Source organism: Schistocerca nitens, chromosome 8, assembly GCF_023898315.1.
Source record: "Schistocerca nitens isolate TAMUIC-IGC-003100 chromosome 8, iqSchNite1.1, whole genome shotgun sequence".
NCBI classification, from domain to species: Eukaryota; Metazoa; Arthropoda; class Insecta; order Orthoptera; family Acrididae; genus Schistocerca; species Schistocerca nitens.
In genome coordinates this window covers 327123569-327195657 of record NC_064621.1, presented here as the reverse complement: position 1 = coordinate 327195657, position 72089 = coordinate 327123569, and positions in this window count along the sequence as shown.

The following is a 72089-nucleotide window of genomic DNA, read 5'->3' as shown; positions in this document are numbered from 1 at the left end:
TGGCACAGTGGATCAACAAAAGTTGTAATGCTCTTTAAAAATAACTTTGTGATATCCAAATTTACTGTGTGATGTATTGTTGAGCAAATGGAGTGCTTAATCAGTTTTACTGTAATCCAAAGAAAAATTAAACAACTTAATCTGGAAAACCAGTATGTAATGCTTATAATTATATTAATCCCTCTGAAATTTACTCAGTCTCTTGAGCACCGAGTTCTATGGGCCTGTGCAATAAATGATAAAATTCCCTATGCAAATAAACAATAAAATACATTTTCCCGAGCACTTGAGTCGCAACAGATGTAATCTTGGTATTCTGTTCTCTCCACAGTAGACATACAAAATATTCAATCTTGGCTCAGCGAAGTGCAGTGCCGGCCGAGAAACAGCCCCGTAAAAAGAATGTCACACGACATGGTAGACGATGAGGTACTGGTAACAGGATATGCTAAGACCGAATTCTTCAGTTCGAAAATTGTATTCAAAATAACGTTTCTCCTTCAAAAATTCTAATATGAAGCATTTAATATTAACTTCAAAATCAGTGAACTTCTCATCTTTTCTACAATTTTTACTTATTGCCGTAGTTAACAATACTTGGATTGTTACATGACAAATGGTCTGACCTCGTTTGACAAAATAGATTCACAAACTTTACTTGTCTGTATCAGGTTTGCAAAATACACAAAATATTACGAATCGGGTATACCTAATCAACCTATACATTAAACCTGATGGAGGATACTTGGTTCCTACATTCAAGGGACGGTACTGTTAGAATTAGCAAAATACGCATTGCGTTGCTGCATACTTAAAACTAAATATACAAAATTTCATTACCTTACAGAACTGTATTATGGCTCTGAGCACTATGGGACTGAACATTTTAGGTCATCAGTCCCCTAGAACTTAGAACTACTTAAACCTAACTAACCTAAGGACATCACACACATCCATGCCCGAGGCAGGATTCGAAACAGCGACCGTAGCAGTCCCGCTGTTCCGGACTGCAGCGCCTAGAACCGCACGGCCACCGCGGCCGGCGAACTATATTATGGTGCGTCCATAGGCCAACAGCTAAATTTTCATAGCTAGACACTAGCTTAAAGTCTTGCATCCTACCTTTATCAGAGTACAACGGCAACTGCTACTGCGCTCTGCGCGCCCTACTTATAGTCGATTCTACCACTCAGGTAACATCTTTGGTTCAGTGATGTCAAAGATACAATCTCTTCTACACGTGATAACCATTTCATGTGATTTTTCATGAAATATATTACAAAACTTCCCCCGTGAACCATGGACCTTGCCGTTGGTGGGGAGGTTTGCGTGCCTCAGCGATACAGATGGACGTACCGTAGGTGCAACAACAACGGAGGGGTATCTGTTGAGAGGCCAGACAAACATGTGGTTCCTGAAGAGGGGCAGCAGCCTTTTCAGTAGTTGCAGGGGCAACAGTCTGGATGATTGACTGATCTTGCCTTGTAACATTAATCAAAACGGCCTTGCTGTGCTGGTACTGCGAACGGCTGAAAGCAAGGGGAAACTACAGCCGTAATTTTTCCCGAGGACATGCAGCTTTACTGTATGACTAAATGATGATGACGTCCTCTTGGGTAAAATATTCCGGAGGTAAAATAGTCCCCCATTCGGATCTCCGGGCGGGGACTACTCAGGAGGACGTCGTTATCAGGAGTAACATAAAAAGGAATACAAACGTCTCAAAAATGAGATCGACAGGAAGTGCAAAATGGCTAAGCAGGGATGACTAGAGGACAAATGTAAGAATGTAGAGGCTTGTCTCACTAGGGGTAAGATAGATACTGCCTACAGGAAAATTAAAGAGACCTTTGGAGAGAAGAGAACCACTTGTATGAATATCAAGAGCTCAGATGGCAACCCAGTTCTAAGCAAAGAAGGGAAGGCAGAAAGGTGGAAGGAGTATATAGAGGGTTTATACAAGGGCGATGTACTTGAGGACAATATTATGGAAATGGAAGAGGATGTAGATGAAGATGAAATGGGAGATAAGATACTGCGTGAAGAGTTTGACAGAGCACTGAAAGACCTGAGTCGAAACAAGGCCCCGTGAGTAGACAACATTCCATTAGAACTACTGATGGCCTTGGGAGAGCCAGTCCTGACAAAACTCTACCATCTGGTGAGCAAGATGTATGAGACAGGCGAAATACCGTCAGACTTCAAGAAGAATATAATAATTCCAATCCCAAAGAAAGCAGGTGTTGACAGATGTGAAAATTACCGAACTATCATTTTAACAAGTCACAGCTGCAAAATACTAACGCGAATTCTTTACAGACGAATGGAAAAACTGGTAGAAGCGGACCTCGGAGAAGATCAGTTTGGATTCCGTAGAAATGTTGGAACACGTGAGGCAATACTAACCTTACGACTTATCTTAGAAGAAAGATTAAGAAATGGCAAACCTACGTTTCTAGCAGTTGTAGACTTAGAGAAAGCTTTTGACAACGTTAACTGGAATACTCTCTTTCAAATTCTGAAGGTGGGAGGGGTAAAATACGAGGAGCGAAAGGCTATTTACAATTTGTACAGAAACCAGATGGCAGTTATTAGAGTCGAGGGGCATGAAAGGGAAGCATTGGTTGGGAAAGGAGTGAGACAGGGTTGTAGCCTCTCCCCGATGTTATTCAATCTGTATATTGAGCAAGCAGTAAAGGAAACAAAAGAAAAATTCGGAGTAGGTATTAAAATTCATGGAGAAGAAGCAAAAACTTTGAGGTTCGCCGATGACATTGTAATTCTGTCAGAGACAGCAAAGAACTTGGAAGAGCAGTTGAACGGAATGGACAGTGTCTTGAAAGGAGGATATAAGATGAACATCAACAAAAGCAAAACGAGGATAATGGAATGTAGTCAAATTAAATCGGGTGATGCTGAGGGGATTAGATTAGGAAATGAGAAACTTAAAGTAGTAAAGGAGTTTTGCTATTTAGGGAGAAAAATAACTGATGATGGTCGAAGTAGAGAGGATATAAAATGTAGACTGGCAATGGCAAGGAAATCGTTTATGAAGAAGAGAAATTTGTTAACATCGAGTATAGATTTAGGTGTTAGGAAGTCGTTTCTGAAAGTATTTGTATGGAGTGTAGCCATGTATGGAAGTGAAACATGGACGATAACCAGTTTGGACAAGGAGAGAATAGAAGCTTTCGAAATGTGGTGCTACAGAAGAATGCTGAAGATAAGGTGGGTAGATCACGTAACTAATGAGGAGGTATTGAATAGGATTGGGGAGAAGAGAAGTTTGTGGCACAACTTGACTAGAAGAAGGTATCGGTTGCTAGGAGATGTTTTGAGGCATCAAGGCATCACAAATTTAGCATTGGAGGGCAGCGTGGAGGGTAAAAATCGTAGAGGGAGACCAAGAGATCAATACACTAAGCAGATTCAGAATGATGTAGGTTGCAGTAGGTACTGGGAGATGAAGAAGCTTGCACAAGATAGAGTAGCATGGAGAGCTGCATTAAACCAGTCTCAGGACTGAAGACCACAACAACAACATATTACAAAATCGGGTTCCACGTACAAGTGGAGCCCCACAAAGTATCCATGCCCACCCCTACATTAAGCAACACTCCGACGTCAGGCCACAAGTGGCTCATCGGGACCATCCGACCGCCGTGTCATCCTCAGATGAGGATGCGGATAGGAGAGGAGTAGGGTCAGCACACCGCTCTCCCGGCCGTTACGATGGTTTTCTTTGCCCGGCCCCGCTAGTATCCGGTCGAGTAGCTCCTCAATTGGCATCACGAGGCTGAGTGCACCCCGAAAAATGGCAACAGGGCATGGCGGCCCGGATGGTCACCCATCCAAGTGCCGGCCACGCCCTACAGCGCTTAACGTCAGTAATCTGACGGGAACCGGTGTATCCACTACGGCAAAGCCGTTACCCCTCCCCTACATGCAGTTTGATTTTTCTTTAACACGATGTCATCTACCCACAAGACGATGCGAAGTGTCACAAAGCACACAGTATATGTGTGGTTCAAAGAGCAACACGCTATTTTACTCTACGCCCCTGGCCAGTAGAGACTGCCCCGCCACCCCTCCGGATTTGAACGCAACTGAGACTTTGTAGGACCATCTTGTTCGTGATGTTCGCACCATGGATCCTCAGCCTAATGAAGCTTGCCACGGCACTAGTGTCGGTATGGCTCTACAAAGCTGTCAACAAGTTCCGTATACTCAGTGATTCTCTTCCTGCACGTCTGCGCTGCAAAACATTGTTATTCAGGCTTTTTACAGGTGATCGCAACAATGTGACTGAACCGTGTATACTATTAAAGTAATTTTAAAAATGATCACGATGTAGGTTTTGTAGGAGATAACTGAGTAATCAAATCCGGTCATACGAAAATTGGACATTCTTAGCGATCAAGAAACTTTGTCTAATATGGTTTTCTATTTGACTACTTAAATAGCTACTTTTTGGAAATGTATTTTTGATTGTCATTTTGTGAACATATCGTGATACTGTGGGTCCTCGTTCTTTTCCATATTTTATAAATATAACATAAAATTTAACAATCAAAGTTGGTACAATGTGTCTGGTTAACCGAAGCAGCTCTTGGGGGCGGAGGGGGAGGGGGAGATGGGGGGCAGTGGACGTTTACCTTGAATAACACTGAAGTGGGCAAATTACGCCCCGAGGAATTTCTGGGAAAACGCTCAACGGTTGTTCAACAGCATCATTCAGAAGCAACATTCAGGAAACAACAATTTAATCAATGAATCAATAAAAGGTAGATTACTTTAAAGCATCAACTAACCCAAAATTTTCTTTGTCAGTCTTAAGATGTGCCTCTAATTAATAACATCAAAACCAAGGTTCACAGGTTGGCTAATGCTCAGAATAACTGTACAAGAATTTTTTTCTCTACAAAAATATCAATTTTATTTACCACGGGGAACCAGCCTCAAAAGCACAACTATTTTAATTAAAATTACATCCTTTAAGAAAAGTAAATGGATCATAATTAGAAAAATAATATTTATCAATAATATTACCTTAGAAAAGTAGGAGTCACAGCAACATCCGTGTAATTGAGGGTAGTCTATCCACGTTAAACTATTAATGAAACACAGTAATAACCAAATGCAAGAATACCAAATAGTACAATGAGCAACTTGATGGAATGTGAGACACAACTAAGTTCCAGTTACAACATGAAAAATTAATTGCCCAAGGCCAATTTTCAACCACAATGAACTGCAACTTAACTTTGCCAGTTAGTTGCATAAACTAGTTGGAACAGGCACAATGCACAGACGGAGTTCCTCTGGAATGATTACACGCAACAAGGCGTGTCGCCCGAAGTCTAGATGTCCCTTCCGAGTCGCAGATGTGCGAACTGTCTAGCGTGACCCACTCAGCGACCCAGGAGTGGACGATTAATGTAAAGAAGGCAGCCCCAAGCTAGCAAGTTCATTAACAAGTAGGATGGAAGGCAGATCTAGGATACAATAACTTACAAGTCGAGATACAAGAGGGAAAATTCGCGTTAAGTGCATAGAAGGGTAGGTCAGCAAGACGTACAATACTGCGCAGCATGCTACACGTAATATTTCAGAACTTAAAACAAGGCAAATTAAGTTTCAAAAGCTTGGAATTTACCACAGATCCTGCAGCGAGCCCACGAGTAAATAACAGGTCATATACACCCAGCGGAACAATCGTCTACTGACATAACCGCAGTTTAAACATAACAGTCTATGTGGCCAATACCAGAACACACCAAGATTTCCGTCAATTTTCAATACAAATTAGTACACGAAATTAAAACAAGTAGCTCATATGCAAACTTAAACAATAACACACAGGCGGAGCCGAAACAGGTGAAGGCAGTCATTTAAAATGTTCCAGTGTAGTCTGAATGCTGTTTCTTTATACCTCTCTGTTCGACTGCTACACTCCTGGAAATTGAAATAAGAACACCGTGAATTCATTGTCCCAGGAAGGGGAAACTTTATTGACACATTCCTGGGGTCAGATACATGATCACACTGACAGAACCACAGGCACATAGACACAGGCAAAAGAGAATGCACAATGTCGGCACTAGTACAGTGTATATCCACCTTTCGCAGCAATGCAGGCTGCTATTCTCCCATGGAGACGATCGTAGAGATGCTGGATGTAGTCCTGTGGAACAGCTTGCCATGCCATTTCCACCTGGCGCCTCAGTTGGACCAGCGTTCGTGCTGGACGTGCAGACCGCGTGAGACGACGCTTCATCCAGTCCCAAACATGCTCAATGGGGGACAGATCCGGAGATCTTGCTGGCCAGGGTAGTTGACTTACACCTTCTAGAGCACGTTGGGTGGCACGGGATACATGCGGACGTGCATTGTCCTGTTGGAACAGCAAGTTCCCTTGCCGGTCTAGGAATGGTAGAACGATGGGTTCGATGACGGTTTGGATGTACCGTGCACTATTCAGTGTCCCCTCGACGATCACCAGTGGTGTACGGCCAGTGTAGGAGATCGCTCCCCACACCATGATGCCGGGTGTTGGCCCTGTGTGCCTCGGTCGTATGCAGTCCTGATTGTGGCGCTCACCTGCACGGCGCCAAACACGCATACGACCATCATTGGCACCAAGGGAGAAGCGACTCTCATCGCTGAAGACGACACGTCTCCATTCGTCCCTCCATTCACGCCTGTCGCGACACCACTGGAGGCGGGCTGCACGATGATGGGGCGTGAGCGGAAGACGGCCTAACGGTGTGCGGGACCGTAGCCCAGCTTCATGGAGACGGTTGCGAATGGTCCTCGCCGATACCCCAGGAGCAACAGTGTCCCTAATTTGCTGGGAAGTGGCGGTGCGGTCCCCTACGGCACTGCGTAGGATCCTACGGTCTTGGCGTGCATCCGTGCGTCGCTGCGGTCCGGTCCCAGGTCGACGGGCACGTGCACCTTCCGCCGACCACTAGCGACAACATCGATGTACTGTGGAGACCTCACGCCCCACGTGTTGAGCAATTCGGCGGTACGTCTACCCGGCCTCCCGCATGCCCACTATACGCCCTCGCTAAAAGTCCGTCAACTGCACATACGGTTCACGTCCACGCTGTCGCGGCATGCTACCAGTGTTAAAGACTGCGATGGAGCTCCGTATGCCACGGCAAACTGGCTGACACTGACGGCGGCGGTGCACAAATGCTGCGCAGCTAGCGCCATTCGACGGCCAACACTGCGGTTCCTGGTGTGTCCGCTGTGCCGTGCGTGTGATCATTGCTTGTACAGCCCTCTCGCAGTGTCCGGAGCAAGTATGGTGGGTCTGACACACCGGTGTCAATGTGTTCTTTTTTCCATTTCCAGGAGTGTAGTTTCTCCTCGATATTTTGGTATTTCAAGTTAACCGTTCTTTTAATATTACCATGCGTAGTCTTCATGGACCTTCACATCTATGATCATATAGTGTCTTTTAAAACGAAATTTCTAACCTTGCTTACTCTGCTACTTCTTTTAGGACTTCTATATACTCAGTTACAATTTGCACATTTTGCTTTAAAAGTTCTAGATCATCTTCGAAAGCTAAGTGTGCGTTAGTTACATTGTTTACTAACTTTTTGTTCTCAGTACAGCGTTGACGTATTCAGTGGGAAAAGAAGCATTCTCTGGGCAACACTGATTTAAAAGAGGTTCTGCGGAAGGGTCGGTATGACATAATAGAACAGCCTGAAGTTGTTCATTGTTACGTAGCTCGGTTAAGAGAGAAAGAACTCGCCTGCTCGCTCTTCATTTTGAAGACTGTAGCTATCGATTATCAGACTATTACATGAGCATTTGGAAATCACAGTACAGAAAAATAGCGACCATCTTAGTGTCTACCCGTGCACGGAATCCAATCTTTAGAGTCGCCTGCTGGGGAGGAGTTCCTGCATAACAGCTGTGCTGTGCAGGTTGCATACTCCTATCCGGAGTACAGCGAATAATCCAGCCATCACTACGTGCAGGACTGTGTGTTGGCCATCTATTCCTCTGGAGATGGTCTCTTCAGGAAGCAACGTGATGGATCACTGTAATATAAGTCACATATTAATGGAATCAGTTTGACGCTCAGGACGCTAAAGCGAAGTGGTTAGTAACGTGAATAGGAAATGTTCCCGGAACGACTTTATTTATTATTTATTTTTGGACACATTATTGTTCTGACCGGTTTGATGCTGCTTGACAGGAGTTCCTCTCTTGATGCAAACTCTTCATCTCAGAGTATCAGTTGTACCCTGTGTCACAATTATTCTGTCGGTCTTAGTCTAAAGTGTCTACCCTATAGAACTCCCTCTAGTACCATGGAAGCTATTCCGTGATGTCTTAACACATGTCCTAGCATCCTGCTCTTCTTCTCGTCGGTGTTTTCCATGTGTTCCATTTTTTGAAAAACGTCTACTTTGCTCATCAGATCACCTAATTTTCCATATGTTGCTATAGCATCACATCTCAAACTCCTCATTTCTCTTCTTTTGCGGTTCACCCACAGTCCATGATTCATTACTATACAATGCTGTGTTCCAAGCGTACATTCTCAGCAAGCTTTCCTTCGTGTTAAAGTTTGTGTTTGACGCTAATAGAGTTATTTATGCCAGTAATGCCCCTTTTCCTGTGCTGATCTGTTACTTATCACCTTCAGGCTTGTTCCGTCGTGTGTCGTTCGCTTCCACAGTAACGGAATTCCTTCACTTCGATTACTTTCTGGTGCCCAATTTTGATCTTGAGTACATCACTGACCTCATTTCTGATACTTTTCATTACTTTCATCTTCCTTGCTTTTACTCTCACTCCATCTTCTGTACTCATAAGCCTGTTCATTTCCTGAATGTAACCGAGAACGGCAATGTCGTCAGCCAATCTTACCACAGGTATCCATTCCTGGGTTTTACTCCCATTCTGGCACCTCTTTTTTATTTGTGTTATTAATTCTTCGCTTTATAGGTTGAACAGGGGCGGAAGACTGCAGCTGTCACACGGAACACGTCATTCATATAATTCGCATACACGTATTGCACATTATACCCTTTTCCCTGTTCCTTACTTCTATTTTTCACAGAATAACCAACATCCTGCGCTGTTTCCTACTTCCGCTAATGACTTTAGAAACTGTAAAGGGATGTCGTGTATCCCTTCTACCTTCCTTCATCGGAAGACTTCCAAAGCTCTGGTAAACTCTGACACTAATGCTGGATCAGCTGTCTCTTCCATATCGACTACCATTTCTTTTTCTATCATGTCATCAAACAGTTCGTCCCCCTCGTGGATGCCTTCACTGTACTCTTCCCTCTTATATTCTCTCTCTCCTGTGCGTTACGCACTGGAATCCCATTGTGCGCTTAGTAAAAACAGCCCAGCTTTTAATTCCACCGTTGGTTTTTTCGTCTTTTCCCTATGGAGAATCATTGCTTCCAATGACCACTTCTCTTTCGATTTCCTCACATCTTACTTGCAGGTATATCGGTTTGGATTCCCTGCACTTCCTGTTCATTTTATTGCTATGTGACTAGTATTCCTGCTTTTCCTTGAACATTTCTGTACTACATTCTTTCTTCGTTCAGTTGAAGTACTTCTTTTGTTACGCAATGTTTCTCGGCAATTAATTTACATATTCCTACGTTTGTACTTCTAGCTGCCTCAGTGAATTTCAGACACATCTGATCATTCCTGATTTATTGAGTGATTCTCTTGAACATCTGTCACTTTTTATCATTATTAAATTGCGATTCGGATCTATGTCTACTCCTAAGAACGCATCCCTGGTCAAGGTGTAATTGAGCTGTAAACTTCCTGTGTTTCCTGGTCATGTACGAGTATACTTCCTCGAGATCTTTGAACAGAGTACTCTCCATTACTAGGTGATATTTGTTGCAGAGACCTGTCACTCTTTCTCCTCTCTCATTCCGACTACCAAATCCATACTCGCCCCTTCCGTTGCTTCCCCTACTATTCTGTTCCAGTCCGCCATGACTTTTTGATTATCTCTTGTACGTACTGAATTACACGTTCATCTTCCTCATGCAATTTATCTGTCTCAGAATTTTACGCTTGCAATGTCGACGTGTATACAGAATTATAGGTGCTGATTTTTACTTGCGGCCTATTTTGATGGGAATAAGCTTAACAGTGAACTGCTGTCACTAATTCTAGCCCTCTGTCCTGCTTTCCTACTCATAACGAATCCTAGTAACATTACACAATTTACTGCAACTGATATTCTCTGTAGCCGTCGTACCACGAATTCTTATCTTCATTTCTCTTCACTGACCCAAACACGTTTTGACTGAGCCTTGGCTTTTCCTTTTTCATATTTCTTCATTTCCGTACTACGTTTGAATTTCTAATATTCCACGCTCCGGCTCCTAGAATGTTACCCTTTTGGTTACCATTGGACCGCCAATAGGGATGATACGGTTGTAGTCGGTGAGAGTGAGGAAGAGCTACAGAACATTTTGAGTCGTGTGATGAAAGTAATGCCCATACCCTATTGACTGAGAGTAAATCGAAGAAAGACGAGTGTAATGAGGGGCAGCTGGTATCAAAACTGACGACCATATAAAAGGTACGTTAAGGAATTTTGCTAGCTTCCAAGCAAAATTGCACATGCCGGACGAAGCGAATGAAATATAAGAAGAAGACTAGCTCAGACAGAGAAGATATTTCGTAGGAAAAGACGTTTGCTAGTAAGAAACATCTATGTTATGCCTATAGGCATTTATTTGAGGCAGAAATTCTGACGATATGCTTTTTGAGCACAGCATTCGAAGGAAGTGAGTTATGGAATGTGAGACAACTGGAAAAGAACAGAACTGAGGCCTTTGACATGTGGTGCTATGTAATGATGTTGAACATTAGGTGGGCTAGTAAGAAAAGAGGTTCTCCCAGAATTTGCGAGGAGAGGACCATTGGGAAAATATTGATATGCAGAAAGGAACAAGAGGACAGGTCACGTGTTTAGATATCAGGGAATAGTGGCTCTGAGCACTATGGGACTTAACATCTATGGTCATCAGTCCCTTAGAACTTACAACTACTTAAACCTAACTAACCTAAGGACATCACACAACAACCAGTCATCACGAGGCAGAGAAAATCCCTGACGCCGCCGGGAATCGAACCCGGGAACCCTGGCGCGGGAAGCGAGAACGCTACAGCACGACCACGAGCTGCGGACTATCAGGAAATAACTCCGTGGTACTATAACTAGCGTAGACAGTAAAAACTACAGAGAAAGACAGAGACTGCAATATAGCCATTAAGTAATTGAGGACATAGGGTATAAGTGCTACTCTGAGCTGAAGAGGTTGCCGCAGGAGAGGAGTTGATGGAGAAGCTGTATCACACCAGTCAGAAGACTGATAGAGGAAAAAGAAAAGATACCTGTCCCAAAAGCTACTAGCTTCCATTTGAACCGATTATGCCCTATTTTGCAAATCTCATTTCACCTGGTTTTCCATATTACTTATGTTTATTTTTATTTCATGTTGGTTATGCGTTATGAACGTCTGCCAGTTATACAATACTCATTAAAAACATTGTTTGCCTATTTTGACTGAGTGTTTATCATTCCAAATATTTTAGGGAAACGACGCCTGAGAAAAAGGTTGCCCTTATTTTCCGTTTTTCACGCAGCATATTTTCCTCTTTTCTGAAACACTGTAATAAGTTCGTGCATTTAGAGACAGTTCTAAATTTGAAGCGAAAGCTCATTAGAACATTTTGAATTTTTAACAGTAGATAACGAAATAAAAGTAATGGTAAAGACTTTAGGAATATCGGAGCTGATCACCTGATAATACATATCAATAAATTTATTTGGAAAGTAACGTTTATCATACTAATAACTGGATTAGAATAAAAAATGTTCGACAGCTAGCTGTAATGGGTGTTCCGAAATTGTGTTTGATACCACCTTCAGTTTCGTAAACTGTTGTAATATCACGAACAGTTTGACAAAGGTTTCAGTGAAAGTGCGCAGAACACGATGAGGCTATTACGACCTTGCAACACTGACTCAACACTGCAATTTGTGGGATGACGACTGTACTCAAAGTGGAATCACACATTTGTGATGCTGCAGCCACTCTGGCTGCACCAGCTGGCTGACATCTTTTCCGTGCTTGCCAGTCAGTCAATTTGTTTCTGTGACCTAGATATGCTTCATTATTGTTCCCATATCTTCCAAGATATTTTCATTTCAGTTGTGGTAGCAGTGAACAAATTTTGTAAAACTGAATGTCAGTGATATAATTTTACTACTTCAAAAATTGCTATTTAAAAAGTTTGAGAATCATGTGATCATTATCGTCACCCAGTGTAGGTGTTGCTTAATTCCTGTGCTACTCGTTAATGTCGACGTTCCATTCTTACCTACTTATTCGCTACTCAGGATTTCTTTACCTGTACCAGCCGCATGTGCCGAATTCATTACACCTTCCCCTCCTCCAGCCCTCTAACTGTACCCTCCTTTCCGAATAACACTGGCAGGATTTTGCAGTTGTCGGTTGGTGTGGTGCTGCCTCGTGGATGCACTGAATAAAGCTGCACGAGAAACGAGGATTGCGGTTCACCGTGTCGTCATTAGAGACGGAGCATATGACGGTGAAGGTAACACGGCATTCCGGAAGGGCACACGATCGATTTTGAGAAAATGAAGGTCCCCTCCTATCCATGGACCTACTGGTATTCTATAACAAGTACGGCGATAGAAATTCGAATGTGCAGTAAAACTTTTGACAGAGACGGTGATTATAATGTGAGTGGTACCTGGATACGAGCATCTGAGATGGAACGGCGTCAAAGAAATAGCACCAAGAGTGATAACTCTTAAGGGGATAGGTGATGATTGGGCTGGTCTCTGTTCTCTTTCTGTCCTGAATGATCCCTCGATTGGTGAGCGGGAGGAGGGCCGGGCTTTGTGCACACTGCTGTTAATGTGTATCTGTACTTGCGAATTCTGCACTTCAGATGAGGTCACCGCCAATAGCTTTTGGAATTCCACGAAGTCTCACCCGACCAATGACAAGCTTTATTACCACGATAAAAGAAGCAGACATAGCAGCTGGCAGAAATCTCCTGACGAAGAATATGATGCTAATCTTTCAATGCTCGAGATTTAACTCTGGAAACCGAGAAGATTTTGTACGAGGATAGGGTATGGGAAAGAAAATTGGCCGTAACCTTTTCGGAACCATCCTGGCCTTAAGCGATTTAGGAAATCACGCTAAATCTGAGTATGGATGGCCGATCAGGATTTTAACCACCGTCCTCCCGATTGTGAGTCCGATGTCTTACAACTTCGCATCCTCGTTCAGACTCTTGAAGACCTACGAATGTCGACATTAGAAAAAATGTGGTGTACATCATATTGGAAGGGGGCCCAGTTTCGAACTGTTCTTTGCACACCAACAAATGTTGCATGTTCATTCAAGGGGTGGCCATGAGAACGCCAAAACCATTCTGCCAAGTCTCCAAATTCACCACTTTTCTTGCGCTAAATTCACACAGCCCTACTGTCACCGTCTAAGTCAGCGATGGAGGCTGACATGATTGCCAGCATAATCTACAGCGCTCCTACGTCACCAGTTTGCTCTTTTAAGGTGGGGACTAATACAACGACGGAAAAAAAATTAGAACACCAGGAGAAACGACTTCGATTTTGATCCGATGACGGCATACGCCACTTAGGGGAGAGTAGATGCACTGATAGTGGTTCAAGCGTTGACCGCCAACAGATAGCGTAGTGGCATAGCTGTCAGGGTGCCATCTGACACTACCCCTCGATAGGAAATGCTCGCAGCCGGAAGGCTCAGCGTGACACAGACATGTGAAGCAGGAGGCAGCCACGCCACGGAGACGCACTCGTGTTTCCTACAGGCAACAGAGCGAGTTTGAAAGGGGTCTAATTGTGGCCTTCTGAATGGCGTAATGGTCCTTTCGGAGAATTGCCACTCAAGTTTGACGTGCGCCATCAGTTGTGCAACGATGATGGTATCAGGCGGCCGAGTCGCTTGCGTAGGGATAAAGGGTCGCACGCGGCCCGTCTGCATGGGGAGTTGGAGTTTCTGAATGTCTCTTCCGTCAGTGTTTTGTCCGCGAGGGGCTTGGCTGGCAGCGCCTTCCCTGGCTAGCCAGTTGTTGTTGTCTCTGTTCAGCGCAAGAGCTACTGCGGTCTGTGCGGCGTCGCTCTGGCTGTTGGACACCTGGTTGTCTGATGGTCGACGCGGTGCACCTAGGAGAGAACCGGTCGTAATAACCGTAGTGCACGGTTGGCACCTATGGTCCGTTAATTGGAGATGTTACTGTGGGATCGGGTTGATCAGACGGAGCTGCCAATCACTGCATCTCTTATAGCTCTGGTCAGGCGTATTGACGGACATCTGTTAATGCGCTGATACCAGACCGTGAGTCACAAGCGCTTGAAAGTCACATGCACGTCTATTACTCGTTGTAATAGTTTCTGCTTAGGTGAAAATCAAAATACTAGCATTTTTGTAATGAAATTTTGATTTAGGCTTTATCAGACATGTCACAATGGGAGCAGTTTGCTCATATTTGTACATTATTTGAATATAAAATCTTTTTAAAGGACTTGTCGTTCATTTGTACTCTACAGTGTGTAAAATTATCATCGAAAATAATAGGTGTTATATGTTTACATGAAGTGCGGATGTACAGAAATCACCGACGAAAACGCATATCAGGGAAAAAAATATCGTAACTACTGGATTTTCAAGAAAATTTTCATTCTAACGAAAATACATAAGTGCTGAAACCTAGCTGTATTCATTTCCAGATGGTAATTTTCTGACTTTTTTCTTTTGCTACGTCTGTAAATTAATTTACTCATTTTCAGGAAACCGGTCTTCACTGACCCCACACACACAAAAATCAGCCAGGCCCCATTCCCAGCAGGTACCTTAAGTCTCCCAGTTTGGCTCGAATTCTGCCAGATGTACTTTAGCGAATGGTTCTGAATGAGCCAAGTTTCATCCAAATAGAATGTAAGTCGCATGTTACCAGAAGTATTCCGCGAATTCATCAACTGCAAAAATTTGATTCTGGAGGCCACCATGTTGTTGCGTTGAAGTTAATATTGTCTATCGTCATTATGTAGCTTGTATTTAAGTCCCATATCGCTTAATATGCGTCTCACAGATATAGCACCCCCATGAAAATTTAATTTTTCAGTTAACTTATTTCTCAGTTTTCCTGAGGTTGGGTAGTCGTCATTGTTATAAAATTCATAGACTGTCCGTCTGACAACGTCTTTTGATAAGTCGTTTGGTTTGGTTAAAGAGCTGTGTTGTTTAATATTTTTCCTTGAAGAATTGAATGTTAGATATTTTCCCTCAAGATACACTCGCTGGATAGGTTTAATCCAACGCCACAAGCTGGATCACAAATAACCTATACGCTGGCGAGGCTTTTCTTACAGTGGATGTTTTTTCGGGTAAGATATATAATTGCATTTCTTGATGTCATCCGCACTGGAGTCACATTCGGGCTGGCCGCGGAGGCCGAGCGGTTCTAGGCGCTTCAGTCCGGAACCGCGCGGCTGCTACGGTCTCAGGTTCGAATCCTGCCTCAGGCGTGGATGTGTGTGACGTTTTTAGGTTGGTTAAGTAGTTCTAAGTTATAGGGAACTGATGACCTATTAAGCCCCATAGTGCTCAGAGCCATTTGAACCATTTGAACTCGCATTCGGGAGGACGTGACCGGCCATCCTGATTTAGGTTTTCCATGATTTCCCTAAATCGCTTCATTCAAATGCCGGGATGGTTTCTTCCAAAGGGCACGGCCGACTTTCTTCCCAATCCCTCCCTAATATGACGGGTCCGATGACCTCGCTGTTTGGTCCCCATCCCCAAAATCAGTCTCGGTACCATCGCCATTGATCCTTTTTACTTTCAGCAAAACTTTCCTAACGAGGGTGCCTGTAGATGCCAACATTTCACCAACGTTATGTACAAGAAGTTTTCAATATTCGGAGACACTGTGGATTATGGATCTGCTTAGCCGTTCAGTTGTTTTATCAGTCGCAGTCCTGCTGTCGTAGCCGGTCTTGTTCGAGTTGTCTGGAAACTCTACCCTCATGGAACAGGGAAATTTCTCTTTCTACCTGTTTTCCATTTTCAAGTTACACAAACACTTCCACTCAGAAAATAAAATACACTAATTACACCACAAGACACACTTTTTTTACTTGGAGTCAAACTGTCAAACCTAGTAACTCTGTTAGGAATGGTAAACGAAGAACTGTGCAAAGATCTATGCACCGTCTCGCTGCTGGCGCTCTACTGGCGCTGGAACTAGGCAACTATGGACGCTCACCGTTGCCATTTCCGAATGCTGGAGAGAGAGAGAGAGAAAGAGAGAGAGAGAGAGAGAGAGAAAGAGAGAGAGAGAGAGAGAGCGCTATGCCAGACTAGCCAAAAGTGTGGCATAAGCGCGCTTGCAGGCACCCACCAGTACGCCTTGGCACAGCTATTGATGAGGATTGCGGATGCTTCCCAATACATGTATTTTTATGGCGGAGAACAAGCAATGGTGAGCTTTATGTTTGCATATAAACTGTTTCGGCTTGAGCTCGGACAAGTAGCTTATTTATTTAACTGCTGTTGTCATGCGGGACTTTGCCTTCAAGTTTCGTAAATTTATTGTGTACAAGGCACCTAGATGCCTAGGAATTTTGTCTATGTTTTAAGAAAATCAGGAAAACTGCTTAGTGTTTCATTAGGCCTAACTGGCTTGTTTATTATACAGTATTAAATTGGTCATCTGCTGGCCCACATATTCTAGTAGTGTTATTTTGATTTCTTCATGATTGTGTCTTGAAGTAAGTCTTACAGAAAGATTCTAGCTAGGCTGTAAATTCTGATTAGTTTGGATCAGATGATTATTGTGAGCCAAGCAAAAAAGCTGATAGGTTTTTAATTTGTGAAACCTTACTATGTTAAGATCTTTTTAAAGAATTTTAACTTTCTTTTAATATTAAGGACACTTTGGCTGCTGTTATTTTGTAAAGAGTATACGGTGCATTTACTGACTGCTAAGTTATATTATTTGTCGTTCTTTTATATTGGCAAAATTGGTCGAGTAAGTTTTAATCCTTTAAAAGCAGATTTCTGGTTTTCAAACTGCGGCGTTATTAATTGCATCATCTGTTAGTTCTACGTTCTGTAACTATTTTATTTGTATGTTTTAGATTTCTCATGATACTTGCGTATGTCATTGTATGTGTGAAGGTAGTTGTCAGGATGGCTATGTCGTCCGTTGTAGCAGCAACTCCAGTGTCATATGAATTTGTTGTAAACTGTGCAAGCAATGCTACGATGTATTTATTTTTTGTTGCAACTTACAGATTTATTTGTAACATGCTTAGTGCCCGTTGCTTCCCTTGCGTAAATTGTATGGTCTGCACAGATTTCTTTCTTTCTTATTTTTCTCTTTTTTTACTGAAATTTTTGTGTTGTTCATAAATTGCAGCACTTTCTAAACGTTTCGTGCTACTTAAGGCCACAGACGCATGGTCTTTTCTGAATCTCCTTCTGACCATTAAGCGATTCAGGTAGCTGGAGTAAAAGTTTCTTGTTGATCATGTCTTTCGCGTTCTTGTGGTGATGTTTCCTTATGAACTTTCATCTCCTAACATACATTTCTTCACATCTAACGGAGAAATGAAATAACAATTTCCATAGACTTTTTTAATATAATGAAATACTTTCTTAAAAATGTTCACCCCTGTTTCACCCCCTTGGTGGGTGAATTTCCAAAGACAGTGAGACATGACTTTTTTATTTCTAACCTAGAGGCCAAATTCAAATATCAATACATATAGCTTTAAAAATACTTTGATGGAGAAATATTTTCATAAAACATTTCACCCCGTATTTCAATCGCTTAAGAGTTGAATGTCCAAAAACTCAGAAACACGAGTTTTTTTGTTTGTAACCGAGAATTCGAATACCAAATATCATAAATGTGACATTAAACGTACCTTAGTAATTTTAAATAATGATTTATTTTCAAAAAAATTGCATCCTCTATTTCACCCCCCCCCCCCCCAATGGGTTGCATTTCAATAAATTCTAAAACTGGTATTTATTTATTTCTGACCGAGAAACCAAATTCCAGTTTTCGTCTGTTCAGTTTCAAAATTGACTTAATAGAGACATATTTTCAAGAAACCTTTCATCCCCCATTTCACCCTATTGGGCAAGGAATTAGTCTGTATTTCCTCTCGGTTTGTGTCACGATCCTTCCACGTTCGAACTGAGCGTAGTTATCAGTTTAGAACAATAATATTAAATTGACGACTCGGCTAATGTTTTGCAATTGCAAATTCATTTAGTGAGTTGCCTCTGCTGTGTCAGAATATTTACGTGCTTTGGCTGTGATCATGAAGTTATTCTAATAGGCGACGTAGCACAGTGCCGCTGCATCACTTACAAACGAGAGGTAAATGTCTTGATATAGACGGAAATAATTCAGAAAAGAAGCTCATTAATATATAGTTGTATTATTATCAACAGAATGCATATGATTTTCAAGCCCGCGTGGGTCCTCAAAACAATAAATACAAAAAATAAATACAAAAATCGTTTCACAAAGTGTAATCAAAAGAATCTGTTCTCAATACACAACTTTAAACATTGCAATTTGCCTTTCGTATTCCAGGAGAGAGTGATAACTTTCAATCTACAGCACAACAGACTGAAGATGTGATTTTTATTCCTTTAATCAGTTTCAGTTTAATAAAAAATGGACAACGTGTGAGGTTCCATTTGGCCTTGCGGAAGAATATTGCCGCAAGCCTGCAGGCGGAGCAATCACGAATTAAGCTGTTGAATAGAATAGAATTCCTAGATAACATAGCTGGTGTAACCACTCGGCTGATATTCACCATGGCACCTGACTGAACTGATCTCAGCCGATTTTTTGGTCATTGTAACAGTTGCGATGCAGCTCGTAACAACCAGACAAAGCCAGACCTTTTAACACGAATAGTACTGGACGAAAAACTACCAGAATGGCGAATGCACATTTGAACTAGGAACATATCGTGGTTTCCAAACCTCGAAAGCCTCTCACTGGTTGATAGACAATCCCATCACCAAAAGGTTCGAAATTTCCTTAGTGGGCATACAAAGAGGTTGTTCAAGAACTTCATTTGATTAACTTAAGCTGAGTTCAGCAGAAAAGGTTTGAAATTTCCTTAGTGAGCATACAAAGAGGTTGTTCAAAAAACTTCATTTGATTAACTTAAGCTGAGTTCAGCTGAAACACACAAAGCACAGCAAAAATAATGTAGCAATTCATGAGAAGCAGAAGTTTAGTGTGTAAAATAAAGTTATCAAATGAACAGGCGATTTTCAAAGTGTCTCTTTCTGAAACACGCACTACATCAGGATATGTGACGTTATTCGTCTCATTCATACTGGACACTGGCAGATACAGCTAGTGATTCAGTTAAAAGTGTTCCCGAGGACAGAAACGGCAGAAATATTTACGAGCTGCTGAGCTGTCGTTACTTTAGGAGGAAGCGCCTTAGATACCTCGTCGAGGACAGCGTTCCCGCAAAGAGTGGGAGCCACTTTAAAATATTACTCGCCTCCGCACCGATGACGGGGCGAACCACGCATCGCGGGCGCCTTCTGAAGAGACGGGAAGCTCTTTCCAGAGAGCGGATTTCCTGTTCGCCTGCGACGTTACAAGAGCTTTCCGTCTGCAATAGGGAAGCCAGAGGTCTCCGAAGGCTGTCTGCGAAGCCGCATGTACCTATTCGGCCCGTGAAGAGTTCTCTGTGGGTGCGCCTGGCACCTCGTACGGTTCCTTGAGCGTATTCTTTGCACTTTTGCATCAGTATGATTGAATTTCCTCATACTGAGAAAAAAGGAAAAGCGAGATGTTTTACCATGCATCAGTATGAGAATCAGAAGTTGACAAAGCTTAGGAAGAATCGTGATGAGCAAGCAAGACACAAGCGGTAATAGTTGTTAGGAATTTATAATACCTATGGGAAAGTCGTTATCTAACAATTATTTCACTTACTTTGTACAATCCATGAGACGGGGTATATACCACCGGACTTAAATTATCACCAAGATGCCAATGACAGATAAATGCGATAATTATCGTACAGTCAGCTTAAAAAGATAATCCATTCTAAGTCTCTGGAAAGATTAAGGTGCAGCAGAATAGAAAATAATAATCAGTGTAAGGTAAAGAATAATTTGGTTTCAAGAACAAAAAGAAATTTTCAGAAAAATAAGAAGGGCGTTCAATAAGTAACGCAATAATTCTCTTTCTCGGGCAGTTTCGGTTGGCGAAAGTGCGGCATTTCTTGGTGGGCGAGGCATCTTTCATCCTCGCAAAGCTGTCGCGTAAACTTGTACGCTCTTCCGCGTGCCGGCCGGCCGCACACGGGTGTGACTGCTGCATTGTTGGAACGTGCTGTCGCTCTCCATCAGGGTGATAGACAGATAACAATCAAATACCTCTTTGCTCAACTGGACAATGCGAGACCTTACGCAAGTCTGCATAACCGAGAGAAGCACACGAAACTTCGTTGTACTGTTCTAAAAATCGTTGAAGTGGATCTAAGCACTTTATATCTGAGGTCATCAGTCCCTTAAACTTAGAACTACTTAAACCTAACTAACCTAAGGACATCACACACATCCATGGCTCTAAGCACTTTATATCTGAGGTCATCAGTCCCTTAAACTTAGAACTACTTAAACCTAACTAACCTAAGGACATCACACGCATCCATGCTCGAGGCAGGATTCGAACCTGTGACCGTAGCAGGCGCGCGGTTCCGGACGGAAGCGCCTACAACCACTCGGCCACAGCGGCCGACCTTGTACTGTTCTTCCTAATCCACTACACAGCCCAGATCTCAGACCTCCCGACTTCTGTCTATTTGGCTTAGTGAAGGATGCACTCCGCTGGAAGCAGGGCGTGGATGATGAGGTTATTGATGCAGCACGACTTTGGCACAGACGACGACTAGTAGAGTGGTACGATGCGGGCTTAAAGGCCCTCTCGGCACGATGGCGTAGGACAGTCACATTGATTGGATATTATATTGAAAAATAGGGTTTTTTAGCCAAAAGAGTAGTAAATAACATCGTGTATTGGAATCCTGTATAAAACCAACCTTCTTCCAGAAAAATAAATGTTTTGCATTACTTATTGAACGCCCAACGTAGGCACATGCTGTAAGAAAAGACAGGTAGTATACAATACGCACTAGACAAATAACTAAAACTAGCAATAGAACGTCAGGACATCCAGTACAATGAAGAAACAATGATTATAATAAAAGTAGAGTGCAATTCAACGTTCAGATAAGTATGTGAAACTGTCAGAAAAGTTCTTATTCTGGTTTATGTTCAGCTCGTGCGTCTCATTGGCTTGAATACAGGCTATGTCGTCAAAGCGTTGATACTGAAGTTTGCTGTACTCTACTTTGTTTGACTTAAGGAACTCTATTTCTTTTTTAATAGGTTAACCAATCTGTGCAATAACGTGTGAGTTCTTTAATTAATATGGTCCATTGACTCACATTAGAAAGTGCAACGGAATTCGGAAATAATAACTTCACACGATGGACAGGAAATGGATTTCATCCAAATTCTCTGTTCATGAGAGTATGAAGGTTTCGAGTGACCAAGATGGTCCCTCAACAGGCTGGGAGGGAAAGGGGGGGGGGCTGCGGCGAACATTCATCACATATCAGCACATTTATATTATATAAATATGTTTTTGTTGTGGTCTTCAGTCCTGAGACTGGTTTGATGCAGCTCTCCATGCTACTCTATCCTGTGCAAGCTTCTTCATCTCCCAGTACCTACTGCAACCTACATCCTTCTGAATCTGCTTACTGTATTCATCTCTTGGTCTCCCTCTACGATTTTTACCCTCCACGCTGCCCTCCAATGCTAATTTTGTGATCCCTTGATGCCTCAAAACATGTCCTACCAACCGATCCCTTCTTCTAGTCAAGTTGTGCCACAAACTTCTCTTCTCCCCAATCCTATTCAATACCTCCTCATTAGTTACGTGATCTACCCACCTTATCTTCAGCATTCTTCTGTAGCACCACATTTCGAAAGCTTCTATTCTCTTCTTGTCCAAACTGGTTATCGTCCATGTTTCACTTCCATACATGGCTACACTCCATACAAATACTTTCAGAAACGACTTCCTGACCCTTAAATCTATACTCGATGTTAACAAATTTCTCTTCTTCAGAAACGATTTCCTTGCTATTGCCAGTCTACATTTTATATCCTCTCTACTTCGACCATCATCAGTTATTTTACTCCCTAAATAGCAAAACTCCTTTACTACTTTAAGTGTCTCATTTCCTAATCTAATCCCCTCAGCATCACCCGATTTAATTTGACTACATTCCATTATCCTCGTTTTGCTTTTGTTGATGTTCATCTTATATCCTCCTTTCAAGGCACTGTCCATTCCGTTCAACTGCTCTTCCAAGTCCTTTGCTGTCTCTGACAGAATTACAATGTCATCGGCGAACCTCAAAGTTTTTACTTCTTCTCCATGAATTTTAATACCTACTCCGAATTTTTCTTTTGTTTCCTTTACTGCTTGCTCAATATACAGATTGAATAACATCGGGGAGAGGCTACAACCCTGTCTCACTCCTTTACCAACCACTGCTTCCCTTTCATGCCCCTCGACTCTTATAACTGCCATCTGGTTTCTGTACAAATTGTAAATAGCCTTTCACTCCCTGTATTTTACCCCTGCCACCTTCAGAATTTGAAAGAGAGTATTCCAGTTAACGTTGTCAAAAGCTTTCTCTAAGTCTACAAATGCTAGAAACGTAGGTTTGCCTTTTCTTAATCTTTCTTCTAAGATAAGTCGTAAGGTTAGTATTGCCTCACGTGTTCCAACATTTCTACGGAATCCAATCTGATCTTCCCCGAGGTCCGCTTCTACCAGTTTTTCCATTCGTCTGTAAAGAATTCGCGTTAGTATTTTGCAGCTGTGACTTATTAAACTGATAGTTCGGTAATTTTCACATCTGTCAACACCTGCTTTCTTTGGTATTGGAATTATTATATTCTTCTTCAAGTCTGTGGGTATTTCGCCTGTCTCATACATCTTGCTCACCAGATGGTAGAGTTTTGTCATGACTGGATCTCCCAAGGCCATCAGTAGTTCTAATGGAATGTTGTCTACTCCCGGGGCCTTGTTTCGACTCAGGTCTTTCAGTGCTCTGTCAAACTCTTCACGCAGTATCTTATCTCCCATTTCATCTTCATCTACATCCTCTTCCATTTCCATAATATTGTCCTCAAGTACATCGCCCTTGTATAAACCCTCTATATACTCCTTCCACCTTTCTGCCTTCCCTTCTTTGCTTAGAACTGGGTTGCCATCTGAGCTCTTGATATTCATACAAGTAGTTTTCTTCTCTCCAAAGGTCTCTTTAATTTTCCTGTAGGCAGTATCTATCTTACCCCTAGTGAGACAAGCCTCTACATCCTTACATTTGTCCTCTAGCCATCCCTGCTTAGCCATTTTGCACTTTCTGTCGATCTCATTTTTGAGACGTTTGTATTCCCTTTTGCCTACTTCATTTACTGCATTTTTATATTTTCTCCTTTCATCAATTAAATTCAATATTTCCTTTGTTACCCAAGGATTTCTATTAGCCCTCGTCTTTTTACCTACTTGATCCTCTGCTGCCTTCACTACTTCATCCCTCAGAGCTACCCATTCTTCTTCTACTGTATTTCTTTCCTCCATTCCTGTCAATTGTTCCTTTATGCTCTCCCTGAAACTGTCTACAACCTCTGGTTCTTTCAGTTTATCCAGGTCCCATCTCCTTAAATTCCCACCTTTTTGCAGTTTCTTCAGTTTCAATCTGCAGTTCATAACCAATAGATTGTGGTCAGAATCCACATCTGCCCCTGGAAATGTCTTACAGTTTTAAACCTGGTTCCTAAATCTCTGTCTTACCATTATATAATCTATCTGATACCTATTAGTATCTCCAGGATTCTTCCAGGTATACAACCTTCTTTTATGATTCTTGAACCAAGTGTTAGCTATGATTAAGTTATGCTCTGTGCAATATTCTACAAGGCGGCTTCCTCTTTCATTTCTTCCCCCCAATCCGTATTCACCTACTATGTTTCCGTCTCTCCCTTTTCCTACTGACGAATTCCAGTCACCCATGACTATTAAATTTTCGTCTCCCTTCACTACCTGAATAATTTCTTTTATCTCATCATACATTTCATCAATTTCTTCATCATCTGCAGAGCTAGTTGGCATATAAACTTGTACTACTGTAGTAGGCATGGGCTTTGTGTCTATCTTGGCGACAACAATGCGTTCAATATGCTGTTTGTAGTAGCTAACCCGCACTCCTATTTTTTTATTCATTATTAAACCTACTCCTGCATTACCCCTATTTGATTTTGTATTTATAACCCTGTAATCACCTGACCAAAAGTCTTGTTCCTCCTGCCACCGAACTTCACTAATTCCCACTATATCTAACTTTAACCTATCCATTTCCCTTTTTAAATTTTCTAACCTACCTGCCCGATTAAGGGATCTGACATTCCACGCTCCGATCCGTAGAATGCCAGTTTTCTTTCTCCTGATAACGACGTCCCCTTGAGTAGTCCCCGCCCGGAGATCCGAATGGGGGACTATTTTACCTCCGGAATATATCCGGAATATCCATTAACTGTCCTCTTTTAATTTTGATTATATAAATAAACAAAATTAAAAGAGGACAGTTAATGGATCAGAGCTTTACTGGTGAAGGAAACAAAGTCCAGTAACATAGTTCACCGTAGAGGGAGCGACTTTAATGATCGCCACTGATTCGCAGAACTACTGTAGTCTTGCCTGGTTTAGCTCCAATCTTAATGCACAATAACCGGTGAACAAAACTCAGCAATGTTAACGCTATTACCAAGTCGACACCTCAAAGTCGTTCCGAGAAAAATTGATCCATGAGAACTTACTCTTGCCTTGCAAGAGGAAAGACAGCTGAACATACCAAGATTTTACACTATATGCACTACCGCTGTTAATACTCTTGGAGGATGAGTTAGTATAACTCAGCGCACTAAATTGATCCTACTAAAGTTCATCTCACACTAGTAGCGCTCATAAGACCACGTCTTGTGCACCTCGTTGCCATAGTTTCACTCAGTTCTTCAAATTTTTAATTACCTACCTCATTCCTCTCCTGAAAGGCGCGTTTTTAGAAGAATCACGAAATTGCACTGGAGCTTCCATACGCTTTCCCAGACGCGCACGACCCAGGAAACCCTCCTAAAACTCAGTGCCTAGTTCTCACCGAAGTCTATCGTACAAAATTCGAACAGAAAAAACAATAAACATTTCACAGTTTCCTACGCGATGTTTAAATTGGCCAATCGCAGGGCGTACTATTTAAAAAGAGCGGGGAGCCCGATTACCGTAGTCAGCCCAGGCCACAAAACAGATTAGAAAAATAAAATTCAACTGAAAATCAGAGAGCCTCCACAAATAAAATGTAAGCCAAGCTATCCTGTTCTTTAGCTACAAATAAATGCTCAGTTACCCATTCATCCGCGTATTATAGAGCTTATAAAATGACAGAGACACCGCAAATAAAAACTAAGACAAGCTATCCTGTTCTCTAGTTACAAATAAATGCTCAATTACCGATTCATCCGCACATTATAGAGTTTATTATTTAAGGGAAATATGGTAAAATTTGGCCCTATTGATGTGAAATGTAGTGTAATAGAGTTAATTTACAATGGTTTCCTAGCAAGTCTTTCTCCATGCTCACATTTTATCATATCAACTTTCTTGTTTGAGGTAACATAGTTTAAATCTTTCTGAGAAATGTTACATGAAATTGGGCTGATACAGTACTCTTTCAACCTCTTATGCGAATTTGTGCACTTTGCCATGTTGCGGTACGTTCATATCCACACCGCCAGGTATTTTCACCAGTAATGATTTTTTCCTGAAAAACAACTGTCCACTATCTGCGGATGCACGTCCATTGCATAACACTGCTTCTTCAAAACTGACTGGTCGAATGCAACTCTGTTGTGTTGCAACGTAGTTACGTAGATCATGCTGCCACCGCAGTCACTGCGCCGAAGTCGCTTATACGCTAGTAATACGACACATATTCCGAAGGTAAGGTCTGATCAGTTCCGAAATGGAAACCACGGTGAAATTCCTATAAGCTTCGAATTGGTGTGTTGGACAGTGGCTTCAGTATGCCAACTGACAGCGTCACGTCTGCCTTTTCAGTTCTGAGCGCACAGTGAACACTTAAAGATGCCTTGAAAACCGTGCCTCCCGCCACGTAGGAGTGCCCGTGAGAGATTTCACCTGATTTGGTGCAGGCCACACAACATAACTGTCATGCATTTCCTTCTTCACTCTGAAGGGGCAATAAGGACGCCCCTGCAGCGTTTTCGAAAGGGAAGTATTTGATCGCCCTCCATACAGCCCTGACATTGCTCCCTCTGATTTTCATCTCTACTGACATGAGCCGGTGGCTCTGAAGTCAACGTTTTGGCACAGACAAGGATTGCCCATTGTGTTAGGATGTTTTTATAGACCACCAGAATCCACTACAAACATCGCAGAATGTTTCAGGGAATGTTTTGAGTACATAGGAAATAAATATCCAAATTATCCATTAGCTACAGGTGGAGACTTTAATCTGTTATCCATTGACTGGGAAAATTACACGTTTATTACAGGGGGTAGAAGCAAAGACACGTGTGAAGTTATTCTAGGAGCGCTCTCAACATACAACCTTAAGCAACTGGTTAGAAAATCAACTCGAGATGGGAACATATTAGATGTATTGGAACAAATAAGCCCTCGGTCACAAATGTTAAGTCAAAATTGACCTGGTTTCGACGCTACTATGAGCGTCTTCTTCAGAATTAGACTAACTGTTCTAAAACATATTAGATATATAGTACATTAATAAAATTAAAGTTTGCCCGCATCTCGTGGTCGTGCGGTAGCGTTCTCGCTTCCCACGCCCGGGTTCCCGGGTTCGATTCCCGGCGGGTCAGGGATTTTCCCTGCCTCGTGATGGCTGGGTGTAGTAAGCTGTCCTTAGGTTAGTTAGGTTTAATTAGTTCTAAGTTCTAGGGGACTGATGACCATAGATGTTAAGTCCCATAGTGCTCAGAGCCATTTGAACCATTTTTTGAAAATTAAAGTTTGTACTGACAGGAAAATATGCTGTACTTACAAGTCACATATTAAAACAGATCTGAGCCGGAAAGGCGACGTCATGAACAGTTGTGAGATGGCGAGCCGCTAAGGGCTGATCGTACTGTGAAGAAGGGTTGCAGCGAGACTCTTTGTTCCAATATAATTCTGACACGGTCACTGAACATTAGCAGATATGTTCAAAGTTTTACACATTACATATCTTGGCGACAAACAGACCTGTTCATTTTGAGGTAGTTAATGTAGAAGAAGATATTAGCGAACATAATGTCGTTGTGCCTCCTAAGTCAGAGGAAATCTCAAAGAAACCAAAGAAACAGCGTAGAGTTTCCTTGTATGGGAAAGCAAATAAAAGTGTCATTACTTCATTGTCAGCTCCAAGAATTCACTACGGGACACAAAGATACTGAGCATCTTTGGTCGGAATTTAGAGGTATTGAGCATCACGTGCTCGAGAAGGATGTGCCTAGCAAAAATGTAAGGGAGGGGAACGATCCACCTTGGTACAACAAACGTATTAGGATGTTGCTGAGAAAGCAGAGAAGTTTGCAAAATCGTTTTAAAAGTAGCCAATGCCCCAGTGACAAACAGAAATTATGTGAAATGAAAGCAGCTGTCAAAAGGTCAATGAGAGATTGTTTTAACGAATTAGAAAGCAATGTTTTATCTGCAGATTCTAAAAATAACCCCATGAAATTTTGGTCGTATGTAAAATCTATGAACGGTACAAATAATTCAATACCTTCTCTTGTTGACAGTACGGGTAATGTAACGGATGAGGGTAAACAGAAGGCCGAAATTCTAAACCTAGCTTTCAAAAACTCGTTTACGGTAGAGGATTGCAGAACCATTCACCCTTTCATTTATCCAACAAACGAAAGGATGGCTGACAAAGTGTTTAGTGTATCTGTTAACAGTTAAGATCCTTAGACGCCAGAAAGGCATCTGGCCCAGACGGTATCCCCGTAAGAATTTATGTTGACTGTGCTACAAGTATAGCACCATTCTTATCTATCATCTGTCAGAGATCATTGGAACAGCAGAAAGTTCCACGGGACTGGAAGATGGCCCAGGTCATAGTAATCTATAAAAAGGGGAGAAAATCGGATGCACATAATTACCGGCCAATTTCAATGACATCGATTTGTTGTACAATCATGGAACATATTTTGTGTTCAGACATAATGAACTTTCTAGACTCTGAGAAGTTCATCTGCAGAAACCAGCACGATTTTAGGAAACAACGCTCATGTGAGACACAGCTGGTTGTGCATGATATACCGGGTGATCAAAAAGTCAGTATAAATTTGAAAACTTAATAAACCACGGAATAATGTAGATAGAGAGGTAAAAGTTGACACACATGCTTGGAATGACATGGGGTTTTATTAGAAAAAAAAACAAATTTCACAAAATATCCGACAGATGGCGGTGGACAGCAAAACGTCAGTGACTGCGCATAACTATCGTGTATAAAAGGAGCTGTACTGAGAGAGAATCAGATGCGCCAGCAGTCGCAGCATGTTGACGTTACCTGAAAAGGCGCTTTTAGTGAGGCTGTATTATCAGACGCGTGAAAGATCTATTGCGCGCGTCGTTTGGTGATGATCGTGTGCTCATCCGCCACTTTCGTCATGCTTGGCCTCCCATGTCCCAGACCTAAGTCCGTGCGATTATGGGCTTTGGGGTTACCTGAAGTCGCAAGTGTATCGTGATCGACCGACATCTCTAGGGATGCTGAAAGACAACATCCGGCGCCAATGCCTCACCATATCTCCGGACATGCTTTACAGTGCTGTTCCCAACATTATTCCTTTACTACAGCCATTGTTGAGGAATGATGGTGGACATATTGAGCATTTCTTGTAAGGAACACCATCTTTGCTTTGTCTTACTTTGTTATGCTAATTATTGTTATTCTGATCAGATGAAGCGCCATCTGTCGGACATTTTTTGAACTTTTGTATTTTTTCGGTTATAATAAAACCTCATGTCATATCAAGCATGTGTGTCAATTTGTACCTCTCTATCTAAATTATTCCGTGATTTATTCAGTTTTCAAACTTATACTGACTTCTTGATCACCCGGTACAAAAGGCTCTATATACCGGCACCCAGATTCATGTCACATTTCTCGAGTTTCGAAAGGCATTCGACTCAGTTCCGCACTGTCGCTTGCTCCAAAAAGTGCACACTTACGGTATATCCGATGACATATGCGGTTGGGCAGAAAGTTTTCTAACAGACAGAGAGTAGTATGTCGTTCTGAATGGGGTGACTTCAACAGAAACAAGCGTAACTTCAGGTGTACCCCAGGACAGCGCAATAGGTCCACTGCGTTTTACGATTTACATAAACGATATGTTTGATGGTATTGACAGCGGCATTAGACTGTTCGCCGATGATGCTGTAGTCTCCAGGAAACTAGTATCACACGGAAGTTGTGAACAAATCAATGAGGATTTGCAGAAAAAAAATGCGTGGTGTAATGATGGGCAGATATCTCTCAATATTAGTAAGTACACTGCGTATAGCAAGGCGAAAAACCCCCTTAATGTACGAATACAAAATAAATGACCAGTCTTTCGAAGCGGTAACATCCGTCAAATATCTGGGTGCGACTGTTCGAAATGATCTCAAATGGAATTATCATATTACACAAGTAACTGGCAAGGCGAACTCTACATTGCGGTTTATTGGTATAATCCTGAAGCGATGCAGTCATTCAACAAAGGAAATTGCTTACAATACGTTAGTTCGTCCAGTCTTGGAGTATCGTTCGTCTGTACGGGACGCTTACCAGTTGGGTCTGATTCAAGAGATTGAGAAGATCAAAAGAAGAGCGGCAAGATTCGTGATTGGTACATTTAGCTATTGCGAGAGCGTTACAAATCTCATAGAAAGTTTGAAGTGGGACACTTATATCATACACTCCTGGAAATGAAAAAAAGAACACATTGACACCGGTGTGTCAGACCCACCATACTTACTCCGGACACTGCGAGAGGGCTGTACAAGCAATGATCACACGCACGGCACAGCGGACACACCAGGACCCGCGGTGTTGGCCGTCGAATGGCGCTAGCTGCGCAGCATTTGTGCACCGCCGCCGTCAGTGTCAGCCAGTTTGCCGTGGCATACGGAACTCCATCGCAGTCTTTAACACTGGTAGCATGCCGCGACAGCGTGGACGTGAACCGTATGTGCAGTTGACGGACTTTGAGCGTGGGCGTGTAGTGGGCATGCGGGAGGCCGGGTGGACGTACCGCCTAATTGCTCAACACGTGGGGCGTGAGGTCTCCACAGTGCATCGATGTTGTCGCCAGTGGTCGGCGGAAGGTGCACGTGCCCGTCGACCTGGGACCGGACTGCAGCGACGCACGGATGCACGCCAAGACCGTAGGATCCTACGCAGTGCCGTAGGGGACCGCACCGCCACTTCCCAGCAAATTGGGGACACTGTTGCTCCTGGGGTATCGGCGAGGACCATTCGCAACCGTCTCCATGAAGCTGGGCTACGGTCCCGCACACCGTTAGGCCGTCTTCCACTCACGCCCCAACATCGTGCAGCCCGCCTCCAGTGGTGTCGCGACAGGCGTGAATGGAGGGACGAATGGAGACGTGTCGTCTTCAGCGATGAGAGTCGCTTCTGCCTTGGTGCCAATGATGGTCGTATGCGTGTTTGGCGCCGTGCAGGTGAGCGCCACAATCAGGACTGCATACGACCGAGGCACACAGGGCCAACACCCGGCATCATGGTGTGGGGAGCGATCTCCTACACTGGCCGTACACCACTGGTGATCGTCGAGGGGACACTGAATAGTGCACGGTACATCCAAACCGTCATCGAACCCATCGTTCTACCATTCCTAGACCGGCAAGGGAACTTGCTGTTCCAACAGGACAATGCACGTCCGGATGTATCCCGTGCCACCCAACGTGCTCTAGAAGGTGTACGTCAACTACCCTGGCCAGCAATATCTCCGGATCTGTCCCCCATTGAGCATGTTTGGGACTGGATGAAGCGTCGTCTCACGCGGTCTGCACGTCCGGCACGAACGCTGGTCCAACTGAGGCGCCAGGTGGAAATCGCATGGGAAGCCGTTCCACACGACTACATCCAGCATCTCTACGATCGTCTCCATGGGAGAATAGCAGCCTGCATTGCTGCGAAAGGTGGATATACACTGTACTAGTGCCGACATTGTGCATGCTCTGTTGCCTGTGTCTATGTGCCTGTGGTTCTGTCAGTGTGATCATGTGATGTATCTGACCCCAAGAAGTTGTCAATAAAGTTTCCCCTTCCTGGGACAATGAATTCACGGTGTTCTTATTTCAATTTCCGGGAGTGTATTTTGGGCGGGAGTCCAGTTCTGGGTAGTTCTGTCGATTGGTGTAAATCTTTTTGATGCCTCTTCGGTTGCTTGCTTGCCGATGATGATAAATGAAGAGAAGGACAGCACTCAGTCCCCGAACGAAGAAAATCATGGAGCCGGCCGGGAATTGATTCCGAGCTCCCATGTGGCGTTCAGGCAGGCTAATAACTCAGCTATGGAGCCGACAAGTTAAACGACCTCTTCGTAAATATCTAATGCAAAATACCTCCAAAACGTACCAACAAGCTGTCACATCCCTGATACGCATAATCAGTGATGTATCTTATTCCAGACAAACAAGCTATTAAGCAGGTGGTCATAATGTCTTAGGTCATCAGTCTAAATGTCCAACCCAATGAGATGCATATGATGATCCGTAGGCCATTGTAGCCATGCATCATCAAAAGGAAAAATCATTTTACAACACTTATTTACAACGAGAGCATTACTGCACCAAATATGTAGAGGTTAGATTGCAGGCAATACTCGCTTGAAACTGATATTAATAACATGCCCACAGCTGTAGGTTCTGCTAAACAATTCATTAGTGGAGCAGGAGGTGGCCACCAATGAATCCTGTAGGCTCCTCTTAAAGTGAACTTCAGTATAACACTATCTGTATTCCTGAGTACTGGACACCTTCCTGGATCAAAGTAACTTTATATATTTGTGAAGATTACTATTGTATACAATATAAAGTCCATGAACTAAGATGATGGTTTAAAATTACAAATTTTAATACAAATTTCATCAAGCAATAAATAAATTTGGATGCAGTAGTTAGTATCACTAGCTCCCTTAACAAACTCTGCAGAGCATTATGGATTTCATGCCACAGATAAACCTTGTTACACGCATTTGGACCCAGAAAACTTTAGCCTGATGAGTTCAGGAACTGCTCTATGTCTTGGTAGAACAAGGCATCATCAACGCTTAAAGGCCACAGATAATGAATGATTCCGTATGTTGAAAGACTGGAAAGGCCACATTAGCTCCATGGTATGTTGGAAATGTTGGGAAGAGCCATATAAGAGCTATTTAGATACTGGAACGGTAAGCATGGTACTACCAATGAAAATGACAATGTCATCCCTTTCTTCATCGGCTCCATCTAAAGTACTGATTTCTTATTTTAATGCATGAACCAATGTTTTATTTTATTTTGTTTATTTACTGAATGAATATACTGTAGTACATCTTTAGTGGGCAGTGAATTACCTAGTTCATACAATCTTGGATAGTTTCTTCGTGAATGATTCCGTATGTTGAAAGACTGGAAAGGCCACATTAGCTCCATGGTATGTTGGAAATGTTGGGAAGAGCCATATAAGAGCTGTTTAGATACTGGAACGGTAAGCATGGTACTACCAATGAAAATGACAATGTCATCCCTTTCTTCATCGGCTCCATCTAAAGTACTGATTTCTTATTTTAATGCATGAACCAATGTTTTATTTTATTTTGTTTATTTACTGAATGAATATACCGTGGTACATCTTTAGTGGACAGTGAATTACCTAGTTCATACAATCTTGGATAGTTTCTTCGTCTGAATCCTTCATTAAACTTTAGTGCCATATTGCTGAGTATGAACTAAGAATTCACCTTAATCACTTCAACGATGCACTTAGGTATTAAGTAAGCACTTACAGCATAAATATTGTTTAGATTCACATATTATTCGTCATTATGAGGTAAACATTCATTAAGTTTCTTTCCCTTGCTGAAAGAAAGACAGGTACTTAATAAGTCTGCTATAGTGTTTTTTTATTGGTAACTTTTTGGAAGTATTTTTCAGAAAGTGAAAAATGAGTGATTTGTTTAAAATTTTCCTTTACACAGCAATCACATTTTTTAAAATAGTTGACTTAACAGCACACATACCAAGGACATAATAATAGAAGCAAAAAATGTGGCTTATGTTTCCAATGTTGACAACAACACAAGTAGATGACTTGTTAGAAAGAGAAATCAGTGACAGAACATACAGTACGTTAAAATCCAATGATGACACGAAAGCAGTGAGAACAATAAACAACAAACTAACAGAACATAAGGAAAAGCAGGTCACCCAGGTGAGGGCAATACTGCAGTAACTGAACGTGAACAAACTTACGTTAAGTAACCTTTCAGTAACATTTCACAGGTAAAAAAAGATCCACAGATAAAAAAAAATCCAACATACAAATTTGACGTTTAGTTCAAGACTCACTAAAAGTAGACTAGGCTTTAGCATTCTGCCACCGTAAATGTGACCTTCCTAAACAACCTTGAGCAGAAGTTATTTAACTTAAGCATACCATCTGTACAAACACATGGAGTTCAGATAAGGATTTGTGGATGACATTCATTATTATTAATGAATAGGGAAAACAAGCAAGAAATTAGAAAATTCAGCAACATACAGAAGAAGATTCAGTTGTCATGTGAACGTGAATACCAGAACTCAATAAACTTTCTTCACCATACCAACACCAGAAAGCACAGCCATCATATTTTTAGCATTTACAAAAACATGATTATTACAGATACGAATATCCAAGCTTCCGACTACCACCTCACTCATCCCACATACACAAATTGGTAACATATAAATTCATGTTACACAGAGTACACATAATTCCACTGAGCAATGAAATGCTTCAAACTGAGATTGGAGAATAAAACAAATAGCAGCTCCAAACAGTTTCCAATCTGCATCCGTTGACAGAATCACTACGAATATCCAGAAAGGAATAGAAAAAAAACAAAAATAAGAGCAACAATCAGACAAACAGGAAGAGAATTAGCATCCCCTGCTTTGGTACAGTTTCACAGACGACAGCTAATGTAAAGAAACTATAAGATGTAAGAGTTGGTTTCTTTCCATCATTAACAAATTATGAAATAGAGTGCCACACAACTGAATGATTTTATGTACAATACCAGTAAATCTGCCATAGCTACTCACATTAACGATGTAGTACATGGTTTTCACAACATATATAATAATCTAATATTATGAGAGCCGTTCGACAACTAATGCAACATTTTGTTTTCTAAATGCCAATTGGTTTTATTCAGGATCCCAAAACACAATGTTTTGTCCCACTCTTTGGGCTAGTACACCTCGTTTCTCACAATTATCTGCAGCCACACGCCATCTTGCTGGGAGGGCCTGTTTGCCCACATGGTACCGTTACACTGGTCGACGTCAGAGCCAACGGCGTGCTACACCAGTAACCTCCCCATCATCCACGTACTGCTGCTTGTGGAGTGCATCCTTCAATCGGATAAACACATAGAAGTTGACAGCAGCGAGATCCACGCTGTAGGGTTTATGAGGAAGAACAGTTCAGTGAAATTAAGTGAACTCCTCGCTGGTGGACTTGTAATGTGTCGTTGGATGTGTTAGTTTTGAATGTGGCAAAGGATAACGTTCTGACTATCTTCTCAAGCTCAGGGTGGTAAACAGACATTCCACATAGCTATTAATTCTGGCCCTATCTCAAAGTAATCAAAACTGCTAATGTGACATTCCACGAATACATAAATTGATATTAATAACTAGTTTGGGATTTAATCTAAAATCATAACACAATCTCTCCCTTTTCCATATTACATTTAATTTACCAAAGCTCTCAAGTATCAAGCTATAATCAATAAACAAGATTAACTACTTCTTCTCTCAATAAATAAATTAATATTTAAACACTGTATGTGTAATTAATCAAACTATATCTCTATATGTGAAAATGTTATCAAATGAAACAAGTATATCGTTAGCAGTGAAAATTTCACCTACGTCGTAGCTATACAATGAACTACACTACTGGCCATTAAAAATTGCTACTCCAAGAAGAAATGCAAATGATAAACGGGTATTCATTGGACAAATATATTATACTAAAACTGACATGTGATTAGATTTTCACGCAATTTGGGTGCATAGGTCCTGAGAAATAAGTACCTGGAACAACCACCTCTGGCCGTAATATCGGCCTTGATACGCCTGGGCATTGAGTCAAACAGAGCTTGGATGGAGGGTACAGGTACAGCTGCACATGCAGCTTCAACACGATACCACAGTTCATGAAGAGCAGTGACTGGCGTATTGTGATGAGCCAGTTGCTCGGCCACCATTGACCAGACGTTTTCAATTAGTGAGAGATCTGGAGAATGTGCTGGCCAGGGCAGCAGTCGAACATTTTCTGTATCCAGAAAGGCCCGTACAGGATTTGCAACATGCGGTCTTGCATTACCCTACTGAAATGTAGGGTTTCGCAGGGATCGAATGAAGGGTAGAGCCACGGGTCGTAACACATCTGAAATGTAACATCCACTGTTCAAAGTGCCGTGAATGCGAACAAGAGGTGACCGAGACGAGTAACAATACCATGACGCCGGGTGATACACCAGTATGGCGATGACGAAGACACGCTTCCAATGTGTGTTTACTCCGAAGTCGCCCAACACGGAGGGGACCATCATGATACTGTAAAGATAACCGGGATGCATCCGAAGAAATGAGGTTTTGCCATTCGTGCACCCAGATTCGTGGTTGAGTACACCGTCGCAGGCGCTCCTGTCTGTGATGCAGCGTCAATGGTAACCGCAGCCATGGTCTCCGAGCCGATAGTTCATGCTACTGCAAACGTCGTCGAACTGTTCGTGCAGATGGTTGTTGTCTTGGAAACGTCCCCATCTGTTGACTCATTGATCGAGACGTGGCTGCACGATCCGTTACAGCAATGCGGATAAGATGCCTGTCATCTCGACTGCTAGTGATACGAGGCCGTTGGGATCCAGCACGGCGTTCCGTATTACCCTCCTGAACCATCCGATTCCATATTCTGCTAACAGTCATTGGATCTCGACCAAAACGAGCATTAATGTCGCGATACGATAAGCCGCAATCGCTATAGGCTACAATCAGACCTTTATCAAAGTCGGAAACGTGATTGTACGAATTTCTTCTCCTTACACGAGGCATCACAACAACGTTTTCACCAGCAAAGCCGGTCAACTGCTGTTTGTGTATGACAAATCGGCTGGAAACTTTCCTCATGTCAGCACGTTGTAGGTGTCGCCACCGGCGCCAACCTTGTGTGAATGCTCTGAAAAGCTAATCGCTTGCATATCACAGCATCTTCTTCCTGTCTGTTAAATTTCACGTCTGTAGCACGTCATCTTCGTGATGTAGCAATTTTAACGGCCAATAGTACATGTTGTGGGAGGATGACTTTACCTAATCTATTCTCATGTACTCATTGGAGGTTAGGTTAGTAATTACCTCTTGAATTTCTCTATTCGAAGCATATGCATGTTGGAGTATGCAACTCTCGCAAAATTGGACTCAAAATGTAATTTCGCCAAAAGCACTTCGTACATTACCAAATGGCAACTGCGGCGGCGTTGTCTCCATACTGGATCTGAAATCGCTAATTCCCTACTCTGGCCTTGACTGAAAGTAATCAGTCTGAAACGCAATGCGATCCGTGGAACGTTCAGATTTCCCAATTCGAAATTAATGGCAATTGCACACTCGCTCTGGGTTAAAGCGACGTGCGCAAATTCAGCCAGAAAAGATTCCCACAGGAGTATTTAACTATCGCTTTAAATTTGTCGCCAAGATACATGAAGCCTATCGCCCTCACTATGCAAACTTAAAGTAGAATGAGAGTCGCATCTTTACAACATGCTGGTGTATGGCCCACCACTAGACGTGAGCGCCCGCTCTCTCTGTCTCTGTGTCGTGAGTTCTCCAAGTGATTTTATATGACGTCATCATCCCCACCTTGATTCTACTACGCCACACGTCTGGCTTCAGCCTACCACTTCCACGTTATAGGTAAATACTTATTTTTCTTGGCCGGGTCTGCACTCGTTAATGTACTCTTCTGGCCATTACTTGCGCCTCGGCTGTGTTTATTCTGATATGTATTACATTGATTTTCCCTTATTTATTTCCGCAGTGCACCTGGGCTTTAGGTAAATACTTATTTTTCTTGCCCGGGTCTGCACTCGTTAATGTACTCTTCTGGCCATTACTTGCGCCTCGGCTGTGTTTATTCTGATATGTACACTCCTGGAAATGGAAAAAAGAACACATTGACACCGGTGTGTCAGACCCACCATACTTGCTCCGCACACTGCGAGAGGGCTGTACAAGCAATGATCACACGCACGGCACAGCGGACACACCAGGAACCGCGGTGTTGGCCGTCGAATGGCGCTAGCTGCGCAGCATTTGTGCACCGCCGCCGTCAGTGTCAGCCAGTTTGCCGTGGCATACGGAGCTCCATCGCAGTCTTTAACACTGGTAGCATGCCGCGACAGCGTGGACGTGAACCGTATGTGCAGTTGACGGACTTTGAGCGAGGGCGTATAGTGGGCATGCGGGAGGCCGGGTGGACGTACCGCCGAATTGCTCGACACGTGGGGCGTGAGGTCTCCACAGTACATCGATGTTGTCGCCATTGGTCGGCGGAAGGTGCACGTGCCCGTCGACCTGGGACCGGACCGCAGCGACGCACGGATGCACGCCAAGACCGTAGGATCCTACGCAGTGCCGTAGGGGAACGCACCGCCACTTCCCAGCAAATTAGGGACACTGTTGCTCCTGGGGTATCGGCGAGGACCATTCGCAACCGTCTCCATGAAGCTGGGCTACGGTCCCGCACACCGTTAGGCCGTCTTCCACTCACGCACCAACATCGTGCAGCCCGCCTCCAGTGGTGTCGCGACAGGCGTGAATGGAGGGACGAATGGAGACGTGTCGTCTTCAGCGATGAGAGTCGCTTCTGCCTTGGTGCCAATGATGGTCGTATGCGTGTTTGGCGCCGTGCAGGTGAGCGCCACAATCAGGACTGCATACGACCGAGGCACACAGGGCCAACACCCGGCATCATGGTGTGGGGAGCGATCTCCTACACTGGCCGTACACCACTGGTGATCGTCGAGGGGACACTGAATAGTGCACGGTACATCCAAACCGTCATCGAACCCATCGTTCTACCATTCCTAGACCGGCAAGGGAACTTGCTGTTCCAACAGGACAATGCACGTCCGGATGTATCCCGTGCCACCCAACGTGCTCTAGAAGGTGTAAGTCAACTACCCTGGCCAGCAAGATCTCCGGATCTGTCCCCCATTGAGCATGTTTGGGACTGGATGAAGCGTCGTCTCACGCGGTCTGCACGTCCGGCACGAACGCTGGTCCAACTGAGGCGCCAGGTGGAAATAGCATGGGAAGCCGTTCCACACGACTACATCCAGCATCTCTACGATCGTCTCCATGGGAGAATAGCAGCCTGCATTGCTGCGAAAAGTGGATATACACTGTACTAGTGCCGACATTGTGCATGCTCTGTTGCCTGTGTCTATGTGCCTGTGGTTCTGTCAGTGTGATCATGTGATGTATCTGACCCCAGGAATGTGTCAATAAAGTTTCGCCTTCCTGGGACAATGAATTCACGGTGTTCTTATTTCAATTTCCAGGAGTGTATTACATTGATTTTCCCTTATTTATTTCCGCAGTGCACCTGGGCTTTCTTTTGTTAAAGTTAATTGAGTTGTTCCAATGTCATTAGTGACCTGCCCTGTCCGTCTCCAAGCTGCGTTCACTTTGTTATATTACTGATGCACCTGTCGTTAAAAGGGTAAATCGTTTGTTATTCTGTACATGAGTTGGCTCTAATTATTTCCTGTTGCCAATAATATCGTTATTTGCTGGGGATTTTATTCAGTATAGTCGTTATGCAGCTTATGTAAGGCCCGAAAATGTGGACACCTTACGCTCGCCGTTCCTTCCAACTTCATTTTGTACTGCTGTGAACAATGGTTGAGGCATTGCTCATTGCAGTGCAAAATTATAACTTAAATTCATTTTTCATTGTCCATCGACTGGTCTAACCTATTCTAGATGATCTTATTTTTAGTCTTGAATTTCTAATTTGAATCCTGACTTTCCATGTTGTATTCTCTTGATGATCTTGTATTTACAGTCTTTATAAGAGTCCTGATTTATCCTGCAACTTCTCTCCTTTGCTGTTAACATGTTTCAGTATGTTTCATGCAGTCTGATATTGTCCTTTGTCAATAATAATTATAGTGATTCCTCATTTATCAAACAATCACGAGATTGATTATGAGTATTATTTGAAGTTAAGGAAACTTTTTTTGGTTCCTAATATCTATGCCTCAACCTGTATATACCTATTACTATAATTCAGTCCTCAATATATTAATGCAATTATTATTTGTCTTTACAAATACGTTTTCTATATCTACAATATACCAATAATTAACTGAATGAACTTTACATATGAAATATAAACATATAAAATATGATAACTCAGATTAAATGAAACCTCTTTACATGTGAATTACATAATATATAACCAGGGTACATTTTTCAATTACATTTCAATGAATTTACAACATTACAAGGAAATTACTACTGTGCAGTGATACAGGTCAACTGTCAAGTAAAATTTTACATGTGCTTGATTAAATGTGTCTTTTATTACCCCCTTTTTTATTATTTTACCCTGACTTTGCCACAACCATCACTGTTTTTCAGTACACTTTCACTTTCTGCTGGTTTTCTTCTCGACATTGCTGATGAGTAGTTGCTGATGTTGGTCGGTGGTTGTAGATTCTGCCATAATTGAAGTTCAGTGACGTCTACAGTTCTGAGTGATTGAGTATGACTGCTCATACATGGACGATTTGGCCAAGGTAATGCTATTAGGCGCTTGCTCCTTTTCTGGTATGGTTGCCATCGAGGATGTCGAATGTAACTCCTGGATGATTGAGCACTGTTTATTGGTGTTTGACCATCCCAATGTGTGCTCTGCTCACAAATTTGACCGCTCTTCTATTGAATAAGTTATTTCTTACAGTTTGTTGACTATTACTTGTAGTGAATTTGAGAAATCTCATACGGGTGTAGAGGTAAGGGATTGGAAAAAAAGGAATCTTCTGTTTTCTGTCCTCATTTTAGGACCTCTCTTCTCTTCGTTTCTTGGTGCTTCTTCATGTCTTCTGTCTTGGAACTTGTGATTCTTGAGCTTCAGTTCGTATTTGATCGAATTGTCATTGTATATTATCACGCGTTTTCTCTATTTCTCTATGAGTTTCTTTCAGCCCATGTGTTATACGTCCTTCTAAACGCTGTGCTAATTCTTTTTGCTCTTTATTACTTTCTTGAGATGTTTGTAGTAAACGCTGGAGCATAACAAATATGTTAGCATTTTCTACACTTACATCATTCTCACCTGTTGCCATGTGATGCAACCGTTCCCTCTCTCATTTTTCACAAACCGTTTCCCTCTCTTCCGAACACAGTGTAAGTGCACTAACACTCGTTCTTTCATATGATTGTGAACCTGTCTGATTCATTATAATCACATTCGGTTCTACATACTGTACCTTGCTGTCTACTGATTCAACATCTGAATCATGTGTAACACTATTCTTATGCCAATTACTTTGACCTGATTGTACACTAAGGGTTGCATTTACGGTCTCATTCGGTATTGCCATGTTCTCTGTTTCGGGCTGTTCACGCAGCTGTTGCGTGTTCAACTCGATCCTATCAAGATTTGCCCTTATATCGCTCTGTCTTGACCTATCGTTGGTCATTTTCGATAGCTCTTCTACGGTTTGTTGTTTTTTAATTTTACGAAGTTGACTAGGCGTTAATATCAGATTGTAAGATTTGACTCTACCTCAAAATATCATTCACACAGTCCTATACTGAATCATTTCTATTCATAGAGTTGAAACAGAACTCAACACAACCCAATAAAACAATATTTTTGCGCCAGCATAAACATACATTTCTATCTACACTCATGTCCTACTTACTTACTTAACTACTCAGTTGAGTCACATGTAGTATTAAAATAAATATTTCTCCAGTTTGCGTTAGCTTTTTTCTACCTCTCTGTCTATCAGGTTTCTATCCAGTCTAGCAGAATGCTGTTAATACAAAATTCTGGCACGCTATCAGAATGCTGTTAATTCAGTATCCTGGCAGGGTAAAGACGTTTTGTAATGTGTCGTTGGATTTGTTAATTTTGAATGCGGCAAAGGATAACGTTCTGACTGTCTTCTCAGGCACAGGGTGGTAAACACATTCCACAAAGCTATTAATTCTGACCCTATCCCAAAGTAATCAAAAAAGCTACTGTGACATTCCAAGAATACATAAATTGATATTAATCACTAGTTTGGGATTTAACCTAAGATGATAACACAATCTCTCCCTTGTCCATATTACATTTAATTTACTAAAGCTCTCAAGAATCAAGTTATAATCCATAAGCAATTTTAATTACTTCTTCTCTCAATAAATCAATTAATATTTAAACAATGAATATATAATTAATCAAACTATATCTGTGTATGTGAAAATATTATCAATTGAAACAAGTAAATCCTTACATTGTAGCTGTACAATGAACTAAGGTGGGGAAGAACGACTTTATCTAATCTATTCTCATGTACTCATTGGAGGTTATGTTAGTAATTAGCTCTTGAATTCTCTATTCAAAGCATACACATGTTGGAGCATGCAACTCTCGCAAAACTGGACTCAACATTTAATGTCGCCATAAGCACTTCGTACATTACCAAATGGCAATTGCGCGCGGCGTTGTCTCCATGCTGGATCTGAAATCGCTAATTCCCTACTCTGGCCTTGACTGAAAGTAATCAGTCTGAAACGCAATGCGATCCGTGAAATGTTCAGATTTCCCAATTCGAAATTAATGGCAAATGCACACTCACCCTGGGTTGAAGCAACGTGCCCAAATTCAGCCAGAAAAGATTCCCGCAGGATTATTTACCTATCGCTTTACGTTTGTCGCCATGATACGTGAAGCGTATCGCCTTCACTATGCAAACGTAAAGTAGAGTCAGAGTCGCACCTTTACGACACGCTGATGTGTGGCCCGCCGCTAGATGTGAGCGCCGGCTCTCTCTATCTCTGGGTCTTGGCTGAGTTCTCAAAGAGCTTTTATATGACGTTATCATCCCCACCTTGATTCTACTAAGTCACACGTCTGGTTTCAGCCGGCCACCCCCGCGTTAAAGGTAAATTCTTATATTCCACCCGCGTCTCCACTCCACTCGTTAATGTACTCTGGCCACTTACTTGCGTCTAGGTCGTGTTTATTCTGATAGATATTATATTGATTTACCCTTATTTCTTTCTGCAGTGCACCTGGGGTTTCTTTTGTTAAAGCTAATTGACTCGTTCCAATGTCATTAGACAACTGCCCTGTCCGTCTGCAAGCTGCGTTCACTTTGTTGTATTACTCATGCTCCTCTCGTTAAAAGAGTAAATCATTTGTTATTCCGGACGTGAGATGGCTCTAATTATTTCCTGTCTTCAATAATATCGTTATTTGCTGGGGATTTTATGCGCTATCGTCGTTATTCAGCTTATGTAAGACCCGAAAATGTCGACGCCTTACACACTGACTTGTGCGACGCTTTGTGCTGGCACGGAGAAGAAGAAATTCGTTTGTATTTTTGTGGCGACATTCTGAAATCGTTTCTTCAGCATTTCAGGAGTCACAACTGTGTGCGATCGGCTGGCACACGGGGGTTCGTACAGATTCGAGTGACCACGCCCAACGACTCACCGAGTCTTTTTTCACTGTCAAACCTCCCTAGGCATTCTAAAAGCGCCTATTAATAACTGCGATGTTCTGGTTTTCCGTCAGAAGAAATTCAATGACAGCTCTCTGCTTAAAACACACCTACCTTACAGACGCTATTTTGAAGACTACATATAGTGCCGTCACCTACCGGAATTTCGTGAAACTATAGGACCTGATGCGGGAATATTTCACAATGTCCCAACACAACTTTCACTTTTCTTTCCAGTGAAAATTGGCCTAAAAATGTGTTGCGTTACTTATTGAATGCGACTCGTACTTTACAAATCAAACGCAGGCAACAAACTTAAAATCTACGAAGAATTTAAACTTTTTATTCACAGCATACACATTCAATAACAAAGCCTAGACAGTTGCAGTGAAATTCTTTAGACGCTTCTGAAGCATACTAGATGATGCACAGTAACTTTTACCACTACCTGTTTTCGAGTGACCTAAATGATGAAAACAGTACCCCAAATCATCGAACCAAAAAAATTAATAAATAAAACTGGCTGAACTATAGATTCGTAAGTTATTTTTTTTTATAAAACCACATAACGCTGCCACTCTAGCCTCACTGTTTGGGAAGGTCTCCTCTGCTGCCGCACGACTCTGATGCTAGCTCTGCTCTTGACACTTGCCACCTAATGTCAGATTACAGTTTGCCTGTACGTTACTTTGAACAGAAGATGATATTGATGTGCAGGCTACACTGTCTTCACCCAGAGTGCAAGACTATGTCGTGCTGTCGGCGTAAGATGAAATTTCCAGTCACGTGGTACGAAGTTACTGCAAATGTCCACCTTTATCACCTCGACCATTACCACAAAGATATATATATTTCTCTCTCTCTGGCATATTAGTCTTCTTGCATGCACTGAACTCGTTGCAGTATGTTATTAGGACAAGTAAATGACTCCCTTGGTCCTTAGTAGTACTAGAACATCAGTGGAAACTGCTCTAGGCTCTATGTTCGTGAATTCTGCTGCAAGCACCTGGAAGCAGAAGAGGAAACGACATTAAACTTCACGGACTAAGAAGATATGTGATGTTATAGGAGTGATTACAGAATGGAGTCAAATATACACAGAAATTGGCAGTATGAATTTACTTGTCAATATAATGCTGCACCACGCCTGGCCTGGATACGTGCCTTGATTCGGTTGGGAATGGCGTCTTAAAGTCGTTGTATTCTCTCTTGAGGCAACTGTTGTAACTGTTCCTTGATATCTTGGATACTAGCAATGGGACAGGATAGACGAGAGAGGTGGTACCACAAATATTCTACCAGACATAGATTTGGGGAATTCGCTGGCCACGGGTGTACCCCAGTATAAAGCAGTTGGTTTATAGAAACACGTGCCATATGTGGGCGAGCATTGTCTTATTGAAAAATGGCACCACAATTCTTTTGCCTGAGAGGTATCACGATGAGGCAGGATGCCTGTGATGTACCTCTGTGCCGTTGAGCTCTCTCAATCACTACCAGCCATGGCCCGCCCGGATAGTAGCGTGATCTAACGCGCTGCTTCCCGAGCGGGAAGACGTGCCGGTCCCCAGTACGAATCCGCCCGGCGGATTAGTTTCGAGGTTCGGTGTTCTGGTAAGCCTATGGATGATCCATAAAATTTCGGGTTTGCAGCCGCATAAATTCGACTTCTTCCTCTAATATTTCAGCTGAATACCGTCCAGCCATCTTCAGAGTGAGCCGAGGTGACTGACGTTCCGGCACTTGCTCCGTCCTTTTAAATCCGTGGACCGCACCACTGTACATGTGGCCACAGATATACAAGGCGCCAGAGACGTAAATCGTCGGCATAGAAGTATGGAATATGCATGGAAATAGATCTACAGTTGCGCAGTTGACCCACTCGATGATATCGATGTACCACTGCAAGCTGACCGTGGCGACGTCTTTATGATTTTATTACTGAAATTGCCGAATTCCAAGATTTGTCCAAGCTGAAGTCGCTATCTCTATTAATTAAATTCGTCGCCAACCAAATTTCAATTGCTCCCTTCACTACTGAGTCGCAGAGAGATGAAGTAGAGGCTAAAATTTCGACGTTATCGTACACCATTCAGTGCCCAGTGTCAATACAGTGCTCTGCCACTGCAGATTTATTAGGTCGTAAGAGCCTGGTGTACCTGTGGTGCTCTGTGAATCTCCCCTGGACAGTATGTGTCGTCTGACCGGTGAGTGAACGGCCGCAATCACCAGGGATCTTATAAATCCCAGGCTTCCGAAGTACCAAATCATCTTTAACGGAACCCAGGAGTGCTACTGTCTTTGGTGGAGGGCGAAAAATCACACTTACTTTATACTTACTGAGAATCTGTCCTATTTTTGACTATAGGTTTCTCACGTATGGTAAAAAAGCCATCGATTTAAAACTTTCCTGTTTCTTCTGCTTTTCTTATACCCAGAATTGCTTTCATTTGTAGCGTCTTACGTATCTGCTGTGGAGAGTACCCATTGGCTTCAAAAACTCTTCTCAGGTGTAGAAGCTCGTCCTCCAGACTGCTCTCGTCAGCAATGACATGTGCTCTATGTACTAGAGTTCTGAGTACACTCATCATCCGTGAAGGATGGTGGCAGCTATTTGTGCGTAAATATAAATCCGTATGGGTCGGTTTTCGATATACTGCGCCGTACCAACACATCCAAAGATGGATGGCATCCATCTTTTTCCATTTCCATCGTGGATGGAATTCAGGTGATAAAAAAATTATTTTAACTTGTCTTCACCACGGGGCGCACGATGAACGTGTCGTCAACATACCTCCAAAACACTGTGGGCTTGAGGCTAGGAGATCCAGTGCCTTCTCCTCGTAGTCCTCCATAAAAAAGTTGGCCACCAAAGGCGATAAAGGAGTACCCATGTCGACACCGTCAGTCTGCTCATAAAATTCGTTATTGAATAAAAAATGTCGAAGTCAAAACATATTCAAACAAAGCTGAAATCTCTGTATCAAAACTTTTTCAAATGAGAAACAATAATTCCGAAAGAGGAACCTTTGTGAACAACGACACTACATCGAAACTCACTAACATATCAGAATCGCTCAGTTTGAGTGATTTCAGTTTGCCAATGAAGTGTGATCAGCGCATTTTCCCACCAGAGGCCTTAATAACGATACTGTTTGGGTAAGTCATAGGTTGGAGAGACGATGTTACTCACTATCGGAGGCAAAGGAACACCATTCTTGTAGATCTTTGGAAGTCCATAAAGCCTTGGAGGCACCGCACCACTTTGTTTCAATCTTCGCACTACTTCTGGTGGAAAGGGGGAGGCGTTCAGAAGCGAAGCAGTGTTCCTTACCACCTGGTAGGTGGGGTCTTGACTGATCTACTGGTACGCGCTGTCACTAAGTAAACTGTTCATTTTATCACGATAATCGTCACATTAAAACAGTGGCATTATCTTTATCAGCTGGAAGAACCTCTGTCTCGGTATCCTGGCGAAGTTTACGTAGTGCAGCCCTCTCGGCCACATATATGTTACTCCTTTGTGGGCGAACTTTCATAACTGCTCGACAAGTTTCGCGTCTTATTTCTTCTACTGATTTTGTAGAAAGAGGACGAGCAACTTTTTCAACGGCACTGATGAAATCTGGTATTGGTAAAACTTTCGGCGTGGGTACAAAGTTCAGTCTTTTAACTGAAACCATCGTCGTAGCGTCGTCCAAATCTTTATCCGCCATATTAATAACGGAGCTTCGGATAACAGTTCCTGCTGTATATTACACTCCTGGAAATGGAAGAAAGAACACATTGACACCGGTGTGTCAGACCCACCATACTTGCTCCGGACACTGCGAGAGGGCTGTACAAGCAATGATCACACGCACGGCACAGCGGACACACCAGGAACCTCGGTGTTGGCCGTCGAATGGCGCTAGCTGCGCAGCATTTGTGCACCGCCGCCGTCAGTGTCATCCAGTTTGCCGTGGCATACGGAGCTCCATCGCAGTCTTTAACACTGGTAGCATGCCGCGACAGCGTGGACGTGAACCGTATGTGCAGTTGACGGACTTTGAGCGAGGGCGTATAGTGGGCATGCGGGAGGCCGGGTGGACGTACCGCCGAATTGCTCAACACGTGGGGCGTGAGGTCTCCACAGTACATCGATGTTGTCGCCAGTGGTCGGCGGAAGGTGCACGTGCCCGTCGACCTGGGACCGGACCGCAGCGACGCACGGATGCACGCCAAGACCGTAGGATCCTACGCAGTGCCGTAGGGGACCGCACCGCCACTTCCCAGCAAATTAGGGACACTGTTGCTCCTGGGGTATCGGCGAGGACCATTCGCAACCGTCTCCATGAAGCTGGGCTACGGTCCCGCACACCATTAGGCCGTCTTCCGCTCACGCCCCAACATCGTGCAGCCCGCCTCCAGTGGTGTCGCGACAGGCGTGAATGGAGGGACGAATGGAGACGTGTCGTCTTCAGCGATGTGAGTCGCTTCTGCCTTGGTGCCAATGATGGTCGTATGCGTGTTTGGCGCCTTGCAGGTGAGCGCCACAATCAGAACTGCATACGACCGAGGCACACAGGGCCAACACCCGGCATCATGGTGTGGGGAGCGTTCTCCTACACTGGCCGTACACCACTGGTGATCGTCGAGGGGACACTGGATAGTGCACGGTACATCCAAACCGTCATCGAACCCATAGTTCTACCATTCCTAGACCGGCAAGGGAACTTGCTGTTCCAACAGGACAATGCACGTCCGCATGTATCCCGTGCCACCCAACGTGCTCTAGAAGGTGTAAGTCAACTACCCTGGCCAGCAAGATCTCCGGATCTGTCCCCCATTGGGCATGTTTGGGACTGGATGAAGCGTCGTCTCACGCGGTCTGCACGTCCAGCACGAACGCTGGTCCAACTGAGGCGCCAGGTGGAAATGGCATGGCAAGCCGTTCCACAGGACTACATCCAGCATCTCTACGATCGTCTCCATGGGAGAATAGCAGCCTGCGTTGCTGCGAAAGGTGGATATACACTGTACTAGTGCCGACATTGTGCATGCTCTGTTGCCTGTGTCTACGTGCCTGTGGTTCTGTCAGTGTGATCATGTGATGTATCTGACCCCAGGAATGTGTCAATAAAGTTTCGCCTTCCTGGGACAATGAATTCACGGTGTTCTTATTTCAATTTCCAGGAGTGTATTTTGGAATAATAGATTTGCGTGTGAAATTTTGAGAACAACTTCGTAATATCTTTAAGAGAATAATTTTGGGGATAAGTGTTTTATTATGCGAACAGTATACTGATGAACTTAGAATTCAGTTATCTGCGGATCTGACAGGGAAGGTAAATGGGCGACATCTGCACAGGGTAGTATTAGTTTTAAAGTTCTAATTAGTGAGGGTAAAATTTTACAGAATGGTAAAATTTTTGTTGATTTACGGTGTCGAAAAAATTTCATACCACGAAAGACGTGTTTTCTAGCGGTATCATAGTCAGAGTGTTTGAACTGTCGAATTGAATAAAGTGTGCCTGTGCTATAAATTAATTTTTTGCTGGCTACCCTGTTTTGAATGTACCGGACGTTCAGTGCCTGATCTACGGGGATTCGGAAATTCATATGATTATCGGTAGCTGCACCACAGTAGTATCTCAACAGCAATGACGGCGACTGCGGATTGACGAATACGTTGGTGCAAACGTGGCCACGGCGTCATGAATTTCGGCAGAGGCGACTATACGAGAACAGCGATTGTGTGCTGTGTCTCTGAAAATTAAGTGCTGCGATGTATGGGTCAAAGCAAAAGGTGCTCTTAAAAGAGAGCAAAAGCGCTACAGAGTTTTGAAAAGAACGAGGTGACCCGAGAGTTTCTTTAAATTTATGTGTTTAGCTGGAACTTAATTAACAATTAGTACCTTAATAATTTGTGTTAATTTTAGAAAACTGCTGTTTTCCTACACCATCACAAACGTACTTACACTATTCTTCCAACACGCAAGTAGGGTAACTAGCGTCTTATGATATGTATGTTTTTATCATTTTATATAAGTATGTCAAATCTGATGCAACACAATGTGCCGTTTAGCGAGATAATGTGCCACATGAAGTGGAGGTATGAAACGTTACACGTATATATGCGAACTAATCGGGCCCCCAGCATTGGTACTAGCTAAGATGAATTTGTTTTACAGCTGAATACTACTGGGCCCAAGGGCTCACGTCACCCTGCGGTGGTTAGGCTAAGCGACTGGGCCAGGTGAGTCCATTTGGAAAGACAAGAATCACATGGCTGGAAATCGGAAAATCCTGGTATGGGGAACTTTTACGCATAAGAGACACACTATGCTCCAAGAAACTGCAGTGTTAAACAAGCTGAAAGATCGCTTCTTACAAAGTTTTGAGAGTCTCTAATAATTTTGTCAATTATTAATTCAAACCTGAATGCATCTGTGATCTCAATCAAATGTGGCACATTCTGTGGGACAACAGTTGTTCAGTACCTTTAAAATTACGGAAGGTAATATTTCACAGTGAATAAATTTTTAGACAGTAAACCTCTGACTTAACAAAATTTAATCACTTCATGCCATTTCAACAAACGATATCTCAGATGACAGCATCACGCTATTGCCAACATCTTCCATAGCTATGTATCGGTACATATTTCATTTCTTGGTTAATTATGTCTTTTATATCTTTTTATTATGCGAATTTTTGTCAGAATATCGTACACTCCAAGTTTACACAAATAATGGAAACAGCATGAATACCTCACACATTATAGTTGTGTAGTTATGTAATGAACAATTTACTTTTACCAGTACCTCTTTATTCAAATGTTGATTGCAAATGCTATTATAAAATTAATTTAAAAGTGGTCAGTCTCTTGTTTTACCCAGCACTGCAGTTGGAAAGAAAATCAAAGATGCTTTTGTCAAGAACAAATAAAGAACTGTTTAAATAATATTTCACGATGATTAATTTTCTTTCAGCAGATAATTATTGTGAATGAGCTGAGTGTGGCCAAATATTTATAAAATTTCTTTTACTTAAACATTGTTGTAATACATTATATTACTGCGCGAAAGTGGTCAAGATGAGTGAAATCATGTCTGTAACATGTAATAACGATGTGTTTTGGTGGGGGACGGCTTTCAGCCAATGGAAATCAAATGGAGACTGAAATTTTTCGAAAGAAACTCTCAAGGGAGCGATTCTGGATACATCATGTAGAGTTCTTTAAGAAGGCAGACCTACCTTTGTTAAGGTGAGTGATTCGGACACACAGATGATAGTCTCTGGGGGATGAACAGCCACTATGATTTTTTAACTTTTGGAGACACTGCCGTTTTACGTTTGTTGTTGAAGAAGGCAGACTAGCTGTCATATAATGTTTGATTTGGTCGTGTGGTTTCTGGGAGGTGAATGGCCGATGCCAGACTCCAATTTTTCGTTACATCTCGAAGAAAGTTCTGGAAGAAGGCTAACCTGGCTACGGTAATATGCGTGATTTAGTCTTATAGGTGGCTGATTCTGGGCGGTGAAGGGCCGCTACAGTACTCTAACTTTTGAAGGGACTGAAACTCCCGAGAGGTCTGAATGTGCTTCGCATGTATTACGGAACACAGTATAGACAGATTATGAGTTTCTATTCATTGTTTGACGTGTGATAATTTGTAGCTCATCTTGTTTAGCTTTGAACTATTTTGGGCTGGTGAAAATATCATGTATTGTGATCACGAAATGGACTTAGTTTATCTGTACCTTTGATGACTATTTAGTTTAGAGAATTTGTAACCAATCTCGTAACACTCTCAAGGTAACTTTAAAGCGTTTGATAAGGGTATTTCTATCAGTATTTTAACAGAATATCGTAGGACCATTTCCCTTTTATTTGAGATGTCGTTTCCTGAATAAAGATTATTCACACAGTCCTCCGTAGTCTATGTCAGTTACATACATTACTACAGAAATCTAGTTATTAAATTATTCATTTATCTTTTATTTTGTGTTACTGTATATTTACAACTCGCTATTCGAACCAATTCATAGACTATTTGGCTGCAGGATCTCAGCTAAGGGTTATTATTTTGCAGCGAATTAGCCGTGGAGCATGAAAACAGACTGTGCCTTCAGAGTACAGGCAGCACTGTACGTTGCAACTGGCTGTAATGGTGTACCCAGAGGCCTTTAAATAAATTTAAAAAAAAAATTTTCCCCTTGGGGCGATTAACATTCCAAACAGGAATTTTACCTTTTATCCGAGTCCATTTTAGTTTTTGAGTTTGGAGTTTTCTTACTGGTTTGATGCGGCCCGCCACGAATTCCTCTCCTGTGCCAACCTCTTCATCTCAGAGTAGCACTTGCAAACTACGTCCTCAATTATTTTCTGAAAATATTCCAATCTTTGTCTTGCTCTACAGTTTTTGCACTCTACAACTCCCTCTAGTACCTGGGAAGTCATTCCTTGATGTCTTAACAGAGGACCCATCATCCTGTCCCTTCTCCTTGTCAGATTTTTCCACACATTCTTTTCCTTTCCGATTTTGCGCAGAACATCAGCATTCGTTACCTTATCAGTCCACCTAATTTTCAACATCGTCTGTAGCTCCACACGTCAATTGCTTGGATTCTCTTCTGTTCCGGTTTTCCCACAGTCCATGATTCACTATCATACAATGCTGTGCTCCAGACGTATATCCTCAGAAATTTCTTCCTCAAATTAAGGCCGATATTTGATATTAGTAGACTTCTCTTGGACAGTAAAGACCTTTTTGCCAGTGCTAGTTTGCTTTAATGTCCCTCTTGATCCCTACGTCATTGGTTGTTTTGCTCCCTAGGTATCTGAATTCCTTGACTTCGTCTGATTCATGACCGTCGATCCCGATGTTAAGTTTTTCTCGGTTGTCATCTCTGCTACTTCTCATTACCTTCGTCTTTCTCCGATTTACTCTCAATCGATACTCTGTACTCATTAGGCTGCCCATTCCCTTCAGCAGACCATGTAATTTATCTTGACTTTTGCTCGGGATAGCAATGTCATCAGAGAATCGTATCATTGATATCTTTTCACCTTGAATTTTAACCCCACTCAAGATCTTTTCTTTTATTTCCATAATTGATTCTTCGATGTACACATTGAACAGTACGGGCGAAAGGCTACATTCCTGTTAGCATCACTTTTAATCCGAGCACTTCGTTCTTGGTCATCCACTCCTACTATTCCCACTAGGTTCTTGTACACTACACCTCTCTCCATATAGCTTACCCAAATTTCTCTCAGAATTTCACTTATCTTGCACCATTTTACATTATCGAACGCTCCCAGGTCGACAAATCCCATGAACGTGTCTTGAATTTTCTTTAGTCTTGCTTCCAATATCAACAGCAACCTCAGAATTGTATTTCTGGTGTCTTTACTTTCCTAAAGCCAAATTGATGGTCATCCGACATATTCTCAGTTCTCTTTTTCCATTCTTCTGTATATTATTCTTGTCAGCTACTTGGATGCATAAGCTGTTAAGCTGATTGTGTGATGATTATCGAAGTTGTGAAGCTCTTGCAGTCTTCGGAATTGTGTGAATGATATTTTTCCGAAAGTCAGATGTTATGTCCATATATAACCTGATATTTAATTTCCAAGAAGGACAGTTCAGCGTATTCCGAGCGGGATATAAATACTAGAGCTACCGGTTGTGGGTTTGAGGTGCTGTAGAACGCTGTAGGATAAGGAGAGCAATGAACGTATTAGGTGTAAGGGGATCTTCGTGGAATACACCTCCCATCTGTGTCTGATCAAACTGAAGTTTATGAGTGAGACTTTATTTGTTTATGAAGCAGATGCCGAGAATGAAAATCTTCTCATCTACAGCTGCAGCTGGAGCGTTCTCCTTCCTTTTTCTTTTCTCAAACGTAGTTGTACGGAAGACTTGCTCTCTTCGTGTGTTGAACAAAATGAGAGAAGTCCGATTTCCTTTACTCTTGCTCTAGAAAGTTTATCTTGTGATGTGTATACCCTGACTAAGAGATATAAGTTTAGAGCGGGATTGCAGTATTATAAGAAGAGATAAGTGAAAAATTAAGGTAATAGTTTCAGCACGAGGACTGAAAATTTATGAGTCTATACTGCTCAAAATCCCAAGCAATATGTGGACGGTCGGAAGTAAGTATTCTCAAAAACGGCAGTAGAGATTACAAAGTTTTAAAATAACTTCCTTTCAAATTTTTTTTGCAGTGTTGGTCATAATGTAACACAATACTGCATATGCTGGTAATGCACAGCTGGACGGAGGTGTATTTGAATGAATGATTTCTCACTTTCATATTGCAAGTGCTTATTGCTCTAAGAGGTTGTATTAAATAATTGCATAACTTTTTACCATGATTAAGTCAGTCGGAAATCATGCATTACATTGCTGTTGATGAAAATATTTTCTGTAGATGTTATTCAACCACATCTTCATGACGAATTTTCTCATATGCTCGCAAATGTTTAGCTCAAACTTTACACATAAGTACATGTTTTACTCCCACCAGTAACAAAATTTTTAATGAGGTCTGATGATCTTCATGCACTAAATTTTGTGCGAACAATAATTACTAAATGAATGCGAATTCATTTGAAAATCTTTTCGGTGAAAATCCTGTACTGTATCTTCAATCATAATGAGTTGAAAGCGCCAGTTTACGGTAAAGTGATCCATCATACATGCTTTGCCGCGAAAGTATTGCCAACGAGTGAAATTTTAGGCGTGAGATTCATGTGAAGACATGTCACTGTTACAAATCTGCCTTTTCACAATGCTCGTGTTGTTCGGAATTTTTAAGTTTCGAATGTTTCTATGATCAGTATCATGCAAGGGAATGCACCAAATCTTCCTGTATAAGAACATAAGAATAAAATAAAGAATTAGTACAAGAATTAGTATGAGAATGAAATATGAGAAAATGAGAATTTGAAAACGTTTTAAAACATTTTAACTTACTGTGCAAACAATTGTAATATTACAATGAATATAATGCCCTTGTATCCCTTAGCACGGTAAGAAACATTCGTGTGGTAACCTTCTACAGGCATGGGAAGATAAATAAAAAATAACATAAATTAAATAAAAACGGTAATATATTATTTATTGTGCTAAATTAATGAAATATAACTTCATCTTCAGCGTGTGCAAACAATAAAGTTCGGTGAGAAACAGGGGGGAGGTTATAACCGGCAATACTGCGAAATGGTTCGAGTCTTATCTAAGAGAAAACAAAGGGCGTTGCTGCGAAAAACCTGTGCAATAAGCAGTCAGCCTTCATCTGATTGGGAATTAATTACATGTGTTGCTCCACGAGATTCCATTTTGGTTCCGTTGCTTTTTCTTGTGTATGTTAATATTTCGACTGTTACATTGCCAGATGCTAATTTTGTTTTGTTTGCAGATGATGCAAACATTATAATAAGTTGCAAGTTAAGTACAGATTTAGAAATACCTGCTCATCAAATTTTCACTGACATTAATAATTGGTTGAAAGGTAATTCACTGACATTAAGCTTTGAAAAGACCCACTATATGCCATTCAGAACCTTCAAGAGATTTCCTTCGTGCATGTGTACAACATATGAAGAAATGCAGATCGAAGAGGTTGATTGTGTTAAATTTCTAGGATTACAACTCTATAATAAATTCAATTGGGAAGGGCCTAATACAGAACTGCTGAAACACCTAAACAAGTTGGTGTTTGCAGTAAGATTGATGTCAGATGAAGGAGATACAAATAAATAAAAAAAACTTGCATACGTTGCTTACTTTCATTCTGTTATGTCATATGGGATCATATTCTGGGGTAACTCATCAAACAATGCTATTTTTAGTGTGCAAAAACGTTAAATAAGAATCATTTGTGGTGTAAATTCAAGACCATCACGTAGAAACCTGTCCAAGGAACTTTGTGTTCTGAGCACTGCTTCTCAGTATATTTATTCCTCAATGATTTTGATTGTAAATAATATATCTCTATTTACAGCCAATAACTCAACACTTAATATCAATATTACTAATAAGAACAATCTTCATAAAGACCTAAAATCACTTACCTTAGACCACAAAATGTTCAGGAACACATATTTTCAATAAATTGACAGCAACCATTAAAATCTTGGTTTCAGATAAAGGGCAGTTTAAACAGAGTTTGAAAGACTCTTTGATAGGCTACTGCTTCTACTCTATAGCTGAATATCATATCAGAAACTGCTTAATTTAATAAAATATATGATAAATGTTTAGCAAACGAAGGGAAAATTTGAGTGTATCTGAATTAAATGATGTACCCAGTGTTCCAGATATATTCCCATCGGAAGTCAAGTGTGCTCCAGATAGCATGAAGAAGGGAACAGTGCCAGGTGATGATGAGTTCAGTGTTGACACCCTGAAATTGGCAGGAGAGGTAACAACAAATCACTTGGAAAAAGTATTTACTTCCTGTCTGCACTATGCTCCAATCCCACTATCGCGGAACAAGGCAAAGATTATATTGATACACAAGAAAGGAAGTATTCACAAAATCAAAAACTATCGTCCTATCAACTTGCTCTCAGTTTTGTACAAAATTATCACAAAGATCCTGTTACATCGAATTAGTTACACCATAGACTCAGCCCAGCCTATAGAATAAGCAGGATTCTGAAGCAATTTTAGCACTATTGACCACATTCTGACCGTTAGTGAAGTGATAAGCAGGAAAAATGAATACCAACTGCCTCTCTGCATTGCCTTTGTTGATTTTTAAAAGGCGTTTGACTCCGTTAGCTAGATAGCTGTCCTTCAAGCTTTGAGTGAGCAAGGAGTGGGAGTAGCGTACATTGCTCAGCAATATCTACGAATCTTCTTCAGCTTATGTTAATATTGGCGACTAAACTCAAGAATTCCGCAGCACGATGGGTGTCAAGCAAGGCGACCCCATCTCCCCAAAATTGTTCTCGGCTGTACCAGAAATGGCTATGTCAAAGCTGAGCTGGGAAGGAAAGGGAATTGGAATTAATGGAAGAAGGCTTACAAGCTTGAGATTTGCTGATGATATTGCATTGCTGGCCAACGACTTCGCAGAGTTCCAAAACTTAGTTACAGATCTTGCATCAGAATGTCACTTGGTTAGCTTGAACATGAACCTCTCCAAAACAAATGTCCAATAAATTGGCCCCAGCTGGAGATGTGAAAGTCAAGGACATTCAGTTAGAAGTTGTCAGTGAACGTATCTACCTTGGGCAAATTATAAATATGAAGGGAGACGTAAGGCCAGAAATCTATCGGCGCATCAAGCTTGGCTGGCAAGCATTTGGGAGGAATTGAACAGTTTTCAGATAAAAAAATTCTATTAAATCTGAAGCAATCAGTGTTTGATCGATGCATTCTTCCTGTGCTGGCGTATGGTTTCGAGACATGGACACTGAACTTATTTACAAAAAGGAAACTTAGGACATCACAGCGATGGAAAGATGGAAAAATGGGCTATACAAGAAAGGATAGGGAAAGGGCAGATGACATCTACATCTTACAAACAGTAGGCTCCTTGAAATGGCAGTGGGCTTGCCACGTCGCGAGAAGGAAAGACGGCAGATGGACGAAGATAGTACCGAGAGAGCATCGGAGGCCTAGAGGAAGACCACCAGACAGATGGGACAAAGATATGAAGAAGGTCGCTGGTAGCACCTGGCAGAGAACTGCCCAAGACCCTTCCACTTGGAGAGGTCTGCTGAAAGCCTACCTGAATCCACGACTGGAAGAGGCCGCATCATTTAATGACTGAATTGGCTGATGATGATGATGATGATGATGATATGGGATTAATGAGATTAATTTTTCGGCACTCGGACAAGCACAATAAGCTAATGGGTTCATACTAGTTCTGCAAGGACGAAGTAGTCTTTCTCTTGTTGTAGATTTGTGCTTGCCAGTTAATAATACTACGTCCGATCGCTGTATCCACCTACAAAATCTTGACCGTATCCATTCATTCTTTTAGTTCTCTTTATTCTCAAAAGTTTTTACAATTTTCTCTTGATTTTTTCAATGTTTTTTAAATTCTTTTCTAGAATCATGCGTGATTTTCTCTTGATTTGGCTTGTTTTCTTTTGCAGTTTTCCCTTGACTTTTATCTACTGCATTTCCTGTTGCACTGAGTAGCCCTTCATATCTCACTGACTGCTACGTGGTTTCTTTCCCTTTTTTGTATCTGAGAATTTCAAGTTTTGCTCGCGCCTAATTCCACAATTAGTTCCTTGTCTGCAGTGCTTTCTTAGTCATTTCTTTAAAACCGGAATCTTTGAACTCTTCACTATGGTGTCCTTCCTCTTTATCAAGCTGAGGTTTGTTTTATTGTCCTTTTAGCACATAACTCACTTCCGTAACAAAACCTAAAGTTATCGAGTCTCATTTAACCTTCTTTGTGAAGTGACCGTAGCCACGTTATGCTTCCACATTAATTAAACAGGTAATCAATGATCACTGAAGTCCTTTCATTTACGTTTTACTATAAGTTTATTCCTTCAGGAAGGTTTCTGATTAAGCACTGTATTGTTTTAACCATAAAACTTGTAACCAGACCTACGAGCCTTTCCGGGAAATAACTGAATTAATCACTTCCAACTTTGATCACACATAACTCTTTCAACTCTTAATTATTTCTACCAAATTATTCATAGTGCTCATCTGCGACTTGGCTGCTCACGACCGTTCCTTGTAGAAGCACAACAACAACAACTCAGCTGCACACACGAAGAGGGAGCTTGAACAATACCGTGGTGACATAGTTGATTTTATAGAGAAAGACAATTCTCCCTCCAGAGAAAACGAGTAATCGGTTTCCAAAGTTCCAGAAAAGAGCGATAAGTAAAGAGCGCAATATGAATACGTTGCAATATCAAAGATATCAGTATTCCTTAGACACGGTATATACAGTAGTATATGTGAAACTGTAGCTTACAGATGCAAGACTTTTAATCCGCGAAGTGTTAGGCCCAGATATTTAAACGACTTGACTGTGTAAAGCAAATCACGATTAATATTGTATCCCAACATTACATGTTATTTCTTCCTACTCATCCGCATTAAGTTAGATTTTTCCACATTTAGAGCTAGTTGCTATTTATCACAAGAACTAGAAATTTTGTCTAAGTCGTCTTGTATCATCCTACAGTCACTCAACCTCGACACCTTGCCGTACACCACAGCATCATCAGCAAACAACCACAGATTGCTGCTACCCTGTCCGCTGGCTCATTTATGTATACAGAACAACAGCGGTCCAATCACACTTCCGTGGGGCACTCCTGAAGACAGCTTTGTCTCTTATGACGTACTTGGTTCTATTACTTAAGAAATGTTTCAGCTACTCACATATCTGTGAACTTATTCCATATACACTTTCTTCATTAACACTCTGCAATGGGGCACCATGTCAAATGCTTTCCGGAAATCTGGACATATGGAACCTGGCTGTTGCCCTTCATCCATAGTTTGCAGTACGTCATGTGAGAAAAGGGTAAGCTGAGTTTCGCACGAGCTACGATTTCTAAAACCATGCTGATTCGTCGACGTAACCTGCTCAGTCTCAAGAAAGTTTAATATATTCGAATTGAGAATATGTTCAAGGATTCTGCAGCAAACCAAAGTTAGGGACATTGCTCGGTTATTTTGCGGTCCGTGCCTTACCACTCTTATACACTGCGCTTTTCTCCTATCTCTAGGAACTTTGGTCTGGCCAAAGAATCACCATAAATGCAGGCTAGATAAGGGGCCAATGTTGTAGAGGAAAAATGGTTCAAATGGCTCTAAGTACTATGGGACTTAACATCTGAGGTCATCAGTCCCCTAGACTTAGAACTATTAAAAGCTAAAGACCTAAGAAAACCACACGCATCCATGCCCGAGGCAGGATTTGAACCTGCGACCTTGGCAGCAGCGCGGTTCCGGACTGAAGCATCGAGAACCGCTCGGCCAGTTTCAGAGCAGTCTTTGTAAAACGGAATTAGGATTATAGCCGGACCTGGTGATGTGATTGCTTTCAAATCATTCAGCTTTTTCTCTACGCCAGGGACGCTTATTGCAATGTCGTCCATACTAGAGTCTGTCTGACGGTCAAAAGATTCTCTTACGTGAAGGATTTCTTGAACGTGAACTTCGGCTTTCGTTTTGCTATCTTAAACTGCCCCACCAAATTGGTCAACAACTGAACGAGGTGGCGCAGTAGTTAGCACACTGGACTCGCATTGGGGTGGAGGGGGGGGGGGGGGGGGGACGATGACGACGGTTGAAATCGCGTCTGACCATCATGATTTACGTTTTGATTTCCCTAAATCGCTTCAGGCAAATGCCGGGATGGTTCCCTTGAAAAGGCACAGCCGATTTCCTTCCCCATCCTTCCCTGATCCGATGGGACTGATGAGCTAGTTGTTTGATCCCTTCCCCCAAACCATACAACCAACCAACTGGCCAACAAGGGACCTAATGGAAGCCTTTGACCCACTTATCTATTTTACGTAGTGAAGCGTTACTTTTGTTTCGCTTCATTTAATCACTTCCAAGTACTATTAGTTTTGATATCGATAACTGTGATATCAATAATCATATCTACTTTTCATCGATATACTTCAACTGAAGAAGGAAAACTTGGACTCTCTCATCTATTTTGTTTTAAGAGTCACATTCCATTCTCTCCTTTTCCATCCTTGTATCAGTAATCGCAAGAGAGTGAGTACAGGTTGACTTTAGCGCGATATGTGAGGACCAGAGGTAGACAAGGTAATGTAGAGGCAATACCAACTTAAATTGGTGGGCAAGTTCAGCAAAGGGAAGGTAGCACCAAGTCAAGTAGGTCACAGGAGTGGTCGTCGTACCTCTATCACCGAAGTTTGAACGGGATAGCCGTTGTCGAGGAGCTCGCTATGTGCTAGTCTAGCGGGACCTAGAGAGATGAGCGGACGCAGTCGGGTCCTATGGGCAACAACGGAAGCTACCAGAATGCATTATTTCGCCGTGGAGAACGTCGGTGAAAGTTTTAATTTCAGGTTAATTATTATGATTTTGCTGGAATATGTGATAGAAAGCAGGGACTTAGTCGTGAGTGGACGTGGAGTGTAGACATTGAGTTCACACCGTTATTTCCTTTGCTAGAAGCTTTTATTTGATGTTCATTTATACAAAATGTTTTTCTGTTGCCCTAGCAGTATAATTTTGGTGCATTCGTTAAATCATTTTATCCGTTTTCTTTGTATGATGTATATAGGCATATGTGGGCACCATTTGTTGCATGACGGTTAAAGTGTGGTTAAAGTATAATGTCGTGTCTTTTCGATCGCGTCGTAACCTCAGTAAAAGGCAAAAGTCACAACTACAGTAACTTCGTGGGGTAATTTTTATTTAATTTTCAGTGTTTCTTTCATGATTTGTGCCTCGGAATATGTTTTTCTGATACCACATATCATTACAGGTAAAGTAATTCCAAATCTTTCGCGGAGCAGTAATGTTAGTTTATTTGTGCATTTTCCTTTGGGTGTACTGTTAAACCACACAGCAAATGGGTGGCCTCTCTAAGATTAGATAGTATTTATTGCTGTCTGATTTTGATGTTAACGTCCCTGATAGCTTGGTTATGAGAATATGGGCTGTGTCCGAGAGAGTTCTTCTGGGAATTTTAATTTTTTTATAATGTCATTTGTGCCTGGTATGACCACGTGACGTGTTTATTACGTTACAAAAAGTTAAGGTCCCCTTCTGCAATCCTATGTAAGGAATTGTTATGCCGAACCATATTTTTTAAGATACAATTACGATCAGTTATTCATTTTTGCCAGGAAGCTTAGTACTTTTAAGGTGATTTAGAAGTGAACCGCGACTCATATTTCCTGTGATTCTGTACTTTTTTTAATAATTTACCTCCATTAAAGTAATATTTTATATCAAATCTTGCACCGATTTTCGTGGTAAAGCCAGCAGTAACACTTGTTCCACTGCCTGGCTTTAGATACGTGCTCACACGCTGCACCAATGTTAGTAAATAAATATTGCATAGTTGGCCTCAGAAAACAAATTCTTTACGTCTTGCTTAAGTAGTGGATTCACTCTACTGGTAATGAACCAGACAGTAAATTAATATGACACCACTTGATAACTTTGGTTAAATTTGCTCACCACCTTCGAGTAAATCTCGGTCTACGCCCTATGTTGTTCTAATGGCATGTGCACGTAGTTGAATTGGTGTGTACCGTGTAGCTGAATGAATCGTTCATTTTCTTTTCTATTTTTTTCGAAGAGAAAGAACATGCGACCATAATCATGTACTTAGTGAGATTATTGGTGGTAAATTCTGCACTTGCATTGTCAAAGTATTTCAAAAGGTGTAGAATGTGTTTCATAAAAATCATTATAAATTTTGCAGCTACTGTTTTGTCTGTTTTAGGAAAACTAAATACAAATTGTCAGCAAATTGAATTTCGCCAATTGCTCAACCCCCTCCCCTTTCGCCTAATTCGAATGAAAATCATTTCAATCAAGAATTTAAGAAATTTGCACAATAATTGAATCAGTACCAACAGTGTTCAATGAACAAATTAATAATGAACCTATGCCAATCCCAATAATAAGATTACAAGCTCCCGCTACATGTACGCCCCATTAATGTTATCCGTTGTGAATGTAATTAATTTTTGTAATAAATTTGGTAAATGGTCGGAGTTTGCGAAAAAGGATTGAAGAAGAGTTGTTAACTATTAGGTAGTCATTGAATCACTTATAAAGAAGAACCTGGTGGTAATCCTACAAGAGGACCAGAATTTTCTTGGGTTCTCAGCCAGATCTTTGCTACGGTGTTACGGTGGTAGTTGTATGCTGCGCGTCCGCAGCTCGTGGTCGTGCGGTAGTGTTCTCGCTTCCCGCGCCCGGGTTCCCGGGTTCGATTCCCGGCGGGGTCAGGGATTTTCTCTGCCTCGTGATGACTGGGTGTTTTGTGCTGTCCTTAGGTTAGTTAGGTTTAAGTAGTTCTAAGTTCTAGGGGACTGATGACCATAGATGTTAAGTCCCATAGTGCTCAGAGCCATTTGAACCATTTTTTTGTATGCTGCGCGCATAGATCTTTCCACAGACGCACTAATTTCTGCTTCCATCATTTGTGCGTTCTCTCTTGAACCGACAGTGCAACAGCCTCTGCTTCCTCAGCACCTTCCGAATTTATTTGTTAACCCCACGCACAAAATGGTTCAAAATGGCTCTGAGCACTATGGGACTTAACTTCTGAGGTCATCAGTCCCCTAGAACTTAGAACTACTTAAACCTAACTAACCTAAGGACATCACACACATCCATGACCGAGGCAGTATTCGAACCTGCGACCGTAGCGGTCGCGCGGTTCCAGACTGTAGCGCCTAGAACCGCTCGGCCACCCCGGCCGGCCCCACGCACACAGTCAAGTCGTTTAAATATCTGGGCGTAGCGTTGCAAAGCGATATGAAATGGAACGAGCATGTGAGTGAGAACTGTATTAGGGAAGGCGAATGGTCGACTTCGGTTTATTGAGGAAAGCTTAGGAAAGAGTGGTTCATCTATAAACGAGATTGCATACTGAACGCTGTTGCGAGTGTTTTGGATCCGTACGAGGTCGGCATCAACGAAGACATCGAATCCATTCCGAGGGGGCTGCTAGATTTGTTACTGATAGGTTCGAACAACATGTTACGGAAATGCTTTGGGAACTCAAATGCAAATTCCTGGAGGGAAGATGACGTTCTTTTAGAGAAAATTTACAGAACCGCCATTTGAAGCTCACGGCCACAAGATACTACAGCCGCTAACACACATCGCGCCTAAAGACCACGAAGAAACGCATACGTGATTGGTTTGATGAATGCTCAGGCACCGAATCGAACAGCGACTGGTCCGCTGTATCACCCTATCTGAGCCCCACAGAAAACATCTGGGACTATTGGCAGCAGCAGGTGAAAATAGCAATCAACATCACCGTAGTTCAGTAGCTCTAGGGGTAGTAATCAACAGTGTCCTCAGGCGATTATGGCGTACCTTGGGGAAACTGTCATGCTTTTACGCACTTGATTCTCATTGATAACTAGCCAACTGTCTTTCTGAAAATAAACTGTTGTCCAAAAATCAAGCAAGAAACCACGGTTTTCCTGTCCTGTGTCTCATTCACGATATAATCATAGAAACTGTCAACCAGATGAAACTTCCTTGCAGATTAAAACTGTGCGCCGGACCGAGACTCGAACTCTGGTCCCGAGTTCGAGTCTCGATCAGGCATACAGTTTTAATCTGCCAGGAAGTTTCAAATCAGAGCACACTCCTCTGCAGAGTGAAATTCTCATTCGGTCAACCAGATGTCATTACAATCGTGTTCTCGCACCTATGAAATTAGTGTCTGCTACGTAGCTCTGCATCAAAAATCGCTGTGTACACAGTCATAGACGGTGCATTATGACACAGAGGAGATGCCTACCAGACTCTCTGCCATGGAGAACCATAGAAAGAAAGGAAGCATGACAGTCACAAACTGATTTGTCCTGATGGCTTAATGTGAATCGTTGTGTTGCTTCTCAGGTGTAGTGACAGTTTATAGAGACCGAAACTGTGTCTGGAAGATCATGGCAGGGCTGACCACGTGTGACTTCAGAAGAGAGGAGCCTTATTTGGCTCTACGGGCACAACAGTATCGCCTTAGTGCTGCACGCTAACTGGCGTGTGAGCACTCAGCATTCACTGGACGTGTTCTGTCGAGGGAAACGGTGTGCGGAAGGCTTTGGCAGAGTGGATTTTATTGTCAGAGACCTGCTTTATGTCTACCTCTGACATGTATTCACAGAAGGGGAAGTCTACAGTGGAGACATCAACATGCCACCTCGAAGCTCGAAAAGTGGGCCAATGTTGTTTTCACAGATGAGTCCCGATGTAGTCTGGAGAGTGATTCCCGATGGATTTGCATCTGGATGGAACGTGGAAAAAGATTTCGGGATTCGAACATTGTGGAAAGATACCGATATTGAGGGGGATCCCTAGTAGTATGGGCAGCGATTGTGTTTACCACTCGAACTCCTCTTCATGAAATTGTAAGTTTGAATCGGCAATGTTTAAGTCCTGTCAGGTATCGTGACGAGATCTTGTGTTCTGGGCCTAGACTCCGTACTGATCGACGATGAAGCTCGAATTCATAGAGCACAGGTGGTTGAATATTTCTTGGAAACGGAGGATACTGCACGCATGGCGTGGCCTGCTCTCTGTCCCGATTTGAATCCCATAGAGCATGTCTAGGATGTACTAGAGAGACAGCTTGCATCACGGCAGGTCCACCAACCACTCTCCAAGACTTGCGAGCACCTCTGCAGGAAGAGTGGGCGTCATTGCCTTAACAAGAGATTTATTACGTCATTCACAGCATGCCCTGTCGCTGTTAGTCCTGCCTTGCTGCCAGAGGTGGTCACACACCATACTGACCACATTAACCAGTTGTCAGAATGTGTGTGCAAATCCATTACGTTTGAAAGAAATGGCTCTTGCTGTTGTTCACGTTCTGTATTCTTTACATTGTTCTCACCTGTTTATACTGTTTTTTCGCCGAATAAACGCAAACTTTCAAAATTTCCGTTCGTATCTTTCATTTTGGACGCCAGTGTAGTATCTAGCTCTAATGCTAGGTGATGCTCTTATTTGCTTTAACAATCCATCTTACAGGCATGATATAATATCCCTTAAATAGATCCACAATAAATAACAATTTGTACAACATAATCTCTCTGTGTAGCCCTATTCTTCCGCGTCTCGTAGTGATACTGCGACAAAATTACCTCATACGCTGAAAAGAAGAACATTTATGTACATAATGTGTGCATGGCAGATAGCTCTTTCTGTTACAAAAAGGGATTACGGAAAGTTACGCAGAGGATGGATGAAATCAATTATTTCGATTAAATCTTTATTGAGACGAAAAAAGCAGACATAATGGAGGATCCAGTCACAATGTAAGCGTACATACGGCCGAATACGATAAGTATATAAGGTGTGACCACATGTTACCGTAAGTGCAAGCGTCATAAGAAATTTTGTGACTATAATACGCTTAGAATGTGTCTTTAATTTTGACTGATCGCAGTAGCAGTATGAACGATGAAAAGCCTTTCGCAAGACATGTATAAAAGAGGTTTCTTACCTACAGTCTCACCTTCACCAGGAAAGTGTTCCTTCATATCTAAGGTATGTCTGTATTCCACGCAGCCGGAAGTTATCGTTACATGGCGTGGTCCATATGGCATTGCTGGAGTCAAAGCTGTCAGAAACTCCGTCAAAAAATAACTTTGCAAGATCACACAAATAAAAAGTAAACATATAAATAAAGTCATCGTATCATAACAAAAAGAGAACCTACATTTAGCTAAAAGATGTCATATGCGTTACGTCATACTATCTAAGACGTGAGCATAATGTGCCATATGTAGCCATAAACTAACAAACACGTATGGAATAATATTGTACCTTTTATGTCAACTTCAGAGATACACCTGATAATGTAAAATCTCCGAAACGACCTCGTTGTGTAACTTGTATCACTATTTTCTGCTTTATGTGTCATCAATCTTCTGACTGGTTTGATGCGGCCCGCCACGCATTCCTCTCTTAGGCTAATCACATCCACTTCCAGTAGTACTTGTATCCTACAGCCTCAATTGTTTGCTGGATGTGTTCCAATCCCTGTCTTCCTCTACGGTTTTTGCTCTCTACAGATCCCCCTAGTACTGAAAGTGTCAGCCCAGCTAGCCGCGTGGTTTAACGCGCTGCTTCCCGAGCGGGAAGGCGTGCCGGTCCCCAGCAAGAATCCGCCCGGTGGATTAGTGTCAAGGTCCGGTGTGCCGGCCTGCCTGTGGATGATTTTTAAGGCGGTTTTCCATCTGCCTCGCCGAATGCGGGCTGGTTTCCCTTATTCCGCCTCAGTTACACTATGTCGGCAATTGCTGCGCTGTACACTGTCTACACGTACGTATATACCATAATTACTCTACCACGCAAACATTTGGGGTTACACTCGTCTGGTATGAGATGTTCCCGGGGCGAAGGTGGGGGGTGTCCACTGGGGGCCGAACAGCACAATAACCCTGCTGGGTTCGGTGTGGGGCGGCGGTGGGGTGAGTGGACTGCTGTAGTCTATTGTGGGTTTGGGAACCACTGAGGGCTACAATGGGGACAAAGCCTCTCCGACGTTTCTAGGTCCCCAGTTCAATACACCATGAAAGTCCTTCCCTGATGTCTTAACAGATGGCCTGTCATCCTGTCCCTCATCCTTGTCAGTGTTTTCCACATATTCCTTTCCTCTCCGATTCTGAACAGAACCTCCTCATTCCTTACCTTATCAGTCCACCTAGTTTTCAACATTGTCCGTAGCATGACTTCTCAAATGTTTTGTTTCAGGTTCCCAGAGACCACGTTTCACTATCATACAATGCTGTACTGGAAACGGACATTCTCAGAAATTTCTTCCTCGATTTAAAACCTATGCTTCATAGTAGTAGACTTCTCTTGGCCAGGAATGCCCTTTATCGTAGTGCTTTTCTGCTTTTGATGTACTCCTTGATCTATCCTTCATTAGTTATTTGGCTGCTCAGGTAGTAGAATTACTTAACTTCATCTGCTTTGTGGCCGTCAATCCTGGTGTTAAGCTACTCTCAGTTGTCAAATCTGCTACTTCTCATTACTTTCGTCTTTCTTTGATTTACTCTGAAACCTTATTCTGTCCTCATCAGAATGTTCATTCCGTTCGGGAGATTATGTAATCCTTCTTCACTTTCACTCAGGAGAGCAATGTTATCATCGAATCGTATCACTGACATCGTTTCACTTTGAATTTTAAATTCAGTCCAGAACCTTTCTTTTCTTTCCATCATTGCTTCTTCGATGACCATATTGAACAGTAGGAGCCAAAGATTACATCCGTGTCTTACACCCCTTTTAATCCGAGCGCTTCGTTATTGGTCGTCAGCTCTTATTATTCCCTCTCAGCCCTTGTACATGTGGTATATTACTCGTCTCTCCCTACAGCTTACCCCTATTTTTCTCACAGAGTTCCGAACATTTAACATCATTTTACACTGTCTAAGGCTTTTCCCAGGCCTACAAATCCTATGAACGTGTCTCGATTTCTCTTTACTCTTGCTTCCATTACGAACCGCAACGTCACAATAGCCCTCTTGGGGCCTTTACCTTTCCTGAAGCCAAGCTGATCGTCATCTAACACACCCTCAATTTTCTTTTCCATTCTTCTGTATAAAAATGGCTCTGAGCACTATGGGACTCAACTGCTGAGGTCATTAGTCCCCTAGAACTTAGAACTAGTTAAACCTAACTAACCTAAGGACATCACAAACATCCATGCCCGAGGCAGGATTCGAACCTGCGACCGTAGCGGTCTTGCGGTTCCAGACTGCAGCGCCTTTAACCGCACGGCCACTTCGGCCGGCTCTTCTGTATATTATTTTTGTCAGAAACTTGGACGTATGAGCTGTTAAGCTGATTGTGCGATGATTCTTCCACTTGTCAACTCTTGCAGTCATCGGAATTGTATGAATGACATTTTTCCGAAAGTCAGATGGTATGTCACCAGACTCATACATTCTACGCACCAACGTGAATAGTCGCTTTGTTGCACTTCCCCCAATGATCTTAGAAATTCTGAAGGAATGTAATCAATCACTTCTGCTTTATTCGATCTTAAGTCCTTCAAAGCTGTCTTAAATTCTAATTCTTATAGTGGTCCAAATATCTGTTCCAAATCGGCTCCTATTTCTTCTTCTATCACATGGGACAAATCTCCTCCACCAGTATATCAGTAAGCTCTCCTCTCTGCATTCAACAGTTTTATTCCCATAGCACTCTTAATATTACCACCTCTGTTTTTAATTTCATTGGAGGTTGTTTGGATTTTACTATGCGCTGAGTTAGTCCTTCCGACAATAATTTCTTTTTAGTTTTCATCAGATTTTTGATGCAGCAACTTCGTCTTAGCTTGCCTGCACTTTCTATTGATTTCATTCCTCAGCCACTTCCATTTCTGGTTTCCTGAATTTCCCACAGCATCTTTGTACTTTCATCGATCAGTTGAAGTATTTCTTCTGTTACCCGTGGTTTCTTCGCAGTTACCGTCTTTGTACCTATGTTTTTCTTTCCAGATCCTGTGATTGCCCTTTTTAGAGATATCCATTCCTCTTCAGCTGTACTGCCTCTTTGCTTTTCAGTATTGCTCTTTCTACAGCCTTAGAGAACTTAAAGCGTGTCTCGTCATTCTTTAGTACTTCCGCATACCACTTCTTTGCACACTGATTCTTCCTGACTTATCTTTTGTACTGAAGCATACTCTTGATCTCTACTACACTGTGATCTGAGTCTATGTCTGATTCTGGGTACGCCTTACAATCCAGTATCTGATTTCCGAATCTCTGTATGACCATAATGTAGTACAACTGAAATCTTACCATATCACATTGCCTTCTGAAAGTATACTTCGTCCTCTTGTGGTTCTTGGATAGAGTGTTAGCTGTCACTAGCTGAAATTTATTACAGAATTCAATTAGTCTTTCACCTCTCTTATTCCTTTTCCCCAGACCATATTCTCCTGTAACCCTTTCTTCTACTCCTTCGCCTATAATTGCATTGCAGTCCTCCATGACTATTAGATTTTCATATCCCCTTACATACTGTATTACCCTTTCAATACTCTTATATACTTTTTATATCTCTTCGTCTTCAGCTTGCCTGAACTATCGTTGTCGGTGGTTTGCTGTTGATTCTCATGAGAACAACCCTGTCACTGAATGTTCACAGCAACACATTCTCAGTCTTACCTTCCTATTCATAACGAATCCTACTTCCCGCCTTACTGTTTTCTGTTGCTGTTGATATTATCCTAAAGTCTTTCGGCCAGAAATCGTTGTCTTCTTTCGATTTCATTTCCCACTTCCATATCTAGATTCCGCCTTTGCATATCCCTTTTCATATTTTCTAGCTTTCCTTTCACCTTCAAGCTTCTGACATTCCACGCCCCGTCTCGTAGAACGTTATCGTTTCGTTCGTTATTCAATCTTTTTCTCATGGACACCTCCCTTTGGCGTTCCCTTCCTGGAGATCCGGTTGGGGTCGACTCCGGAATCTTTTGCCAATGGAAGGACCATTGGCACTTTTTCAGTTTACAGGCCACATGTCATGAGGATTCACGTTATGTGTCTTTAATGCCGTGGTTTCCATTGCCTTTTGTAACCTCATGCCGTTGAGTATTGCTGAATTCTCCCCCTTTAGGGGTGGTTCGCTCTTCTGCCCTCTTTGGCAAGGTCGTTGGCAGAATGAGGGTGACATCTTATGCCGGAATCCTTCAGCCACCAATGCTGATCATCAGTCAAAATTTAAGCGTTGGCGCGTTTCGAATCCGGGACCAAACACGTTTCGATTACTAATCAAAGACGTTACATGTCCGTTTTTGTTCGTTGCATTTGTTCGAGGCGGACGTCCCATTTTAAGTTCATCGTTGATCCGTTCATTCAGTTTTTTTTTTATTATTTCAGAGGACAGCTAATCCTCTGACCGACCATGCCGAGGTACCGTGCCGACCAAACAAAGAAATAGTGCATCGAAAACCTTGTTCTCGAAATAAAATATGATTAATGTTTATTGCCTTACACGCAAACAACAGCCTATCCTCAAGCTGAAGAAACTTGACACACATATCTCTTCTTAGCTGAACTGAGGCCAGTATAAAGAGTAGTGTTTCGTGGTATGTGTTAGGGGAGGGGTGAGGGGGTCGGGACAGTGTAACTAATTTTTTATTCGAAGTTCTTGTTTTATAACTGGTGACACTGTATTAGGTAGCCAAAAGTATGGAAGGCTTTTATCCAAGAACTATAAGAGCCAGTAGTTTCAGTTTAAAAATAAACTGCGCTACTTACTTAGAAGCACTGGATTGTGTTGTTCCGTATTAGGGGCGTATCTCGTGCGCCGGTAGCAGAACAAGTGTGTTGAGCGGGACTACGCGACACACGACTGCGTCGACACGGCCCGTCTGAGCCTCTGGCGCAGTAATCCCGGTATCTTGGCGCGCAGGCGCAGCACCCACGTCTACTTTTATCTGCGGCTCTCGGGGATTAAAGAATTATTTAGCTTAAACAGCGCCCATGCTCTTAGAAATACGGCAGCTAAAACGAGGTCAGAAGAGGACGCGAGAAAGTACCCGCAGTCGCAGCAACTGCGAAGTAGGACAGGCGCTAACTTGTTGAGCGCCAGCTGAGAAGCACCGAGCGAAATGGCAGACAAGTGTTATGCCATCTGTTTCGTTAATTTGGTGAATCCAGTGGTAATCAGATGCTTATGACTGGAAACTTTGATTGTGGGTTCAATCTCCTAAAGATATAGCAAAAAATAATCTATAGAGACGAAACAAAACCATAAATTCAGAAAATTAGAAGTACTCAGGAAAAAACAGAGATTAGAAAGATGGTGGTTCAATTGAGGTTTGAATAAATTTAACTTCGTACTTAACAAATGATTCACTGACTATAGACAAATAATTAATTAGTCCCTCGTGATACGAGTGTAATTACAAAATGGCTCTGAGCACTATGGGACTTAACATCTATGGTCATCAGTCCCCTAGAACTTAGAACTACTTAAACCTAACTAACCTAAGGACAGCACACAACACCCAGCCATCACGAGGCAGAGAAAATCCCTGACCCCGCCGGGAATCGAACCCGGGAACCCGGGCGTGGGAAGCGAGAACGCTACCGCACGACCACGAGATGCGGGCCGAGTGTAATTACATTTACTGTATTGTATCACCTAGACATGTCTAGCCTTTTCGTTAATATAACTTTTTATAGATGATATGAATTTTTTATCAGTCCCATACCAAGAAAACAATTCACAATTAATATTAGTAAAAACAATTCTTACATGGAATTCTCTTTATGTCCCTCAATTAAGCGAGGTGAAGCAGAATATCCAAAACTTTTGTGTGTCCCTAACGACGAGCAATTGCATGATAGAAAATATGTTATTTAATTTCAGAAACTATTGAGAACCTATGTCATTCCAAGTCAGAGAAAGAAATCAGTTACGTGTGCTCTGGATATCTTTACTCAATGATGTTCCGAGCGCACAGTGTTGAATAGGGTATAGAGACAAAGCACTTTTAGTAGAAGTTAGTCAGCTTAAATTCCATCCATCATTATAATGGGAAAATCATAAGCAGTGGAGAGCCTTGTACCTTGGCTTTTAACCAGCCCTGTAATAAAGGTCTAATACAATTTCTTATTCCGCTATGAAGCGATAACATTCACGTTATGTGTGCTGCAATCCTTTTCTGAGATTACAAAAGTAAAGGTTTTTGAAATGCAAAAAAATGTTACTAGGTGTTACATGGTCAACTACCTAGGAACAAATACTGTATTCCAATTTAAAACTGTTGGAATCGAGGAAATCTTGTTAGCATTGCATTTAATATTCTACGCGTTGTATTGTTAATTTGATACACACCAATAATCTATAAGTGGAATAAAATTAGGACACAGTAAGTTAAAGACCAGTTAAAAGTTAAAACCATTTTGAAATAGGGCTCATTGGTAACTAAAAGATATTTCGATTTTCAAGACAGGGAAAAACGTTAAGACATAAAGGGCACAGTTCATTTGCAAATATAAATTGGTCCACGACAGAACACCTTCTGTTTCTAGGTACGGAATGGTGTACAAGTAACTACCGTTCGCACGGCAGAAGA